The sequence below is a fragment of the Electrona antarctica genome, assembly GCF_951216825.1.
Source record: "Electrona antarctica genome assembly, chromosome: 1".
NCBI classification, from domain to species: Eukaryota; Metazoa; Chordata; class Actinopteri; order Myctophiformes; family Myctophidae; genus Electrona; species Electrona antarctica.
The window spans coordinates 53572055-53632079 of record NC_136806.1 but is presented as its reverse complement, the minus strand read 5'-3'; the positions used below and the strand labels follow the sequence as shown (position 1 = coordinate 53632079).

The window sequence follows — 60025 nt, the reverse complement described above, 5'->3', positions numbered from 1 at the left end:
CGCCCACTCTAACCCTCTGGCTGCAACCAGACAAGAAGCTCTTAATCCACATGCAGGTGTTGTGTGGAAAACCCAGTTCCCCCAGTATGTCCACCAGTCTGTGGGCTCAGTACACAGCCCTGTGGGGAGCCGGTACTGAGGCTGAGGGACGTGGATGTGTGATCGTGATCGCCCACTCTAACCCTCTGGCTGTGACCAGACAAGAAGCTCTTAATCCACATGCAGGTGTTGTGTGGAAAACCCAGTTCCCCCAGTATGTCCACCAGTCTGTGGGAGAGGATGGTGTTGAATGCAGAGCTAATATGCTTGCTATATATATATATATATATATATATATATATATATATATATATATATATATATATCAAGCAGATTACCAGCCTATATTTACACCTTGGCACACACCGTAAACTGTATAGCAAATATTATGTGTGTAGTCTTGAGTAGTGTAAAATATGGAATGTGGAAAATATGACATTGTACTATACCTGTTTGTAACAGTTTGTGGTCTTTCCTGGATATTGTGTGAATTAATTGTTAGAACTGTCGGTTTATATTTAATTAGAATATATGGAAGGTATGAGCTCCCCCTCCCCAGTATAGTAGTGGAGATATACACTTGCTGAACAGGGAAGTATAATGAATTTAATTAATTTAGTAGCCTATAGTTAAGACTGTAATGCTTTTACCACTTTACATTCAGTACAAGAGAGCAGATGTTGTAAATAATTTGGCTATAGTTAAGCACAATTAACCCTTAATTGGCATTCCTATATTGGTAAGGTTTTCAAACATTTCAAAAGATTTCATTCATGTACTTTTTTGGTTTTACTTAGCAAAAATAGCAATTAGCAAGCCATTTGTAGTATTACAGTTTAGAATGCCTGGGGCTGAAATGGAGGTTAATGGAGAACTGAACTGTCCACAAGAGGGCAGCAGCAACCATCAATGAGGGTACATATCTACATGTCGCTGAATCCAGGTAGACTACACAAACAATCCCAAAAGAGGCCCAAATGCAGAAATGGCAGGAACTAGGCATAGGGCATGCTTATCATCATAAACGACCCATTCGCAGATTAATATCAAATAGCTAAGTATATAAAAATGTATGTGCTAATTCAAGTGTAGCCTATTAAAGAATTATGTTGGCTGGCTCACTGTAACATTGACTGATTGAAGTATTTGTATTTATCAACAGTTTGCAGAATTACAGTAGGCTACATTTCAAGCACAACTCAATACAAAAACTGTTAACTGTGAGTGGACGACACCATAAAAGCATTACACTTGTTTACAATATAGGGCCCACACCGTTTTCAATTCATCAAAACATTTAGAGAAGTACAAATATACACTTCTACAGGCTAAAATGAACCGAGACATTAGCCTATATATATTCATAATTAGCCGATAGTCAATACGTCATACATACATGTAGCCTAACCTTTATGTCAATATAGTAATTTGATCATGATCTATACGCTTATTTTCTCCAAGAATAATTCAAACTCCATTCAGTGAGTGTAGCCTGCCCTAAAGTTTCCAAAACACTGGGTCGGGACCGTTTGTGGGTCACGGACACATTTTATATAGGTCCCCTTTTTCCCCTATACATTTTGTTTTTTTTTAATTATAATTTCAAAACATTTAAAAGGAAAATTGTCACATTTTGCATTATTTTTTCAAACTAATTTAATGAATAAATAGCCTACATTTAAAGTAATACATAAATAAATGTTTAAGCATGATGCATCCACCCTTGTGAGCTTGTAGATCTGCTATTTTCACTAGCTTGGGGCTTGGGTCCATGAGGAGGAGACATAACATGTCTTTGGGTCTCGAGCTAAAACGTTTGGGAACCACTGGCCTATAATATAAAGGACAAAAGGAGCCTAAAACAATGAACTGCAAGGCCGCGGCTGAAATAGCATAAAACTGCTCCATATAGCCTATAAACTAAATAATGAACGAATAGAACAGGTTTTGCTTTCAATTTCACGTTCAGACAACGTATATTCAATGACTTTGGAAAGCCGGTGTGTGACAATAATGTAGGCTAAACCTTCAAGTCATGGAAAAGGGGAAAGGGATTGATTCATTGATTGATTGACATTTTTATTTACAGTGTGTAGAATGTTCAAAAGAAAGTATAGGCAATACAAAAACTGCTATACTGCAAAGATATATCCAGGGAAAGCACATATATGACTTGTTTACAGCAGGGTCCTCCATTTTCAATTCATCAGAACATTTAAAGTCATTAAAGACGTATATATTATCGGCCGAGTATACATCTTCATCTTGAAAGAGCCAGACTTTGAGGTGGACCAGGGTGCCTTTATATAGCTATCAAGCCCCATGCACTGCGATCTTGAAGCGAGCCTTGTTCTTCAGAGCTTTCCCGAACCCATCCAGACTGACACCGCTCCTTGGAGGATGCTGCTGGGGCCGGTCTTCTTGGGTCGGTGGAGCTGCGTTCTTCTTCATGGCGGCCTTGACCGGTGCGGTGCTATTGGAGCCGGTGCGACTTCTGATAGTAGGCCTACAGGTTGCTGTTCTTTCTCTCTAGAGTACATTCTCAGAGTGATGAGAGTTTCACTGAAACAGTATAGCCTCGTCGGTACCCATGTGCAGGCATTTATTTTCGTTCGCAGATTCGGCTCAAAAATGAAACGGCAGCCAGTTTGGGGGGTGTCTGTGTGGACGTGCAAACACTACCTATGTGGAGAGATGACATGTCATTGGTGTGTGTGTGTGTGTGTGTGGGGGGGGGGGGGGGGGGGGGTGTTTGGGGTGGGGGGTGTCGCTCCACAATGAGTTTCCTTTTAACCGGAATTAGCTGTGAAGTGCGAACTTGAGGTGTGAACGTGGGTGGAAAACACGAAATGTTCGCCCTACAACTTAACAAGAAAGAAAAGTTGCCCATACTTTGCACCTCGTTTGTTAAGATGAATATCTTAACAAACAGGTTAATGCGTCAAATGTGTTGTAGGCTTATGCTGAAAGATAACAGCTTTATGGGTCAGAGAACTGTCGCGAAACGGTCGATAGGCTAATTGTTCGCAATTTAGGCCTATATACAGAACAGATGCGCACCGGGCTAGTGTGAAATTAGACAACTATAAAACGCAATATTCAACTTAGGTTTATATGATGTTTTTGCATAGTATATAGGCCCCTTTCCCCTATTGTGTGTTTGTATGTGATTCGATGAATTGTGTAGCCTATAAAGGACCATGATGGAAACAAGCCATAGGCTTTCTAGTTTAAAATCCTTCTGCAGACCTTGTATTAAACAGTAGGCCTACTTTCCTGTGCTCTTTTTTTGCAAACTGCTAATATAATATTCAATCAATCAAACAAGCATACAGTTATTATTTTTTAAATTAACTTCGTGTATACAATTAAGGGCCTATATATGTGCAGGCCATCTTTAAAGGAACAGTGGAAAATATAAAGTTTTTGGAAGTGTATTATTTTCTCCCTGCAGCATGGTTGGTTGCGGCCTGTCTGTGTATGGGATATTCAGATGAAAGGCCTAATATGTAAATTTATTCATGTAGTCAGTTATTCAGATGTTCGGGGATAGGCCCGCTGTCAGGTGATGACGCGTCGCAGGAAGGGGCAGTTAGGGCCGGCAGCATCAATGCGTTCTTCTCATTTAGATAGCGGCTCTCCAAGACTTCACGTCACTTCAGGGCAGGCATCTATAAACCTTTACCACCTTGGCAAAGGAGCCAGATCACGTGAAGCCGAACAAGGATTGGGACTATACGTCGCATAACATCATTTTAAGGGGAACGGTTTTGGACTACATCGGAAACAACACCCAAGGATTGTTTGGAGGAAACTATGGCGCCTCAATATTAGCCTATATATTAGTCGTTTTTAGCCGTTTATTTTATTTTATTTTGTACGTATTTATTTTCAAATATAATGTACGTGGGGTACCTGTTGGATAAGGAAAGCAGCATGTATCACCAAGGGCCCGTAAGACGACCGGGGATCAATCTCAATCTCCCTCCACAGAACTTTGTTTCCACGCCACAATATCCCGACTTTTCTGGATACCATCATGTGCCAAACATGGATACGCACACGCACACGCAGTCCGCGGCGAGCTGGGGCCCCGCGTACGGCGCGCCGACGCGCGAGGACTGGGGAGCATATAGTCTGGGGCCCCCTAACGTCATCCCCACACCCATGAACAACACTTCTCCCGGACAGGTTTCTTATTGCTCGTCGGCAGAATACAACCACATGCACGCTCCGGGTTCGGTGGTATTGCAGCCGCCGCCAGAGAACGTTAGCGTTGTTGCACAGCTTTCTCCCGATGACAGGGAAAGGCGCAATTCGTTCCAATGGATGAGCAAAACTGTACAATCGTCTTCCACTGGTGAGTTCAATGATGATGATCGTGCTGAAGTTATAATGCTCGTTTGATTGATGATGGTACCGTGGATTGCGTTCGTTAAATGCATGAGCTCTTGAGGTTTTATTTAGGAGAAACTTTACTTTATCCCATGCCATGTACCTTGTATTGATCCCGAGCTCAGGGAATTCAGTTGTCAGTTGTCAGCACCGCAAGGCAAGGGTGAAACAATTTCAAATATAGGCGTGCAGGTAGAGGTAAATAATGTCCTATAAAGAATTAGTAGGGTAACCCAATTAAAATAGAATCATAAAATAAATAACAAAAAATATGTAATTTGAATAGCCTTGATCAAATCGAAATTGGTGGGATATGGTTTCACTTTCACTGACATCCCACTGACCTGCATGTAATCAGCTGAGTTAAACATGAGACTGCATTCATGTACACTAGATGTAGTCTCCGACAGCATTTATGCAATATGTTATATATAGGCCTAGCCTAAATAATAAGTTATACATTTTATTTAGCCTATAACAAAAAGCGGCCCTTATTGCTTGGCCTTGTGTGTGTGTGTGTGTGTGGGGGGGGGGCTGCTATGCACTCCTGCGGAGGAAATCAAATAAAAAAGGTGCGAGAAATCGGTGCCAAGCTCGCTTGTAATGCTAATTTTGTTACTCTTGTAAACAAGACGTGGGTTCGTTCGACTTCCCTGTTGACATTGTTTCGGGGTTTTGAGGGTTATTCAGTCATATTCAGGGCTGTCTCTCCTTTCTTTCAGCACCTCTTTTGCTTTGATATGCACCAAACTCTCTTCCTCTTGGGGAGTTATATTGCCGGAAAGAGTGACGTTTTTCACAGCACGTCTCGAGCGAGGTTATGAAGGTCTACTAATATATAGGTCTTCTTCATCAATATTTACATATGTAACTATAAGCCTAATAGTATAATCGTATTTTTACAATAGGCCTATACGTTTCTTTGCTTTTTGGGGGGGAATGTGCCAATTGTAGCCAATTGTGCCACAGGCCTAACACCTGCGACCCATGTGCGTAAAATTCCATAAACATTGTGGTCTGGCAATATAGAACGATATGATGATTTCGTATAACCTTCTATATTTTAAAGTGGACACCCTATGTGACGCAACTTAAAATAATGTATCAGGCAATTAGTATGCCTATAGGCTAAAATAATGTATCAGGCCAATTTGTAGGCCAAGGTATAGGCTAAAGTCAACCATAATATGGTCTTGTTATTTCCAAATAGAACTTGTCTGCCGATGCTTATTCGAGGTATTAGGGCAAAACCCGATTTTTATCTTTTCCCCATGTTCGCTTTGTGTGTCCGATGTGTTCCTCTTAACATATCAATGGATGTTAAGGTAAATGCATTCCACTGTGCTGTTTTCTCAAAGTGACATCAAAGCCAGATCAGAGGCCTATTTTGCATATCTTAAAACAGGTCAACAGGACAATCTGGATTTATGGCAATTTGTATAAAAGATCGTCTCGACCGATAGACTGATATAGCCTGGAAATCGTTTGATATAACACGTTTATTTTAACAAACGAACCATCTGACATGTTATGAGATGAAAGACTATATATAGAATGTGTGACCATGAGTTCCCTTGGGCCATGCATATCCTAACCTACAATTTGTTGCATTCTCTAGGTAAAACGAGAACGAAGGAGAAATACAGGGTCGTGTACACGGACCACCAGAGACTGGAGCTGGAGAAGGAGTTTCACTTCAACCGATACATCACCATTAGAAGAAAATCGGAACTGGCGGTCAACCTGGGTCTCTCGGAACGACAGGTATGTTGTCTTGGCCCTTTGCTGTGCTGTGCTGCTGCTAAATAATATGAAAACACCACGATATAAAATATAGCCGTAGGCCCTATACACATAAACACGTTACATTTACATGCAACCCGTCTAAAAACAAAACTTTTCTTTTCTATTTGCAGGTAAAAATTTGGTTTCAAAATCGCAGAGCAAAGGAGAGGAAATTAATCAAGAAGAAGTTGGGCCAGTGTGACGGCAGCGGAGGGTCAGTGCACAGTGACCCGGGCTCAGTGAGTCCCCTGCCGGTGCCCGGGTCACTCAGCCCGTCGGACATTCACGGACACGGTTCTCTCGTATACCCGCCGCCGGGCATGAACTCATTGAACACCTTGCCACCTATCAGGAATATACAGCAAGTCACTGTGACTCGGTAAATTCGCCTTTTTTTTGGACGATCTATGAACATAACTGAGCACTCACTCCCCTTTCCTGAACTTGGATACACGCAGGCAAGCAACCATGAGGCCCCAGGGGACTGACTCAAGAAATACATCCTTAAGCACATGCTATTTTGATTGATTGATTGGTTGGTTGATTGATTGATTGAATGCTTTATTAGTCAGAAATGTAGACAGCACGTGGTATAGGCTACAAGTTGACATTAAGGCTAAAAGGATAACACAACAAACAACGTCCTGGAGACTTGTTTCCATTGTGGTCCTATATATGTATTCAATTCATGAACAATGGATTTGCTATGGATTTGATGTGGAGGAAAAAGATGATCTATATAGCAAGCAATACATGCTGCATGGATGATGTGTATATAGCAACGAAATGCTGGAGGCTCTTGAAATATCGTTTCGTTTTTTTAAAACATATAGAATAGTTCTAATAATTTGAATTAAAGAAGCAAGCAGAAAATCTACATGTTTGACTACAATTAACTGTGCTTTAAATGGTTTGTGTCTGAGTTTAAAAAAAATATAAATATCAATGTCGTATGTTGTGACGAATATATGTGTTTGTTAATAAAATGAGAATTTAAAAACATTTGCTTTGCATCGAGCATATTTAATCAGAACGCATGCAATACAACAGGGATAAAGGAAGCAAGTTGCGCATGGTGGCAGCATTTCAAAGTGTAAATACAAGCTAATTTGGATAGTAGGCTAGTTCTAGCAGTTTTATTTTTGGCTGTGGACTGCCTGGGCACTGCAGTGAGCAGTAAAACACGCTATATATCATGCAGCCTAATGGTCTACAAAGCCTCTGAATGGCTAGCACACTTTTATTTGAACCTTGTAAATATTATACAATGACAAAATAAAGCATTTAAGCGTTTACATAACATATTGTTTGCATAATGCTTTTTAGGGTATTTATAAATGCTCTGAATGGGATAGCAGGCATGCATGAATAGATGGCCCACCTTTACAATAATCCACGCAGGACGAAGCAACGTCTATATAGACTATTTTGGGGTCTTTGTGAAGTATAAATTCTCAAAAAAGCTAATTTACTTAGCCTAATTTTACTTTAATGCTCCATATTACACGCATGCATTTGCAGAAGCACACTGTCAGTGAGTCGCACCGTGAGTATGGCACAGGCAGGCCTATAGGTCTATACGCATGCATGTTTATGGGAAATAATAGGCTGGCTCCTTAAATCCAGACCAGTATAATATAGTCTAGTGAAGTCCAGTGTGATTCTCAACCTTTTCAGGCTGGGACCCCCCACAATAATCATATTTGAACTGGGGTCCCCCCACCCTGACAGGAGTTGTAGTTGAGGCATTTTATTTTTAATTTGACTCGGTTCCATGACATAGATGATCATATAGATATACCATCTATAAGCTCACAACGCCATGGCAAACACTGCATTGTGAGCTTGTAGATCACCTTTTTCTTATGTTATTTGACAATTTGACCAATATGTTTGACCAGTTTATAGGCCTGTTGATTAGCAGTATACAAAGCTATTTTTCTATTCCTTCCTTTTAGGTATTAAAAAAGGTATTAAAAGTCCTTAAATTGACACTTGAATTCACTCACTGTCACCTGAGGACCCCCAAAAAAAATCACATGGGGGACCCCCCACATGTTGAGAACCGGTCAGCATGGTCAAATTAATTGAATCCCATAACTATTAACTAGGCCTATATGATTGAATCACGTTATGGCAAACCTGTTCCAGCGGGTAAGCGGGTTATTATTACAACTAAAGTTGTAAGCTAAAATGTAATCCCACTCCGATTAACCCAGATAAATGCAGTTTTTTAATCTTCGCGAGGGATGAATAAACCCATGACATGTATAGGCTACTTTTTGTTGTTATACAAAAAAAAGTACTCAAATACTTTTAGGCTATACTATTTGTTACTTTGCTGGAGTATTTCTCCACTGCAGATCTCAGAGACTCAGAGTAGGCAAATATTTTACTTTTACATGCGAGTATACTTTTTGTTCAGCACGGCAAGCAAGGTCCAGTTGCTACGCGCGCGATGGATGCGCGCTCTCGCTCAGATCGTGGCTGGCTGCGTAGTGCGTGCGCAGCCTGGCTATGATGACTGTGACGTCACGATGAGCGTCTAGTTCTCTCGCTCAGCCCAACAAACATGGCGGACTTTGATACCATTTATGAGTTAGAAGACGAGGAGGAAGATGAGCATGTAGTGAGCGAGGAGCACCTGCCGAGGTACTGCCCCGAGCCCGTGGTCATGCGAGGCGCCGGACACATCACAGTGTAAGCCGAGTGAACACTTTACAGCGGTCCCCAGCGGCCATGTTTCTGTTCCTTTACTAGCCTCAAAACTGTCTAGCCTGCCTGGCTGGCTGGCTGCTAAAGCTAACCGTTAAGCACAACAACAGCGAGCTTATAACCGTTAGGTTTGGTGCTATAGGCGTCGTTGTGGTGCTGTGGTAGAGACCTGTGTGTGACATATAATATTCAGTAGGGGTGTGTGACATATAATATTCAGTAGGGGTGTGTGTGTGTGTGTGTGTGTGTGTGTGACACCGACCACCAGGGAACGACTGTAAGGTAGTTAACCGTTAACTACTAGGTAATTAACTTTAGATGACTGTCATGTGCTGCAACGTTAACTAGAAGCAGTCAGCCGCCTGTCGGTCATGCTTGATGACTTAACATCATTCATCATCATTGTCCATTCTGTTCAGCTGCAACATCATCATCATCATCATCACAATCATCATCATCATCATGATGACTGACAGGATGATGTAATATCTATTGAGCTTTAATAGACCACCCCCCCAGGCACTTGTCTGTTGCATCGTTGTGTTTACAAGCAGCTGTCAGTTATCTTAGCCCGAATAGTTTTTTTAGACTGATGTGACATTAGACTTACTACTAGTGGCTCTCTTCTCACACATCATCATGTCAAGTACCTCCAGTCCAAATGTATGCCTATGAGGTAGCCCCTTTCGGGACCCTCGGTTACCTAGGTAACCGAGGGTACCGAAAGGGGCTAGCGTATGAGGCTGCAGAGTGCGGACAGGACACCCATTCTCATTCTCTGTCTGGAGAAACCCTATGGATCCTTGAAGGGCTTCCAGGGGACCCCCAACTAAATGTATATAGTATATACACCATCAAAATCAGTTTGACCACTTTAACCCTGTAGTATTCTATTGTCAAACACAAATGTGACAAATCAAACCATGGAGGTGTATGTATCGTTCCTCATTTTCCAATCCTATTTATATAGCACATTTCACAACTCAGGGTTTACAGAGTTATGTACAGAAAGTTAAAAGCTAAATTACACTATAAAGCTAACAGTAAAAATAACGCATAACAAAGCCAAACAAAAATACAGAAAATCTCAAACAGAATTCAAAGCCAAGGTGTAAATGTGGGTCTTGAGGCAAGATTTAAAAGTCTCAATGGTGGGGGCCAGTTTGATATGGGAGGAGAGCTCATTCCACAGTTTGGGGGCTATGACAGAAAAGGCTCGGTGACCTCTGGTCTTAGTTTAGACGTTCCTTTTTTGTGACCTTGAGTTTCAACTGGCCTGCAGACCGCACATTGATAAGGGTGGACGGATATTTTGGATATCCAGCCAGCATCAGTGTGAATATAAACAGTGTTTCCTACCCTTTTAATTGTGAACAATTTTGAATATATTTGAAACATTCTAACAGCACAAATCTTGTATGGGGTTCCCCAATCTGAGAACCCATCGTCAAAAAAAAGAAAAACACCACCCTCTTTTCCTTGAATTTGACGTGAGTCAACAGTCTGTCTTGAGTGGGTTCCCTGACTCAAACTCTTTTCAAATGGGGGTCCGTAGTCAAATACATATTAATTAAATTTGGGGGTCCTTGACATGAAAAAGTTTGATAACCACATCATTTTGCACATAGTTAAAAACAGAAGAAGACAAACGGAAGACAAATTCTTAAAAATAGGATGCAATGGAAGGCCAAAAAAACCCAAATGGGCTTATCAGGTGGCTTTCATAGGAAACTTAAGTACTAAAGCATGGTGAAATAATTGTCGAATATAGGTAAGTAAGGAATATGTGTACATGTTATAAATATAATAATAATCCAAAAAAGATCTATCACAATATAGGTCGGAGAGATACAACACAACAATCTCATCCTTCTAGCTCTAGATGATGTCTTTTCAGCCCGAGCCCCGAACAAACCCTAACCCTCACTTTCAGTGTCAGTCTCAGTCTTATTGGTTACTGTATTATTAATACCAGTTAATGCTGAGAAATAATTATTTAGATACTGATGCAAATGGGCCAACATGCTTTTTTAACTCTGCATGTGAGCATGTGTTTGGGGCTACACACAAGTAGCCCCAAACTAACAGCCCGGCCTGAATCCAGTCTGTCTGTCTCCATTGTCAGTGGACGGAGTAGCTTCAGATTTAGCCTTTTCACGACAACAAACAATAGAGCCTTAGTTTGCTGGTTTATTGTTTTGGGAGAAAGTGTTCTGCATTAATTGACACTTGTTTGTTGGAACGTATTTTTGTGTACAAAATGTACTTTTAGAGTAGACCATGGCCTGTTACTTTAGGTTTGGATAAAGGTTAATTAAATCAATGTTAACGTTTGACTTATTACTTTTTACAGGTTTGGATTGAGCAACAAATTTGATGCAGAGTTTCCCTCTGTCCTCACAGGAAAGGTACTTTTATCATTCATGCACTTCCAGAAATGTCCTGTTGACTCCAAGTGGGTTGAATTAATCAATTAATGGTGAATCCATTGTCCTTCTTGACATTTTGATCAAACCTCTCGGACTGGTTTTGATCCGAGAAGATGCATTTTCAGAAACACATCACAGTGCATCCAAAGTGCCTGAATGTGTTGCAGTGGAGCTCTGTAAATGAGTAAGCCGCCTTTTGGAGTTCGGTTGGCAGGGACCCTGGTGTTTGGGAAGGTACAACTCCAGGTGATAAAATAATGAAATAAAGACTCTGCCATCCACAAGAAAGGAAAGCTTCCTGAGTCGGACACTGAAACACAAAAAGGCTGTAGGGGTAAGATCGGACAGAGGGAAGTGTGGGGCAATAAAATGTACCGTCAGTATTGTGACCAGGGGTGACATGTGATGGACGAGGTCACAATTATGATGATTGAAGGGTGCAGATCAAGCCCTGCTGAGCTTTATTCTAAGGTCTTTGGCTGTTTGCAAAGAGACCTTTGCATCCTGTCATAAAAGATTACGACCCCTGTTTTATGGCGTACAGACTCGGCGAGGAATGAGCATCCATTCATGTTGTTTGGCCCGGCACTGCCACAGGCACTGAGCTTATCTCTTTTGAGTCCCTCCTCGCCCTGAATTGTCTAGAATAGGTCTTGGTTAGCAAGTTAGAGGCATACTACTTATTACGAGATATCTCATCTCTGGACAACATCTAGCAAATATCTACCTGTTTGTTTACCAAAGGCTATCCCTTTGATCCTTTTAGGGCGGGTTTCTTTTGAGCAATTAGGAATCTCAACACCTTTGAATTATTTCACTCACTGCCTCATACCGTTTTGTGAAAAGTGCTTACCCATTCAGAACCATTAGGAAGTGGGCATTTCATGTTCTTACATCCATTCTTTCTTTTCTAGGTAGCTCCAGAGGAATTCAAAACCAGCATCAGTAGAGTGAATTCTTGTTTGAGGAAGAACTTGCCTGTCAATGTGAAGTGGCTTCTTTGCGGCTGTCTGTGTTGCTGCTGTACAGTAGGCTGCAGTCTATGGCCCGTTATCTGCCTCAACAAGAGAGTAAGTATCAGCCATCCTTGTGGCGTGTGTGCGCTTCACAGTTCAACTCTCCCTTAAATCAGCGCTAATTGCTCTGGGACTATTATAGCAATCCAGACTACTGGGCCAAGCGTATAGGCCAATAACAGCTCATAATCAATTAGTGACTGTGTAGAAATGATGCATCACACGGCACAAGCCCAGCCCCGCTCAAGAGTGATACGTCATTTAAAGGCAGTGTTACTGCCAAGTGTTCCTGACAACAAAGTGGAAATTACTGGCTGGTAAAAGGGGACTACAGTCTATAAACGCAAATACTGTGGTTATTTACTGTTATCTGTAAAAGTCAGTGCACGAGTGAGTTGTTGTTCTGTTACTCTGTGCTCATATGCATATATTTGCAATTTAGGGATTTAGTAGATGCTCCTAACCAGAGTGACTTAGAATAAGCAAGGTAAACATATAACATTATAATCTCCCCCTACAGACAAGACGATCCATTCAAAAGTTGTTAGAGTGGGAAAATAACCGATTATACCACAAGGTAAGACAGAGGACAAATTGCATATTAGCACCTGTTTGAACGTGTTTAATTGTCTGTGTTTAGTGTTGTGAGAGTACCTGATTGATGGATGATGACCGTTAACTTATTATGTAAACCTTAGCCACCAATACAAGTCATTTTTCTGCTCAAAGCTATTTCAGCCTGATCATGGTCTTCTCGGGGTCCAAGCAGACCATGAGGTCAGCAGTAAAATGCCATGTTAATTTTGCTTTGTCTCACAGCAACAAATTACCGCTAGTTGCTGTGCACAGACATAAAGGAAGCTCTTCAGGGTGTCTGGCCACAATTTGACCCCGGCAAAAGCAGACAGCCTTTTACCCAAACTCCCCCTCACACTGAGGGGGAGATTTCAGACAGATTTTCCTTTGTGATTTTCGTGTGCGTGCGCGCGCATGTGTGCGTGCGCGCGCATGTGTGCGTGCGCGCGCATGTGTGCGTGCGCGTGCATGTGTGTGTGTGTTCACAATGTGTGTGTCTTATCTCCTCTCATCAGCTGGGGCTGCACTGGAAACTTAGTAAAAGAAAATGTGAAAGCAGCAATATGATGGAATACGTAAGTAAAAGCTCAGTCGTTATTGTCATATGTTGGGATTCATTATGGCATCTATACTGAATTTATGCCTTTTTCCTTTCATAGGTAATTCTTATAGAATTCTTACCCAAATATCCTATATTCCGACCGGACTGAGGAGGCTGTTATGAGACTGGATGTGTGGCCCTTGAATCCTATCCTTAGTGCCTTGTAAATATGTTGGAATAAGGGTGTGCACTGGCGTCTTCTTGAGACAATACTGTGCGTCTCCCAGTACCTTGTACAGTAGAATTTGCAACACAGTCACTTTGCTTTAGAGCGGATTTTGCACATATCCTGAAAAACAGAAAATATTTTCTTTGTTACATATTATGACAAATATGTGAATCTCGAAACTTTGAGAAAGTGCATTTACCCCAAAGAACTATTGACCGATATCCCGGCAATCCTGTCTCTAATCCCTTGCAAATACGTGCAGCCGACCTCCATAAGCATCCTTGCCTTATATATATATATATATACACATTCATGTAACAGGAGGAGAAAGGCATTGGGCTGATCAACAAGTTCAAATGTCGGTTGTTTTCCTCTCCTTGGTCCTAGTTCTTTGCAAGTAGATGAGATGGTTGGCTTTGCCTAACGTACAGTGTACGTCATCACCATGTGTTTTTCTTTCCTTTAGTATTGACCCTGTACATGGGAACTAGCTAGAAAAAAGAAAGGCGTAAAAAAAACTTGTAAATACCATGTTAGAGTAAGCTGTACAGTGGTATACCATTGTTTACATAAAGTTACTTAGCTCTTTTAGTTTGGTCTGCCAATATATTGCTGTATACCATAGTTTTGTTTTTTATGAAAGATGTCTACAGTATGTACCTTTTTCCAGTTTATATGGACCCGTTTACCTAGTAAGCCATATAGTTACATTACAATGTATGTGATGCCAGAGGTAGGACTGATAATTGCACTTGAGCTCATCAAAATGTCAGGATTTCAGACTGTGGTATATCTGATGTCTTGACTATTCTTATGACACTAGTAGTGCATGTTGTTGTGTGATTTTCATTTCTTTTGCCAATGAAGGAGATGATGTTGAATCAAGTGTCATCCATTTTAACTGGAGATGTCTGCATCTCTTCATGACGTGGTGTTGTTGCTTGCACAATGATCTGAGCTGTGCACTTACATTCTCATCGTTTCGTTTGTCAATATTGTTTTATTACAGCTTTGTGTTTTGTTTATTTTATAGTTTTGTATTTCCCTGTGCTGTGTTCTGAAGCACATACTTCTACAATACATGGCATATTGAGCTAAAGATTCCTTTGTTACTCATTCTGCCCAGTGTTAGTATTGTTCCCGCCCCCCCAAGTCCTATGACGGAGAGTTTGCAATGCGTTGCATTGTTAGAGTGCCTCTGGAATAGTACATGAACCACGGTATGGGTCGGACTGTATTTGTACTGCAGGTAACATTTTAAAGCCTCCTCCCCAATATTGTCCCCGTTACAATTCTTGTTCATGTTCATGATGACATAAATCCCCATGGAGAGAGGAAATAAATTGTTGATTTTGAATTTTATTTGTCATTTTTTGTTTTTTTTAAACCATCCTATTTAGTAAAGGGGGGGGGGGGGGAAAGTCATGCACTTTTCCCAAAGCCTCCTGCCACATAACAGAGTCATGGCTATCTTTCATGTTTAACAAGGTGTTAAAACGTCAAGTTCACAAGATTGCCTGTAATCACTTGATGTGTAAAATTCATAAACGCCATTACCAACCGTTTCTAATATGGCCATGGTATGGTACCATGGCCAGATTTCAGAGAAATGCTTTGCTCTTACTGTATATCACAATCCATTGTATGCAGGAGTGGGCCTCATTGTAACATTTATGGGCCTCTTTGTTCTTTATTTTACATTGTCCTTTCTTTGCTGTTTGATCTGTAGAATGCAGACAGAAGTCTTCGTTTGGGCATGAGCTTTTTCGGCATGTGCTCCAATAATGGAATGGTAAATGGCTACTCAGTCATCAAATAATACTTGACTCAGCATTACCTCTCAGATGGTGTATTCATTGTTTATCATGCCAAAAATAATACTGGGTCAGACATGTATCCGGCACTCAATTCTTTCATTCTAACTTTATTCATCATTGGACTTGTGATGACTGCAACATATACATTAACATTAAGGGCGATAAACATTTTGACTGAACAGGTCAATTTGACTACCACTGTCCGTCCGTGTCCATAATGTTTACAATTTATTTGAAAATCATTTAAATGTATTAATTTATCATTCCTTATTTATTTGAAAATTGTTATTTATGCTTCAACATGACCGAAGGAACATCATTTCACACTGATTGGTCTTCAAAACACTGGCTCAGCAAGCATACAGGGGAGAATTGTTTTTGACTGAAATTACTTAATGCCACAATAACAAGAACCTGGAGCTGACAGAGTCTGTGCACTAGGGGGCAGACTGAGCCATGAACGCTCTGTACATTACAATGTACACTGGACTACTATTATTGTATGCAGCCTATATGGTAAGGCTGGTCAGCCATTGGTATCCGTTTTGTAGATTCCTTCTTGAAATCTGGCACACCTACCAGTATGCAATATTCCTGCATCATCATATAGTAAATCAGAATATCAAGTCTATTGGCCGACACAGAAATGCACTTTGCAGTGATTATATTTATTAATGTTTGAGATAAAACATGACTTATGATAGGGATTTACTTGTTTATTTTTAACAAAACACAATCTTACACCACCACAGTGATTTAAGATTCACGGTTTTTTTAGCTCGAGATCAAAAAGAGACCCAAGGACCAGGACCTAAACTAGTGACAATATAGCACTTTTTAATGTATGCATTTATTGGTTTTTTTTAATGTATGAAGTTCTTTTTGTTTGTTTTATCTTTTGAAATAATTTAACAAATGAAATCCTGACCCATGAAAATGGGTCTGAGTCTCCAAAATGGGTCCCTACACAGTTTGGAAAAGACTTAAAGCTGTTGTCCTTGAGTTGTCCATGGCATGCTCTGCAGCACAGATTTACATTCACCAGCCTCTTCTTTTTTCTTTTTTTTGCTTTTCTGCCTTTATTGAAATATTTAAGTGAAAAATGACAGGAATGAGGGAGAGAGAGAAGGGGAGAGACACAGCAAAGGTAGTCATGAACGGGACGTGGACACTCAACGCGCTGTCGAACTTTTTCATGTCAAGGACCACCAAGTAGCCTGTGGACCCCCATTTGAAAACATTGACCCCCCCATAAGAGAAGATTCTTTACGGCTCTAGCAGTGATTCTCAACCATTTTAATTTCAAGGACCCCCAGTTTGACATGCATTAGTCTACGGGCCCACATGTAATGGCATTTCTATCTCTGGGACCCCCAATTTATATAGTAAAATCAAAGTTAATTTAACTCTGAGTGTTCAAATGGACCCGTTAGTCCATTTGGTTCCAAACTATCATTTAGTTCAAGGACCCCTGGGGGTCCCCGGACCCCACTTTAGGAGCCATTGTTATATGTGGCATGCACCTGGACCACTAGGCCAGCGGGCGCCCCCCACCTCTTCTGTGGGGTCTTGCCTGTAGTGGGGACTGAGGACCCCCCCCCATGGTCCCATGATAAATCCTTTGAATTATATGATATCGGATAAGTCACCGTGCTCAGACATAATTGGCAATCTCTGGGTTTAAAGTTAATTCTTAGGCTATACTATATTATATTATTGAGAATTGGGACAAATGATGTCCTACCAATTATTACTTATTAGCACACTCATTAAAAAAAGTTGGGTAAAAATATACAATGTTTTGGTCTTGTTTCCTTTGGCTATATGGCCTATACTGTATATACACATAAACTATAGGCCTATAATGTATATTCCCCATAGGCTCCATAATATTATTGTGAGTTCTTTGAAGCAGTGTGCAGAAACAAAGCACACTACAGGAAAGTACAGTTCACATAATCACATTATATGACAGATGTTATGTTACCCATAGGGCAGTACAGGCAGGCTATACTTTGACAGATGTGATATTTGCATGGACGTCCTAGTGGTGAACGTCAGACCGTGGTGTGTCTTATCTCTCTCTGTGTGTGTGTGTGTGTGTGTTGTTCGAAACTGGGACTGTTGCCCAGCCAGCCTGCTGCCTGCCTGTCTGAGAGAGAGCCAGCCTTCGCCTGATGAACCACACCTGGGGGGGAGCAGCCAGAAATATGACCAATTCCGTCGCGCTATGGTGATCATCAAACGCGATTCTTCGCTATTATAGACACACGTCGTCCACCGTTTTTTAAAGCGTGTTTTTCCGCGATTCATCGAGACTCACCGACACCACCACGATACCTTCTTTGTTTTTTAGGCTGAGCTAGGCTAACTTACTTCCGGGGGGGAAAACATTTTACAGGTAAGACGAGTTTCGCTCTGTCTGAGTTGAGTTGACTCTCGGACAGGTTATGTAATTCAAAGCAAACAATGTGGCTTAAAATAACATGTCCAAAGGTAACGTACAGTGAAACCGTGCTAGGGTAAAAACTTGTGGAATTGTTTGATTTAACAAACTGTTAAAACGGTTAAAGGTGTTCGCAGTCGCACCCGAACAGGGTTCGGGGGCCATTTATTAGGCTACTGTATTTATAATGCCAGCCAGGTGAGCGACACGGCCGAGTAGCTAGAGTTCTCTCTTTGTTCCCCATGCACGTGTGTATTTTTTATTACCTTCTCTATCAGTTGGGTCTATTACAGGTGGACCAAACAGGCTGTCACTATAGCTGTCAGTGGAGGACAGTTAATTATTTATGGCTTCACTTCTTCAGTCTGAGATACTCCTTTATGGGCTGGCCAGACAGCCTTGCCCAGCCAGCACCTCTGTTTTCATTTTCAATAACAATAGTAATACTAACCTTGTGTTGTTGTTGTTGTTGTACATAAAGTTCTACTATATGCTAGTCAAGCATATAGCCAGTTTGTATTATATACACTTGAGACTGTGCAACACTCCAAAGTGTTGAAAAAGAATATTGTAGAGCAGCCATTTTTTCACAGCTCAGCTTCATTAACATTTGTGTACATTTACATTTTTGGTTAGAGAAGGCGAGACGAATTGTAATGTGCCCAGATACAGTGTGATTATGCCTAAACATGTTTTTTATTATTTATAGTTGGCTAATATTTGTCATGTAGGGTAGGCTATGGCATTGTTACCGTACCTGTCACCAACCTTTCTTATCTCGTGGAAAGTTTCAGGTAACTGTATTAATTAATGACTGGCTTATTTGGTAATTGAGGCACTAAATGTCCATGTTCTAGTGCAGAGGCTGTCAACCTGTGGGTCTGGACCCCCAGGGGGGGTCCTCCTCACATGTTCACTTCACTTCAAGTGAAGTGACAATTTAAAGGACTTTAAAGAAAGTTTTAATACATAGAAAAGAAAGCAAAGAAAAAAACCATTGCTGCATAAAAAGTAATCATCAAACTAACTAACTGGTAAAAATATCAAATAATATAAGAGGAAAACATTGTGAAAGTAGCTGATCTACGAGCTGACATTGTGAGCTTGTAGTAGCTAGCCTAAGGCGATTTTCACAATATTTATCCGTGGAGCTGAGTCAAAGAAAATGTTATGCCTCAACTACTACATTCCAAATGCTTATCAGGGTGGGAGGTCCCCAGTTAAATATGATTATTTTGGGGAGGTCCCCAGTGAAAATATGATTTTTCGGGGGGTCACTCGCGGCCTTAAAAGGTTGAGAACCAGTGCAGTGTAATGTTCTGCAGTCATGTATGATGAGTCATGACTAAATGTAAAACAAGAGGCCTTCGTCGCAATGTTGTTTTTGGCAGCAAATTCTATTTTAGTTTAGTCATAGTCTTTGGACTGAAACTTAGTTTTCCTCCTATTTTAGTCACCTGGAATGTTTTAGTGTTAGTCTAGTTTTAGCCGACTAAATGTCATGCGATTTCAGTCGACTAAATCTACAGTTGTTTTAGTTGACTAAAATGTATTTTGGCGCGCTTTGTTTGATGTCGTCGTAATGGCTGATTTTACACTTGCGTCGTGTCGTGAGCTTGTAGATCTGCTATTTTCATCATGCAACCAAGTGTAAAATGAGTTAAACTGGATCTCTTGTCCACTAGTCCCTTCCTAACATTTTAGTCTAGTTTTTATTTGGTGACAAAATCAACAGTATATTATTTAGTCATAGTTTTACTTTTAGTCATCATGGCTTAGTTTTCATTTCGTTTTTATGCAGTTTTGTCAGTGGAAAAAAGGTAGTCGACGAACATTTTTCGTCATAGTTTTAGTCCACGAAAACAACACTGCTTCGGTGCAATGTTTCAAGTCACAGTTTTAACTGTGAGAATTTGGAGAGAGAGAGTCTTTGTTCGTAATGAATTACTATACTTCTCACTGTCCCTGTTGAATGGAATGGAATGCAATGTTTTAGAGGAATCCTGGTCTGAAACCTTAATGCCATGGGTGCTATTTTCGACCAGTTTGGTATGCGTAGAGAATGGAGATAGACACTGGTCTGCTGTACAGTGGGAGGTGTAGAGACCCCATGTATGGGCTTTAGTTTTAGTCTAGTACAACCTGGGCTTTAGTGTCTCAACCTGCAGGATTCCCAACTGACTTTGGGGGGGGGAGGGGGGGACCATTACAACATCAAAAGTAATCAACAAACTATGCTATGCTTGTAGATCAGCTATTGATCTGCTATTTTCACAATATTTATCTGTGGAACAAGTGAAACTAAACTGAATGCCTCAATTCCTAAGTGCTTGTCAGGGGGGGGGGGGGGGGGGGGGTCCACAGTTCATGGGTGATTATTTGGGGGGGGTGTCGCGGCTTGTAAAGGTTGGGAACCGACCAATGGCAATAGGCAGTGGCATATAGGGATATCACGATCATGACATTTTTACTTTTTACTGGTTAATTGTCACACTGTGTTCCATTACAAATTCCATTTCTGTTTTTCTTTTAGGCTTTGTAAAACAAAATGCAATCAAAATACATAAAACAGGCCATATTTAAAGATGGTGTGCTGTTTTCCACCCTAAAACATGATCATCAGGTATTATTATATAAGGAGGAAGAATTTCTTCAAAAAAGGTGTACAGCATTTGTTAGAATTACGTTTTTATGTGCACATGCCCATCAGTTCATTAAGTATGCCTGGTTTGATTGATTGAATACTTTATTGGCAGAAATGTAATCAGTACAGGGTACAGTCAAACAGAAATGTAATCAGTACAGGGTACAGTCAAACAGAAATGTAATCAGTACAAATGTAATCAGTACAGGGTACAGTCAAACAGAAATGTAATCAGTACAAATGTAATCAGTACAGGGTACAGTCAAACAGAAATGTAATCAGTACAGGGTACAATCAAACACACGTCCAATGGGATCACTGAAAAAAGTCCTTGCAGTCTTGTTTCCATTCAGGTCCTGGGTATTCAATTCATAATCATGACATGAAAAATTTGCAATTTTTTTTAGGGATGGAGTCGGGGCATTCCACACTTGGGTGGCAGTGCTGTAGAAGGAGAATTTGCCCATGTTTGTTTTGAAAGTGGGTGGTGGTACCAGCTCGTTGTTCTCACTTCCTCTTGTATTGTGGCTGTGGGAGTCGCTCACGTTTTGAGGTAGTTTGTCAGGTATGCGGGTACAGAGGGCATAGAGGGCAAAGCGGCATTTACAATTTTAAATATCGGACTCTTTTATTTTTTTCTACCCAGAGCCACCCTAGACTTTCAAAATTGGTTGCAAAAAGATGGGTCATGGTGGGCCCCAGACAGAGGAGTAGTCGAATTAGTTTGTTTTGGGAGGTTTGTAGTTTGGTCTTTAGTGGTGGGTGGTGACTGGTGATCCACCTGAACTGAAGCCGCACCCACAACTGCTGTTGATAAAGGGGGAGGGGATGATATTGTGATGTCACTATATCACTGTCTTTTTTTTCATTGGCACGTTTGACTGTCCGGAAGAAACCCTAAATACAAAAGGAAGACATCCATTGCACATAACAACCACACCAAGGGGTCTAATGAATTATCGTCAAATCAGTGCAATGCAAATAGTGTTCATTGCTTTTAAAAGGGTTCGATTTGCATGTTGTGGCAATAATTAAAAATCTATGTCTTCACTCTTCAATATTCAATATTTTTAAAAAGTCAGCTACATGTTGCCAATAAATGTTGTTTCAACTTGTTTGACAACATGGTAAAGTCCAGCGCGCTCCAGCCAGTAGAAGATAGAAGGGCTCGTCGGTGCTCAACAGGGAGAAAATAATAATACCTGGGCACTTCAGGAGATACTATCCAAATAAAATATACTGGAGCACTTGACCGGTCTGCAGCCACGTGTTTAGCAGCCAAGCCACCCCTGCAAAACAATAAAACACGTGTAGACCAGTCGAGTGCTCCAGACTGTCCCAGACAGTATATTTAATTTGGGTAGTGGATGGATGGATGGATTTTATTTTGTGTACAACGAAATTAATCTGTTGGCATCAATCCAATGCAATACAAAATAGGCAATCATAGTAGTATTAGTAGTAGTCTCTCCTTAGTCTCCTGAAGTGCCCAGGTATGATGTCATGTTCATTATAATCATTCATATTCCAACTCTTCACTTGGTAATGCATTACTCCAAACTGTTTGAGAGGATACATTAGGTAGGGGCTGGCATTGTATGACCCATGCTAGCTTTGTACTGTTAATACTAGGGTCTGGCACCATGCATTTCAGATTGTGGTTAGAGACATGACATGCCTCCTGTCTGGTACAGTCTGGCAGCCAAGAAGGGAAACTTTGCATGTGTTTGTTGCCCTCACCTCAGTCACCTGTGTCACAGAAGGTGTGGCTGCACATGTGACTCACGTCTCACGTTCTCATCAACAATCTGAGCAAGTGATTCGGCTGAGCCACAGTGTTGCCATGTCCGCTTATTGTAAACGACTTTGGGCTTCCTTTTCTGTAAAGTTGCTTGTAAATATTGGTAGTTGCGGGGTTGCATTTTTTTTACGTGTTACTAAAGTTTAGTTGCTTATTAGGGCTTGCTTAAAAAAAAAAAAAAGGGAAAAAATAATAATATATATATATATATATATATATATATATATATATATATATACACATACACATGTGTGTGTGTGTGTGTGTGTGTGTGTGTGTATATATATATATATATATATATATATATATATATATATATATATATATATATATATATATATATATCTATCGTTTTAAAAATCTTCCAAATATTACACATTTATTTCGAGTTTTTTTAAAAATAGCAAATCTACAACCTCACAACGCATGGCTATTGTCAAGTAGCCGTTGTATACAGTAAAGTAAACCTATAGGTTTACTTTAAAGTGCTCATGTGGCCTATAGTAACTTAACTTATTTTGGGCTGGTTTTCCTAGACCAGACCTGGTTGCTTATTTCGCTAACAACATCTGGCAACACTGCTGAGCTATGAGGGAATGCCACCCCTGGTAATCCTCTCTTTAGAGTTTAGAGAGACTCGAGGACACTCGGGCAAAATACATTTCCCTAGAAAGCTTAGAAAGTCACATGCTTGCTGCTAGGCATTTGATTTTGAGAATGTGCTACCGCTTCAAGGTCCCTGCGGCTTGTATATTATGTTGGAGTAGATTCCCATCATGCTTTTACATCACATTCTTAATTTCTTATGCATAGCGTTCCTGTTTAAGAGAGCATCTGAATCAATATGTAGTCTACTGCAGTACACTACAGTAGTAGTAGTATCTAGTCTATTATGTTGTCTGGTTGTCCACATACAGTATTCATAGTCAGCTTGTTGCCAAACTACCTTTTTAACAGTTTGACTGCAGGGATTAAATAATCGTGAGCTCTCGTGATCTCCCTGCCTTGATTTCACGAACCTTTGAAGAACGACCGCGCTGACGCCATCGTTCCTTTTCATGAAAATCCGCTTTAAAATGGTGTAATCGCTTCTCGTAGTGGTGAAAAATAAATCAAAGTGGCGATCACAACAACAGAGCGGAGGAGGAGCACGCCTGCTGCGCTCCAGTGCCGCCATTTGAATGCATTGGTCCTCAATTTCCCAGAACCCTTTGCATGCCATATCCCACTCTGTCCGATAGAAAAGTCTTAAAGTCTTAAATCATATTAAAACGCGAATTAATGAAAACGTAACTCGTAATTTGGGAGGTAAGCTGTTCTACAGTCAATTTATTCGTATTAGGAGGGAAAGTGTTAAATACAGTTGAGTTGAGTCCATGAAACAAGATTTCACATATTTCATATGCTGTTGAATTAAATTCAGCATTCATAATGCTACTACTGCTTACATGTGCAGGAGGAAGGTGGATGGATGGATGGATGCATAGATACTTTATTGATCCCTGAGAGGAAATTCAGATGACCTTATAGTTGCTACAGGGCAGTCTCATAAGGTTAAAACGCATCACAAAAAGAGGGGGGCACAGGTCGAAATTGAGAAGATAAATTATATATATATGAAAAAATATATTTATGAATAAGCATAAGGTGGGGATAATAATCATTTGCTACTGCACATAGACTCATAAATAACAAAGCTAATTGAGCCAATAGTCCAGTTCAAGACACTTGCCTTGTGTCTGACACCTGACTTGTGTCTGAACACAGCTTTGATGGATGTGTTCACTGTTCTGCCCCCCTCCCCCCCCCCCCCCCCCCCCCATCAAACAATGTTTGGTCAAACCATCTGGGCTTCCTTTGGAAATGCATTGGAGAGGCCATTAAACACAGACGCAAGACAGGTGTCTTGAATTTGTGAATGCAGCCCAGTAAGGGCATATGTCGACCCCGCCCGCTCACCTCCGCCCCACCCCCTCCTGGTGCTGTGGCCATCTTGGAAACTAAACACTGGGGCCGAGAAAAGCCCTTATTGCTGTTGGGACAAACTGTTGTTCTTGCAAGGCAATGAACGTAACGGAACATTGCTGCGACCGCTGTTCTGGTCTTTCAGGATTTTGTGGAGAGGATGACTCGCATTGTCCATTATGACCCGCATGATCCGCATCATATTGTGTGTACTGTGCATTTCTCCACATATCAGACTCCAGTGAGTCCGGCCCAGTGGCGCTGTCGGGACGTAAAAAGGGTGGGGACATTATTTGTGCGGGGAGGGTATTGCATCCCAGGACCACCGGAGGGTGACATGATTGTGTCCTTTTTCAATGTATTGACTCTAATGCAGGCTATTTGCAAGGCAATAGGAGTCGGTGATGGTTATGCTTTAATTTGATGTGATGATGGGGGAGACGTACCATAACACTCATGAGGACGGTGGTAAGGTAGGTCTGCCAAGACCGTAGACCATAGTCCTACTGGAGCTGCTTCAAGGATAGCCTTGTTACCCAGGCTTTTATTTTCATTCGCTACGGCTCACACCATGAAAGCCAGTGGGAAGTGGGAACGTGAGACATTTCCTGGTCTAGGAGTGGGAATGAACTACAGTGCTCTCAATATAGTGACGTCAGTTTTCTACCAGGGAGGGGAGGGGCGGGGGGGGGCTCTGATCGGTGAAGCAATATTCTCCAGCGCTTGCTCCAAGCAAGCCCGCCCCTCTAGACCAGAAAGCACGCTGGCTGGGCCAGGCTACTTCAAGAACCAAAACAAGACTTACTAGTCTTGGCCTATCGCATAGGCCACGAACAAGAGCTCTCCAGGCATCCCGGTCCTGTGCCATTTTCTCCAGCTGTCCCCATGTGTGGCCAGATCTCTTCACATCTGCGTCCAGCAACACCTGTAATTTGTTATTCACGTTGAATGAATCACTCTTTCGATGCATTGTTTTTCTTATGGAAAAGGATCATGTTATAAGGACGTGATGATTCAATTGGGGAAAGCTACGTCCTGAGTCCCTGACTGATGATACAGAATCAGGAGGCTAATGTAGGTGTCTGTCTGTCTCTGCATCATTGGATTCAAAAGGTCTCCATTCCTGCCATCCACATTAAAAAGCAATGCCTGAGTTTCCAACACAAAACGGGATCAGCTGTGCTTTCAAATGTCTCCGGTTTTAGTGGGTCAAAACTGGTAGAATGGTGGGGGGGGGGGGGGGGGGGTGATCATGGCAAAAGGTATGTATTTTAAAACAACAACGTATGCAGCCTGCCTGGGTTCAATTGACACCCTGAATGTGACAGTGCAGTGACACAGGGCAAGCCAGGAGGCCATCCATCATCATCATCCCCAGGGCCACTGCTTGGCTCGCTGCTCAGATAGCCACTGCTCTAATGAAGACATGCGCTGCATCCTAAACCAAACCCCCAAGGGTGCGTTCTCTAGCTATACAATGCCTGGTGATTTTCCAAAACGTCGGGACCACATTTTGTCATTTAATTAAATGCAACTTACGGTATTTTGCAACAAGAGAGTGAATGAACGTGATTGCCCGTCTCTTGTCGCAGCACAAACCACTTGTGTGTCCTTTTCAATTAGGCAATGCATGCAGGCTATTTTTAAAATCTAGTTTATTGTTAGATTTCCGCTATCGGATCGCGTTCTTTTGGGGCTGGTTACAAGGTCATGTAAATTCCCCGCTAAATTGAGCACACCCACCCTGGTTTCTCATTTGTTTGCCTCGCTGTGTGTTACAGGATTCATGACCCATATCCATTACAAGAATAGGTATCACCTGAGCAAAGTAAAAGAAAGGCAGTGTGAAGGACAAGTCTTGCATGACCTAGTGAGACCATGTATAATATGTGCATATATATATATATATATATATATATATGTATGTGTGTGTGTGTGTGTGTGTGACTGTGTGTACATTATACTGTGTATATGGATATAGCTATACTGTGTATATAGATAACTAGTTGATCTAGCTCTCCGATGCTCTTGAGTGCTTTTGCCTGCGGTAGTGCGACATCATCAGCACATAATAAACCCTAACCATACCCCCCCCCCCCCCCCCCCTCCTATCTCTCTCTGTCAGACAGAAGCAGACTGAATGTTTCTCCTTTCCTCTGAACTCCCCTGTGCCTCTTCACACAGCTCTCCCTCCGCCGTCCTCCCAGCCAGTGCAGTGGGAGGACACACACACACACACACACACACACACACACACACACACACACGTTCACTGACTGAAGGGCTTGATATACTTCCTTTAGTTCCTCGTGTGCAGTGTCACACACCAAAAATAGCAGATCTACACGCTTTTCTGCTTATGGTATTATAGATGGGCTATTTTCAGTGTGCGACAACCAATTTTACATAACCCTTTATATTCCTTTCCTTTCACTCTCTCTGGACTGTCTTTTGCTACATCCCCCTCCCCCTTCTCTCTCTCTCTCTCTCTCTCTCTCTCTCACACACTCAAACAGACGCGCACATACACATTACTCTGAGATGTGCTGTTGAGGTAAAGGCTCTGGTTTCATTCAGGCGGTAGGCAGCCAGCATAGCTCCTAGGTTGGTTGATTGTGTGCAGACAGAGGCTGCTGGGTGCTTGACAACACAGATATCATCTCAGGTGAGTGGAGCAAAGCTAACGCGGAAGATGAAAACATGATAAAGCCTTTTTACATCCACCTGACCTCTACATGGGGGTCACACAATGACCAGTGAATACAAGGAACGAAAGCTGTTTTTTTCTGAGGCACTGTTTGTTTAGTTTTTTTTTCTTATAGGGAATTTACATTTTGACAATGGGCAACAGAAGTTGTACGTCTATAATGTGATTGTGCTCCTTGGTTGTGTAGCATCTGATTTGGACATTTTTCCATAAATGCAGATGCATGTGAAATTGAAAAAGTGTATGTTCATAAAACAAATGAGTTCATGGAGCTGACTGGTTGGAGTATGTGTTTGCTGGTGTGGATAAAGTGGCAATAGTTTCTCAGAAGAATGCATTTGTAACCAGCACTCTGTAGGAGAGCGAATTAGCGGGGATTAGGAGACTCCACAGAGGGATACAGACCTCTGTTGAGTGGGCGCATGGGGGTCATTGGTGATGGGGATTGCATTTCTTCCCAGTTAATTCTAAGTTCTTATTTCTCTGTAGCTCCATGCTTTTCGTTTCGTCCCATTCGCAGGTCTTTGACTATAGCAGCGTAGTCCTTTTGATGAAGCGCGCGGTGATATTTATCTGAAATGGGAATTCCCTTTGTCCCTCAGGAAACTTGCTGAGAGGAAACAGCTGCCGCTTGCTGCCATATTGCAGGTCCTCTGTGGATTTGTGTCATTTCCTGTAGAGCTGGCTGGTTTGGTTTGAGTACAAATAAATTCTTCAACAGACGACGACTTTTTTTCTGTTTTTCTCTCAGCAGAAAGCCAACATGAAGTCATGAAGAAGACCGGGTGAACAGTGGATTTGCGGACCTGGGTCTGATGATCTTTCCAATGGATTCAACCGGGGATGTACAAACTCACATAGAATAAGACCTTTATGAAGTGAACTTAGAGACCAATTTCTCAAGGAGAATAAAGTTAAGGAGACTCTCATCCCTTCCTGTGGAGCAGAGGAAGTTTGGGACTGGGGGGGTTCCTCTGCCAGTGGCCATGATGACGGAGCCCAAGGTTCCCAGCAGCAGCAGCAGTGCTAATAACAACAACACTGCGAGCCTGACATGGGCCCAGGTGTGTAAGGAGTGCGGGCAGCAACACGAGGGCCAGGAGAGCCACCTGTACGAGTACCAGGACGAGGTGGACGACGAGCTGGTGTGCCACATCTGTCTGCAGCCTCTGCTCCGGCCCATGGACACTCCCTGTGGCCACACCTACTGCTTCAACTGCCTGAGCAGCTTCCTGAAGGAGCAGGACTTCTGTCCCGTGGACCGCCAGCGGCTGCAGCTGCACCAGTGCCGACCCTCCAGCCTGCTGGTCAGGAACCTGCTGGACAAGATGACGGTGCTCTGCCCCTACCACGCAGAGTGCCAGCAGCGCATGCAGCGCTGCGAGCTGCAGCCTCACCTGCACAACAGGTAAGGGGCCCACCGAACGAGGGGAGAAACGAGCGGCGATAGTGATGCTGATACTAGGCTGACATTTTAGGTTCAGCCGGGGAGCCATATACTGTAGGCCCAAAAGCTCAACGGTTAAGGATTAACCTGTTATGTCATGGCATACTTTTTATTTGTGTTTTTTTTTCTATTCACTTGGTCATTTTAAGGTCCACAGAATGGGAGGTCTGCTCTGCTGGAAACATCGTGAAAAAAAAGTGATTTTTGTGTACCAACCTCATCCTCGCAACACCGATAAGCATATTTGCAACCTTACATTTTGATGCCATTGGAACTATTTGTATTAAAAACTTTTTCAATCAAAGTCACAACACATTTTCACAACATTTAGATGTATTTGACAGTGCAGAAACATAATTACCTTAATTCCTTGATGCATCAATTAACGACCATCAGCTGGTCACAGTCACAGCACTCCTAACTGAAAGTGACTGCATGGAGTCTGTTTCATTTCTATCCAAAGGCCCTTGAATGATGGAATATGTTTAAGGGTTACTGGGATTATGCTAAACTCTCATATCACACATACCATAATTCAGTGGCAAAAAAAACCCACTTTGGGAACCACTGCCATAGACAACCCATATATGGCAACATTTCATCATTCTTTAAGTAGCATGTGACATGTCAAACTAGGGAGTTTCATGATTCTGAATCCATTCCAAGCATTAAGGTGGTTGCACACTGGGCGCGTTTTTCGAAAACCGATGGAGAAATGCAGCTAAAAATCCGAAAAACGCGCTGTGTGTGCAGGGACCTTTAGTTTTGCACGAAAACTCCTTGGCCTAAATCACAAATGTGACGAGGTCAGCAAATTTGGGCAAGTGGATATGGACGTGTGTTTTTCGTGCAAAACCAATACTTGGAATGGATTCAGAAACATGAAACATGAAAACCCCCCTATTTGACATGACATGCTACTTAATGTATGATGACATTTTGCCTTATATTGGTTGTCTATGGTGGGGTATACAAAAATGGCCATAACTTTTTTTTCTCCGCGATATTTCCAGCAGAGCAGACCTCTCATTCTAGTGTGGACCTTAATGACCAAATGAATAGAAAAAATCACACCCGTGTGAACTGAGTGGTGCAAGGTCTTATATAGCCTGATCAGCTGTACTAACAAAGCCAGTTGTTGGAGTGGTTTGCACCACTCAAAAAAAGTATGTTATGACATCACAGGTCCTCTCAAATCTTGGGTGGCTGGCTCCCCAGCTAGTTGTCCCAATATTAGAGAGTGCATGGCACGTAATGCATCGTCTGCATATTTCTTCTCAGATGCCAAAATCCCATATGGAGAGGCACGTTTTCCATGCTAGAATTTTCCACAGAAGGTTGGTTTCTAATTGACATTTCAGCAGTGTATATTTCTCTAGTAGGGCTAATTTTCACTTAGCGGCCATGACACTAAACGTATGTCTTATGTGTATCTCTGAAATGCCACTGAAGTTGTCCTGAAAAGTGTGGGGTACAAATACAAAATAATTATATTGACTTCTCAAAATTGCAGTCATAGACCCTATGGGCTATGAGCAAGCATGTAAGGCCAGTGTTTGCCAATTCATGGGAATTGGAACTACATAGGCATACTGAAAAGGGGTGTAAAACTGTCAATATGGGTTAACTCGTATTATAAATGTAGTTCTATGATAATCATTGACTATTAAATTAAATTCACATCAACAGTGTTTCCCTTTGACACTTGTTGGACTCTGTGTCGGCAGGGAAAAAGTAGTCCAGGGAGAGTCCCTACCCGAAGGAGTGCTTGAGTTTAGTAGCACAGTGAGAGTGTCCCTACCTGAAGGAGTGCTTGAGTTTTAAACGGTTGTGAAGTCATGAAGAGACGGAGAGACTACTGATTGCCCTTGGGCATGTAAAACGACTAGTTTCTAAAGGTGCCTAGTTTCAAATGTCACCCCTTCTATACGGCTGCTGAAGCTATTATAATGTCTTCGTGACACACATATTGCTGGACGTTCAATGTTGCCATTTGTAACATAAAACATGCACTGTAATTTTCATTCACGGCCTCATAAGACTTAAAGGACCACTTCACCACTTTTCAACCTATCTTCATATAATAGGTCCCCACTAATAATCATGATAAAATGGCACCATTTTTTTCTACTCAGTCTGTGTCTCATAGGAGGGCGGTGGGCAGTTCAGAAACCCGTCCACCAGTGACATCATCGATGGGGAATCCAAGCTAATAGAAACTGCAGGCTTTCTAGTCCTGAAAAGTTGCAATGCGAAAATGGAAGCCATCGTTCTCACGATAATACAATCTTGTTTAAAAAGAAATCTGCCTAACGATGATGTCACTGGTGGACAGATTGCTGAACTGCCCACAGCCCTCTTATGAGACACAGACTGAGTAGAAAAAGATGTTGCTATTTTATCATGACTATTAGTGAGGACCTATTATATGAAGATAGTTTGAAAAGTGGTGAAGTGGTCCTTTAACAAGCCAGCCTTCATGTATTGTTTGTCACGTGGTCTGGTCGGTCGCTGTGATGCTTATCGTCTCTGTGGTGCCTCGGTGACGCAATCATTGTGTGGGTAAACTAAGGCCTCGATCGCTGTCATAGATATGGTCACTCACAGCCCTGCTGCAGCCTCCCAGTGTAAACAACGAGGAGGCAAAGTTCAGCCACCAGGAACAAACGGCACTGAAACTAGCACTGAATGACTTAATCAGACTGGACCTGTCCCACCTCCACAAACTGCAATGCAGTAGAATAGTGTGCTCATCTGCATAGCGCTTCTCTGAATTGTATGTGAGTCTGGTCTCTCTCGAAGACTCGCAAAGCACACTGCCCCTGCACCCCGGCCCCCGCGCCTCCCGCCTCCCAGTTCTTCTGCCCCTTTTTCCATACGGTTGTCACGTTTTCCTTTTACTTTATACCTGATGTAAAGAAGCCTTTGGTGCTTTTCTGGTTTTATCCTCGTAGCAGTTTTTGTATTGACCTATTTACAAATGTCAATCAAGCTTGTTTGTTAAATGTAGGCTATATAAGTGTACATATGCGGTAGAGTAGACTATATTAATGTCTGTAGTTATGAATGCCTGTAGTTATTTGTACATAGCCTACTTTATCCGAGGGATTCAGCGTTTTTAGCCAAAGCGATAATTTTAGCATAATAACAATATCATTTGAAAATGTATAGATGTCTCTTCAACAAATGCATGGGAGCCAGCGGCAGGGCTTTTTCCAATTGCGGTCCTTAATTCAGTGTTTTAGGCAAAGCGATCCAGGCCTAATTATTATATTATGTTCATTCCATACCAAAACTGTCGTGTGCGCACGAGTCTGTGTGTGTGTGATTCTGATCCTCCATCTCTGCGTGTGTTGACACCATACACACACACACACACACACACAGAAGAACTGGGAGGCGGAGGCGCGGGGGGCGCGCTGCCCGGGGCAGTGTGCTTTGCGAGTCTTCACCTCCCTGCTTACTCTAGTCTACCACACTGACAGAAACTCTGTACTTGACGAGTCCCTCTGTCCTTTCTCCCTTAAAGCAGGGGTTCTCAACCCGTGGGTTGCGTTTGGGGGAATCCCCAAATTATTTAAAAGAAAATGTTTTTTTTGCAACTGAATGGCTGGAAAATGGAAATTAGAGTTTAGTATGCATAAACGCATAAACTTTATTTATTTTTGCAGTCAGTTTGTATTGGGGGTGGGGAGGGGGGGGGGCGGGGGTCGTGAGACATGGCCAAAGCATTTCCGGGGGTCCCCAACCAAAAACGTTCAGAACCCCTGCCTTAAAGGACCACTTTTTCAACCTACCTCACTAATGCTCATGATAAAATACTTCAGTTCAGAACCCTGCCTACCAGTGAGGCGGCACTGGCTCAGGGGTAGAGACGAGTAGCCGGTAGAACGGCTGGATGGGAAAGCCGTGAGGTTCCCAGTTCGATTCTGGGCAACCCCCAGAGTTGGTGTCGAAGTGTCCTTGAGCAAGACGCTGAACCCCTAAATTGCTCCCGATGTGCAGGTTGGGGCCTTGCATGGTTTCCTCCGCCATCGGTGTATGAATGTGAATGGTTGAATGTAATGCATAATCTATGTAAAGCGCTTTGGATAAAAGCGCTATATTTATAAATGCACCATTTACCATTTTTTTCATCGCTAGGCAGGTGTTTTATTTTTTCCCCAGACATTTTTTTTTTTTTAATTATTATTAACGCGAGAACACTGGCTTCTCTTATAGCATCTTAACTGTCCAGGCAGGAATAGAATGTCTGTCGTTTTCTATAGCTTGGATTCCCCATCGATGATGTCACTGGTAGGCGGGATTCTGAACCGTCCACGGCCCTCCTCTGAAACACAGAGTAGACAAAATGGTACCATGTTTCATAAGTATTACTGTATGTGATGTGACCAATTATATGAAGACGGGTCGTCCTTTAATCTTTTTTGCACCCCTTAGTTGTGCTTCAGAACCGAACTTCATTGCTAATTTTATATATTGTTATCATTGATGAACGTGAATTAATGCTCTGTGTTCTGTTGGTGGGACCAATTCAGTTGAAATGTGTGATAGATTTTGCGTTTCTTTTTGACTATCGGTTGGATTATTTCCCCCTCCTCAGGTGTCCTGTTTTCAGAAAGATGAAGGAGGAGATGGAGCGAAAGAAGAAGCCGTCCTGGAACGAGTTAAAGGGGATTAAGAGTGAGGGAGAGTCGTCGGCTGATGCCAAACACGCCCCTGTACCTTCAAGATCTTCCGTCCGAAGCCAGGCCGAGCCTGGGCTAATAAATCCTGCCTACGAGGAGAGCGAAGATGGTATGGAGTCATTTCACTAACCAAATACTAAGGCCTGTTTCCCACTGGCATGCAAAGCGATGAATCCACAGACAATGTCACATATTGCCTGTTGATTGCTGTGGCTCATAAGATGAATGAATTGCATTTTTATAGTGCTTTTCCAAGTGCTCAAAGCGCTTTACAATGGTTCATTCATTCATACATTGGGAGGTGAAGCGGCGAACAGTCGACGCCAGCGTCCTCACTTCCCACATTCACACACCAATGGTGGCAAGCTTACACCGACTGACTCATTGGAGGCAATGTAGGGTTCAGTGTCTTGCCCAAGGACACTTCGACATGTGGACAGGAGGAGGAGCCGGGATTCGAACCGCCGACCCAGGGATCATTGGACGACCTGCTCTACCTCCTGAGCCACAGCCGCCCTAAATAAGGATAACGAGTGCCTCCAAACAGTCAGTTCGTGTGTATATAACCAAACAAAATCACGTAAAAAGAATAATGACGAATCAGACTGTGCTTGTGGAAATTGACGTATACGGCATACGCCTTTTTAGTATAAAATCTGTGCATGTGCACGTTTTGTGCATGAGGGCAATTCTCCTTTGCCAGCTATTTTCTAATATCCAACAATGTTATGGATTGTATGTTGGAAAAGTGCCTAAAGGACACTATAATGACTGTAAGAATATTCATCCAAATTGGCATTGAGCTGTTGATTGTTGTCCACGTGGAAGAGATGGTAAGCTTTTGTCAAAGGTGAAAATGGCATTCCGCGCCTTTTTGAAGTGCTCATGGCAGGAGTTGTCAAAACAGTGGAAACGATACACTGATATGTTTTAGGCCTCAGGGTTTTGATTTTGACGCACAGGTGAATCATCATCATTAGAACATGGAACAACTCGCATACGTTTTTAGCTGACTGGTTCAAAGACAAGTACGTGGTTTGCAGACACCTGGTAAGTCCCTAGTTCTCGGAAAAAAACGTAGATCATCATTCTCATCGTCATTGTCTGGATTTACAATTGCTCAATTATTTAATTTCTTTTAAAGATATTTTTGGGGGGCTTTTTGCCTTTATTGATGTACAGTAGGTTGACAGGAAACGGGGAAAAAATGCAGTGTTGCGAACTTGCAATGCATGAGCTACGTGACCGCGCCCTAATGTATACAGGATATCGTGTGACAAAAATAAAAGATCTACAAGCTAAGCACATTGCACCTTGAGGCATCTTGGGGCGTTGATTCACGTAGCATTGATTGCTATAGGCCTGGAAATGGGTGAATGAAATTTCATTGTTAAACATACATGGGAATAACCCTGTAACTCAACCAGCCTCTGTTAAAGAAAACCACTGCAGCTGGACTTTTTAAGAACTATAGACAGGTAAAATCATGGCCGTTTGTACGCTATGATGTAAGTCACGCAGCTGCAGCTAATAAAAGTAATAATGGGTGTGTTGGATTTAGGTGTGCCTGCTGTGCCAATATGCAAGCATTGCCAATGCTGTTGGACATTTTCATTGTGAGATATGAGGACGGAATAACTCACAACATTCTTCATGCTGCTCTGTCTAGCGAGCCATATAATAACTCATTCATTCAAACGAATAATACCTTTTTGTTTAAATCATTACATAACATTATGCATTCGTGACACTTTCTCTAATGACTTCTGCTTTTCACAAATTAAACTCCCATTGCTGGCTACATACATACAAATACATTATCAATATTGCACTCAAAGGTCATTGACAGTTTGGAGGAACCCCTGCCATCTATCCAAAAATATGTGGCCTAGGGGCCATCGCCCAATGGGAGATTTGCTTTTTCAATTTGTATTAGCTGTACCTACCTACAGTATGTTGCTTATTTTACATTGTAGTAGTACTAAGGTCAGCCTGCCATGTATTTACTCTCCTGTCGTTCTTAAAGGGGCATTCCACTCATTTTCAACATTTTACTATGTCATTAATATACCTTAGAGCTGTTGTGTGGAAATAATAAAAAAGTTCCCCCATTCTGTGTTTCCTAAAACTGGAGATCTGAAAAAAAAGCATTAACATGGTGAAACACATCTTGATGTGTTTCACCATGATTTTTTTCATACTTACAGTTCTAGGAAACACAGAATGGGGGGACCTTTTTATTATTTCCACACAACAGCTTTAATGTATATTAATGACATAGTAAAATGTTGAAAATGAGTGGAATGCCCCTTTAACCTTTACTGGAAAAAAGGTTATCCCCCCTCTTTTGTTACCATATTGTAATGAAAAAGCAGTGTAGATCTTGGGGATATGCTGTAAACACAAAAACGTGTCCCTCTCTTTGCATGCACTTTGTAACCCATGCACCCCCTGCCCTCCAGACAACACCCCCCTGCGGTCTAGTCTGGTTTCAGAGGCCAACGTGGTGGAGCTGTTCCGAGAGGAGCCAGAAGACGAGCTGGGTCTGCGCATCGTGGGTGGGAAAGACACCCCGCTGGGCAACATAGTCATCCAGGAGATTGTCCGTGACTCGCTGGCGGCTCGCGATGGCAGGCTGGCCCCAGGGGATCACATCCTAGAGGTGAGGGGAAACTCTTAACCCGTTTAGGCCTGACGTCGAAATAAAAAAAAACGTTCGCTCTGAAAGAATATATACCTATTGAAAGATTTGTGCCGCATTATTACGATTTTTCAAAAATAGCAGACCTACAAGTTCATAGCGCGCCCGAGTGGCGCGCTATGAGCTTGTAGATCTGCTATTTTTCAATAGCTAAAGTATAACGGAATGCTTGAAACACCAAAAGGGGTTCCCTTCCCGCCCAAAATGGGTTAACATGTGGTGTCACTCGTCGCCCGTATATAAACGTTATATACTTTATATTATAAAGTATATACTTTATTGTACAACAAAGTATATATTAGGCCAGTGATGATGAGGGTGTCTGGGATGAAGTAGCTCTTACTACAAAGTATTCCACATCTCCTGTGACCGAATCAAAATGGCACACCAAAAGCACTTTGCGTGCCCAATTTGACCTGGTTCAGTTGAGAAGATTTGTACACAAACACTTCTGTATCATCTCAAGGCCATACACACAATGTTGTAAACATGACATTTTGAATACAAGGTCTCGGGGACGCAGACATTCGAGATAAACAAGTTTAGCTCCATGGCGACCGGCATGGCTGTGCCCTTCAGGGCACTGGGCCTGGCTTTGTGAAACATCATTACCGCAAGCAACGTTGACTGGCTACTGTCACTGATTCACTGATCCCCCTCGTCTTTCAGAGGATCAAGGTTCACACCCAAAGCTAACTGGAACCTGATCTGGCTGTGTATAGCCCTTTTCTTTTCTTTTTTTTGTCTTATGTTTTGCTCATAGCCAAGTCGATTAACCCATTAAGACCCGAGGCCGACTCTACAAATCTAAATCCTAAAGGTTTTCTGAAAAACTATATCAGTGGTTCTCAAACCCTTTCCATGTCAAGGACCCCCAGAATTATAGCTTGAGTTGAGTTCAAAAAAGGATATATATATTCAAAGATTTGCGCAATTTTTAAAAAAAATAGCTACAAGCTCTTCTATGAGCTACTTTTGAATAGCCAAAGTATAAAATAATGGTTAAAGTGGTTAAAATCTAAAATGACACCGATGCTTTCCTGGTTTCAATGGTTAATGAACTGCTGTGAATTACGCTGGTTATAACTATGGCAAGACATCAAGGATGATCATTTATCAATTGTATTAGCATTTTTAGTATAATCCGTTTCATCCCACGTATGAAAAGCTAATTTATAATTATTGGTTTACATGTGGCAGCGTTCCGTTCATAGCAAACCATGGAATTATGAAACCAGCTGTACAAGTTGTCTTGTGGTTTGCACTAGAGCAGAATGAAGGCACAAAGAATTATTACAGAGGGGATTTTTTTTGGTAAGGTGCGGCAGTCTCTTCCATAATCTCTCTCTCTCTCCTTGGATTTCTGCCCTCGGCTGTCCTGGAATGTACAGTAGTGCCACTGTAAACGGAGCTCAGGACAGATTCACCCTGAGCTCCTTTACCCCTGCCTCCAGAATGCATCCGAAATGCAATGTTTCCTCAATGCCGACCAATCCCAGAGCTGGAAATAAAAGTCAAATTTAACCAGCTAAACCTGCCTCAGGGGGTTGTAATAGTAGACCCCCACCCCTCTCTCTCTCTCTCTCTCTCTCTCTCTCTCTCTCTCTCTCCCTCTCTCTCGCTTGCTCTTTTGGCTTTTGTGGAAGCCCAGTGCATGTAAACAGATATGTTTTAGGTGAGTGAAGATTGCATTCCTAATTTCTTGAAACTGAATCGCTCTCTTCCCGCTGAATCAATGCATTGATTTTGTGAAGGCCTTTTCTCGAATGTGATTTGTAAAAGCAGGCATTACTTTAGACAGGCAGCTATTTTTAACATGTGTACATGTGTTTGATTTGCTATATGACTCAAGGCTAAGAAAGTGGTCCACCGTCCAACACGTCAAGATTCCCAGAGGGAATTCCCAGTATCATAGAATTATCTAGAAACAGAAATTGTCTATAATCCAATTGTCCTTTCATCACAAGGGCCATCTTGGCTGCCCTTAGTTTGTGTGCAGTATGTACGTATACTAGATCTGGGTGGTTGTGACCGCAAGTCGCATTTACTATGAAATCGTCAGTCAGTCACCCCAATTTACAATTTAGGCATTTAGCAGACGCTCTTAATCCAGAGCGATTTACATTAAGCAAGAACAAAAAAGCATGGGAATACATCACATAAAAAAAGCATTTATCATGAAACATGCGTACCGTAAGCTAAGAACGTAACAGTGGAATATCTATATAATGAAACTATACATATAAACTATACACATATAATATACTATGCTATATATATGTACTATGATGTGCTATGACTACATACAATGCAATTATAGTGCTGTCTACATAACATGCTATAAGTCTATCAAATGATATCTAAGTCTACAGAAATGCTATCTAAGGGGGTAGGGTAAGTGCTATGGGCCATGATGGAGTCTGAAAAGGTGGGTTTTCAGACTACGGCGGAAGATTGGGAGTGATGGTGCAGTTCTGACTGCAACGGGAAGTGCATCCCCCCCCCCCCCCCCCCCACATCCAGATCTGATTTGTTTAAATGAGTCATGTGACATGTGAGACTCATTTTCAATGTCGATGTGGCACAGATCTGATTCAGGCTAGATTTGTCTGCCAGTGTAAATGAGGCCTTAGATCTCCATATATGGAGCTGACCTGTTCTGACATTCCATATGTTGATCCTTCCCCATCCATCCTTCCTCGTCGATGTCTCCCTTTTGACTGATACCTGTCCATTCAAACTCTAGACGGGCCCGCCCCAAAGTTATTAGTGCAGCCGCCGCCGGCAGCCGGCAAAAACTAGAGTTCTCAACAGGCTCGAAAATAAAGGCCCGGCCCTAACTGGACCTTCATCAAACCCTGTACACTCAAGACACCCTTAGATCTCCATATATGGAGCTGACCTGTTCTGACATTCCATATGTTGATCTGACCTCATCAAACCCTGTACACTCAGGACATGCTCCATATATGGCCGGTACAGAATTCATTCCATATGTTGATCTGACCCCCCCCCCCCCATGCCAAAGCGCCAGCACTCGCCCAGCAGTCTGCCGTCACCCAGGCGGATATGTTGATCTGACCCCCCATTCCAAAGCGCCAGTGCTCGCCCAGCAGTCTGCTGTCACCCAGCAGACGCTGGGGGCGAGGTCGCTTCTCGCCCTCAGGCATCTTACTGGTATTGGTAGAATCAAATATTGCTAATGCTATATTTTGACAGAATCCTTGATATTGATAATGTGACAATGTTTTGGGGATGACCATTTAGCTTTGACATTTATATTTACTCCATAGATGTTTTTTTTTAAAGAAATTACCATTAGTAAATAATGTGGATATACAGCATATGGTAATGAAACGGGTAGATGCTTTTCACTCGCTAGAATTGTCATACAATGTTATTATAGCTTTACTTTTAAAACCCCTTTTGGTGTTTTAAGCATTATGTTATACTTAAGCTATTGAAAAAGCAGATCTAGAAGCTCATAGCGCGGCACAGAGTGCCGTGCTACAAGCTTTTAGATCTGCTATTTTTGAAAAATCGTGAAACTGTGTAGCAAATTCTTTCAGAGTGAACGTTTTTAACTCGGATCTTTGCTTCTGGGTGGGTCCCTGGAACAACATATTTTCAGATGGGGGTCGGTGGCCAATTACATATAATCTTGGGGGTCCTTGACATGAAAATGTTTGAGAACGACTGACATAGAAAGTTATAGGTTTTTCTGAAAACTGTCAGGATTTAGAAGACATTTGTGTAATCGTCCTCGGGTCTAAATGGTTTACCAGGAAAAGACAAAAGACAACACAAGCTATATATTGACAACCACCAAAATCCCAACTGTGACTCATGTCACACAGTGTCGATATATTGGCCAGCTATTATACCTGCATTGCTGAGACCTGTTTAACCCATTGAAACCTGAGGCCGATTCTACAAATGTCTTCTAAATCATAACGGTTTTCTATCGGTGGTTCTGAAACATTTTAAGGACTACCAAAATAATGTATTTGGCCGGGGTCCCCGCATCTCAAAATAAATTTGTCCACGGGCGGCCCAGAAGCAAAGATTTGAGTTAAACATTTTAAAACATTTATATATTCAAAGATTTGCACAAATCTTAAAAAGAAAGTAAAAAAAAAAAAAAGGCAGATCTACAAGGTCATGCTGTGCTATATCTGCTATTTTTGAATAGCCAACCAGTGTGCTATATATTTTTAGCTATATGTAGCACAGATGCTTTTATTATTTGATTCAGTTAAAGACAACCAAAATCCCAACCGATAGTCTCATATCACAATGTCGATATTATTGCCCCAGCTATTTGTTTTTGTGTCTTGTTTTGTATATGGACCTATAGTGTCTGCAATAAAGTTTATCATCATATTATGCCTGCATTGTTGGAAGAGACCTGTTTTTCGAAGTGACAGCCTCCCGTCCGTCCCCTCTCTCTCTTCCTCTCTGGTGTCATGTTACTATAGGTGAACGATGTCAGCCTGGCCTCCGTCCCCCACGGTCGGGCCATCGCCATGTTGCAGCGGCCGTGCGCCGTGCTCCGCGTCACCGTCATGCAGGAGAAGGGCTTCAAGCCGCGGCCTGCAGATCACCACCCGACCCTCTCCAGTTCCTCCACCGCTGCCACCGCCTCCTCGCAGTCGTCATCGCACACGAGCCCCCACCACGGCGGCAACGCCAACGGCACCAGTCACAACAACCCGGGCACGGTCATCCAGGTGACGCTGGTGAAGCGAGAGCGCTCGGAGCCGCTGGGCATCAAGCTCATCCGCAAGTCGGACGACACCGGGGTGTTCATCCTGGACCTGCTGTCCGGAGGCCTGGCGGCCAAGGACGGCAAGCTGAGGAACAACGACAAGGTCTTGGCCATCAATGGACACGACCTGAGGCACGGAACCCCCGAGAGTGCTGCCCAGATCATACAGGTAACGTGGATCAACCATTTAGACCTGAGGACCTATTCTACAAATACCTTTGTTATATACCTAAATACCTACGTTTTCTGAAAAAACCCCATGTTTCTATGTCAGTGGTTCTCAAACATTTTCATGTCAAGGACCCCCAAGATTATATGTAATTGGCTGCCGACCCACAACTGGAAAATATGTTGTTCCAGGGACCCCCCCCAGAAGCCGCGCTACGAGCTTGTAGATCTGCTATTTTTCAATCGCTAAAGTATAACATAATGCTTAAAACACAAAGGGGTTCCCGCCCAAAATGGGTTAAAGTTAGCAGTCACCACGATTTATTCATTTGGATTCCATGACTTTGTTGCTGTTGGAACTTACTCAAAATAGGCTATCTACAAGCTTACAACTCATGCGGTGTAAGCTTGTAGATAGCCTATTTTTGCTTATTAGTTGTTATTTTAAGATGAAAGAGTATTTGAATCTTCCAGAAATCCCTAATGATTTCGGATAATTTCATAAAAGTAAAAATTGCCTCAATCTGCAATTACAACTGGCTGGCTGTATGGCTACCAAAATATGATCATTATTGAACATGTTTTGCTTGTTTATGAAACACAGCTCTAGTGTGTGGGGAGGGGGGGGCTCCTTTCATGCGGTTTCACAACTAGCAGTTTAGGACTTGGCATGATTTTGTTTAAAGGAGAATTCCATGCTAGAAGACTTTCTTACCTTTTATTTGTAGTTGTTACGTCCTCACCAAAGAGGTCCAGGTGTTATTTTGTGCAAAAGTGCATTATTGGCTATTTCCCCTAATATAAGCCATCAATGGGGGTTGGGTTTTTGTACTAATTCGCTTATTTCCATCGAAATAAGTAGTAAAGTGTGCCGCTTGGATATATTAAAATTCAATTCATTGAGGGCTTATGGTAGGGGAAATAGCCAATAATGTGTTTTTGCACAAAATAACACCTGGACCTCTTTGGCGGGGATGTAACAACTACAAATAAAGGTAAGAAAGCCATCTAGCATGGAATTCTCCTTTTTAATCCATGCAGGTACATGCTGCTGCCAAGATTATACTTGATCGAAATACTTACCAAATACTTGATCGAATAGCTGATGATCTGGGTAAGGATATACGAATGAATGATGTTCTCACAATGGATGTGCCTGCAGGCCAGTGAGGTGCGGGTGAACTTTGTGGTGATGAGGCACACCGAGGCCTCCCAGGAGGAAGGAGGCAGTAATGGAGAAGGACCACCGAGCAGAGCGACCAGGAGGGCTCCTGAGCCGCAGTACTTCAGACGACGCTCCACCTACATGAAGGTAATGTGGAGATTCCCCCAATAAATACATTTCAATATACCTCCTCCTGACCTTTTTTAGAGCAATGCCACTTCTGACAAGAAAGAGTTTGAAACGTCAACATCTGAGAACGTGCCCCAAGTCACAGGCTGGCGACGTGTGGAATTCTGAGTCAGAGTCTGCTATGCCTCGTTGGCGTTTTGTATTTTATGCTCTAAGCTTGCAGTACCAGATCTGACCACTAGTTTATTCATGCTTTAGTTTAACCCATTTAGACCTGAGGACGATTCTACAAATGTCTTCTAAATCCTGACAGTTTTCGGAAAAACCCATGTTTCTGTCTGTATGTATGTGGTTCTCAGTCAAGGAACCCCAAAAATATATGTAATTGGCCGCCGACCCCCATCTGAAAATAAAATATGTTGTTCCAGGGACCCTCCCAGAAGCAAATACTTGAGTTAAAAACGTTTGCTCTGAAAGAATATATATTCAAAGATTTGCACCACATTTTCAAGATTTTTCAAAAATGGCAGACCTACAAGCTCGTAGCGTGTAGATCTGCTATTTTTCAATAGCTAAAGTATAACATAATGCTTAAAACTGCGGTCCTCCTGGGGGCTTGGTTGTCAGCCACTGGGCAGGGTCTCTACTCTCTGCAGACACCACTGGGCCATAAAGTAATGTATGCTATTTCACTGCGCCCCTACTTGAATAATGAGCACACTCAAAACTGTGCAAAATTTGATTTGATCAAATAATTGGTAAGAAGAAAAACAAAACAAAGTGTTGTAACCTGCCTTTTTTTTCTTCTTCTTTCTAATTATTCGATCGGCCCAAAACATTGTGTTTTATTGTCATGATTTGTCACGAGCCGCATTGGCTTTGTCCACGGTGTAAACGTCTTTAAATACATTTTACTTTTTGAAAAGCCTATGGGGAAAATTAATGGGGAATTATTTCCTGGGCCACTCGTCCTTCTGAAAGGGGGCGGGACTGCGGCGCTCTTAAGGCCTCACTCGCACGTAAGACACACGCAACTTTTGATTTTAGTTTTAGTCGTAGTCATAGTTTAGTTACTTTGAGTCACATTTTAGTCACCTGGAATGTCTTGGTGTTAGTCTAGTTTTAGTTGACTAAATGCCATGCGGTTTTAGTAGACTAAATCTACAGTTGATTTAGTCGCCTAAATTGTATTTTGGCGGGCCTTGATGCCGTCGTAATGGCTGATTTTACACTTGCTGAAAATAGCCGATCTACAAGCTCGTAGATCAGCTATTTTCAGCATGCAACCAATTGTAAAACGACTTATACTGGATTTCTTGCCCACTAGTCCCTTCTTAACATTTTAGTTTTTATTTTTTGACAATTGTCAGTATATTTAGTTTTAGTCACCATAGCTTCGTTTTAATTTAGTTTCCATTTAGTATTCGTCAGTGGGAAAAAAGGTAGTCGACGAACATTTTTCGTCTTAGTTTTGGTCGACGAAATCAACACTGCTCTAGTAGTCACCACATATCTGTGGGTCACACTCTGCTGCAACGTATACGCACAGTAATGGGGAAGCGACTCCCCTCCCCCCGTTGGGGAGCAGCAGACACCCTGTGCCGGTGGAGGGGAGATAAAAGCCCCCCTCCCTCCCGGGGACCCTCCCTCCCTCTGTCCTGATCAAAAGACCCAGGGTGCTGCTCGCTCTGCCGCTATGGGGGCCACTGTCTTGTTTTGTTTGGTTGTTTCTTTGGGGTGACAGAGGATCAAAGCCTGGTGACAGTTAGCTTTCGCCTGCAGAGTGGAGTCTTTCTAGTCCTACTTGAAGAGGGTGGGTTCCCTGCTGGGGCAGGAAGAGCCCTCCCCCCCTGTCCCGTCCCGTCCCCATCCCATCATTGCCCCCACACTCCCTCCCCAGCCGGTGTTCTGGATGCTTTACAAACTCCAGAGAGCCCTGGAGGAAGATGCTTGCAAGTTGTCAGTTTCCACACGTCTCTCCCATTACGAGAGCCTGGTGTTGATCCTCACACATTACCTCTGCCTTTGCTTCTCGGCTGCATCTCAAATGCTTCACATTTGTCTGTACGAGTACTTTGACAATATGAATCGGCGGGAGTCTTAAGGCAGGGTTTCTCAAAGTGGGTGCTGTGTCACCCTAGGGGTGCAGCAGAATACTTTGTTAATATTTGGAATTCATCAGTAAAAGGACCTGAGTTGCACTGTTCTTTTTTTTTTTATCTACACCAAATCTCTTCGCCAAACATAGCAGATTTACAAGCTTGCGACACGACGTTGTGAGCTTGTAGTTGTCCTATTTTTGGTGAATGTTCCCCCCAGTCCTAATGTAGGAAAAAACTTTCGCACACCTAGAAGTCAGGCGTCTGCACAGGTGCGTAGGCCAGTGGACATCAATGAAAGGAGTAGAATGCACCCGCATACTGTGTATTTGCTCAGTATTTTTCTTTCCTCCGGACCGAAACGTTGCATTAAAAAGAAAAATACTCTTGTACTGAGCAAATATACAGTGTCCGGGTGCATTCCATTCCTTTCAAATCTGTCCTAATGGAAACGGATATTCTCTCATGCTTTCATCGAGTCATTCTCTATCTTAAGGGGAATGATTTACATATTTACATACTTTGGTAAGGTTAGGAGTAGGGATGCACCGAAAGGGAAATTCTTGGCTGAAACCGAATACCGAATATAGGAAACGGTTGGCAGAATATCCGTATATGATTCATATTATATATCTTAACCATTGCTGTCATGGCCGTACCTTAAAGCTACTTGATTTATGGCAAAATAAATGGTTATGGCAAAACTTATAATAATCATTATTATGGGTCCATAAAACATTTATTCAGCTCTTTTGAATGCATTAATTGCATACACTATTCGGTGATATATTTTCTGCCTATTCGGGCCGAAAATGCATTTTTAGCCATTTTCTGCCGAATATTTTCTGCGGCCGAATATTCGGTGCATCACTAGTTAGGAGTGCTTTATTGGAGGATCTCAGACTGTGTAAGGTTGTAAAGGGGTGGCGTGGATGAAAATGTGCCTTGAAACAAAACGTTTTGAGAACCACTGATCCCAGAGATGAAAACTCTGCATCATTCATGATCATGTTAGTCCGGCAGTCCAGGTGGATGGGTGCGAAATTTGGTATATAGTCTTTTTTTTATTGGACTAAAATATTGTCTATATACATGCATTCGTGAATCCCCTTGCTGACCGGCTGTCGGTATAGAGGGTATGCGCGTGACATCGTCATCAAACCAGGAAGTTATGCGGGAATGCCTACTGAGTGCCAAAAAACTACTTTCTGGCCTTGACAGCCCATACATCCAAACAGAAAAGTCCAATATGATTGCATTAAACAACGTTAAACGACACTAAACTCACTTTGCCACTCGATTTGCCATTCACTTTATGCATGCGCATACACTCTATTGTGCACATTTTTTTATAGGGGTTTCTTGTGACCCTACCATTAACCCATTCATGATTCTCAATCCATTCCAAGCATTAGTTTTGCACACAATACACTACTTGGGCTAAGTAAAAACATCACATTTGTCATGACGTCTATGGCGGTTTTTAGCCCAAGGAGTGTTTTTTGTGCAAAACTAATGCTTGGAATGGATTCAGAATCATGAAAACCCCCTAGTTTGACATGTCACTTGCTACTTAAAGCATAAGGAAAGTTTGACATTTTTGACAATTTTGCCTGCCATAGGATGCTAATGAAAAACAAAGTGGATTGATTCATGAATGTATGTATATAGACAATATTTTAGGCCAATACAAAAGACTATATACCAAATTTCCCACTTTAAACAAAAGAAGCCTGTCTGCTGCCGGACTATGTTCTCTGCACACTGGGAAGGTGTTGCATCTGATTTTCACGTCTTCACAATAGAACAAAAAAGGATTTATGTTAAATATTGAGTTCCCCTTTTTAGTATTTGAGTCAGCCAGAGAGCGGTGCACAAAGAAATGAGAATAGACCGATGTGTATCTTTTGTAATGTATCGTAAAAAAGTGTGTCATTCATTGCTGTCTCTATAGGACCCTCCAGGTGGCTTTTCCAGTCAGGAGAAGACGGTGAGCTTGAAGAAGGAGCCTCGTCTTTCTCTGGGCATCACCATCGCCGGGGGCCGGGACTGCCGCAGTCGCCTACCGGTCTACATCACCAGCGTTCAGCCCGTCGGCTGTCTGCACAGAGATGGCACCATCAAAACAGGTGCTTCCGCTTGTTTTCACACTTTCATTTCTCATTTGAATTAGTATATTTTTTTGAACGGAACGTCTTCTACAAATAATGTGATTTGGCCCCAAAAAGGGCTACCATTGTTTGGTGTGTAATACGTATATATAAATATATGTAATTGGCCTCCGACCCCTATCTGAAAATATGTTGTTCCAGGGCCCCCCCAGAAGCAAAGATTTGAGTTAAAAATGTTCACTGAAAGAATATATATTCATATATATATATTCATTTTTCAAAAATAGCTAAAGTAAAACATAATTCTTAAAGCACCCAAAATGGGTTCTTGCCCAGAATGGGTTAAATGAAAACCATAATGGAATAGTGGTCAAGGCGCAGCCTGACGGTGTGTCGCTCGTTCGAATACCGATCTCGACGACCTTTGCTGCGTGTCTCTGTCTCCACTCTTACTATCAATAAAGGCAGAAAAAGACCCAAAATATATATATAAACATAGTTAGTAGATATCGGGGTGGCGCAGGGGTGACATTCACTACTACTACTACTGTGGAGACTGTGGTTGGAATCCTCCATGGTGCATAGGCTTGACCGGGGACTCCCTACGAACGCAATTGGTCATGTTTGCAGAGAAGTCTGGTGTGAGGAGGGTGGTTTCTGTAGCTGCGTTAGCATTGCTGTATTCGGTTTGTCGGGGCACCTGTTCCTTGGGGAGCAGAACTCTGCTCACTCCACACTCCTGTCCTCCAGCTTAACCCAGAAATATTTTTGTCCCAAATGTTAATTTTCTTTTGGAACGAGCCGAGACTGGAGAGTGTGAGGGAGGGGGCTCTCCAAGCCGCTTGGAGTGTCAAACAGGGAGTGTAGGCTTCAGCCTGTTCTCGTCGTCTCATCTGTTCTGTTATTGGATGGACGGTCTCTTGGGCTATGGGAGGGAAACCCATGGCTACGCTGTCTGTCTGTCTAAAAAAAAAACAGCATTAGCGTGTCGCAGACTTCAAAGGGATGTTTTAGAGCCGACTAAACTTTGTTCTGTGTGCTTATATCTTGAAATGTAAACGTAACGTGCCTGCCTGTGTGTGTTGAACGGTTTGAGAGTGAAAAGTGTCCCATTTGATTAAACTGCAAAGATACTGAAGTGCATTTATTTATATAGCATTCTGATTAACAGTGAAAGTTCTAAGCTACTGAAGCAACAAATGAGTCCAGCCGGCCTGATTTCGCCGTACTCGCATATAATCCTCTCCTCTTTGCTCGGAGGTGGGACTAATAATGCACAAATTAAGGAATTTCAAAAAAAGTACTTTTATCAACTTGAACGGAAATTTAATTGAGCCTCAATCTTGATGTATGTGTGTCTCGTTCCACATCAGAGCCATGGTCTCTTGAATAGTTTTCATTTAGTTTTAGTCACATTTTAGTCACCCGGAATCTTTTAGACTAAATCTACAGGTGATTTAGTCGACTAAAATGTGTTTTGGCGGGCCTTGATACCATCGTAATGGCTGATTTTACACTTGCTGAAAATAGCCGATCTACATGCTCACAACGCGTCGCAGTTGTAGATCTGCCTTTTTTCAGCATGCAACCAAGTGTATAATGAATTATACTGGATCTCTTGTCCTCTAGTGCCTTCCTAACAGTCAGTTTTTATTTGTTGACGAAATCGACAGTATATTTAGTCATAGTTTTAGTCATCATGGCTTAGTTTTTATGTCGTTTTTGGCGGTGAAAAAAAGGTAGTCGACGAACATCTTTCATCACCGTATTAGTCGGCGGAAAACAACGTTTTGACGTTTCCCCACCATGTCATCTGGACGGCCCCTATCAGGTGACGTTCTGTTGAGCATCAACGGCGTAGACCTCACCCAGCTGAGCTACAGCGAGGCGGTGTCGGTGCTGAAGGCCCAGACGGCCCACAGCCAGGTGGTGCTGCGCGTCATCCAGACCATCTCGGAGGGCCCGGCGGAGGAGGACGGCGGCGAGGCGGGCAGCCAGGACGAGCTGGAGTCTGGGGAGAGCTGCTCGCGAGACGACGACCTCAACTGGACCCCACTGTGGACACGATGGCTGGGACTGCCGAGGTACATACTGTACAAACCAGTGTTTGTTTTTTTGGCAGCAAGTCATAGTCTCTTGAATAGTTTTCATTTAGTTTTAGTCACATTTTAGTCACCTGGAATGTTTTAGTGTTAGTCTAGTTTTAGTCGACTAAATATAAGATTTTAGTCGACTAAATCTACAGTTGATTTAGTCGAACAAAATGTATTTTGGCGGGCCTTGATGCCGTCGTAATGACTGCTTTTACACTTGCTGAAAATAGCCGATCTACAAACTCACAACGTTCCGAGCTGCGACGCGTTGTGAGCTTGTAGATCGGCTATTTTCAGCATGCAACTAATTGTAAAATGACTTATACTGGATCTCTTGTCCACTAGTCCCTTCCTAAGATTTTAGCCTAGTTTTTATTTGTTGACGAAATTGTCATAGTTTTAGTCATCATAGCTTAGTTTTTATTTAGTTTCTTTAGTTTTCGTCAGTGGAAAAAGGTAGTCGACGAACATTTTTCGTTTTAGTCGACGAAATCAACACTGGTACAAACGCCATCAGAACACACTTCAAAACATTTGGTTTTGAGGTATTTGGTAGCATGAAGCTTATCTATGTATAAATGTCAAATCTGTGTTTGTGTGTGTATGTACTGTATGTGTCCTGTATGCGACCAGCAACAACACAGGAAAGACGACACAAACGCACAAGCCCTTGCAGAGGCACACACACAAATTATTTTGCTCTTCATACTTCATAAACGATAGTTATCTATATATATATAGTTCAATATGAGCGGGTTAGATGAACACTGGTAACTTGGTGCTGGAGGGGTCACTGACTGTGTATATTTATCTGTTGTAGCCTGCCAGCAAACAGTTGGGTGTCCAAAGATAAAATCGAGAGTTGGATAAAGAAACTGCCAACATATTTTGGCTAAATATGCTTCAGTTGCTTACAAATGTTTTTACAGAAACCCTTCCGCTGCTTTTATTGATATTGTATAATTGAATTGCCTCGAGTTGGAATCGAACCCCGTGCACCAGCAGAGTCAGTCAGCGGAAACCTCATCTTCCCCTGCCGGGGTTTTACATGAGGTCAATAAATATTAATTCATCCGCACGCACACTTTATTGTTCGTGCAGGTTTTTTGCGCCACAGTTCTCGCCGAACCTGGCCACAGCGACAAACTTGTTTTTCTCCTGCGCGGGTAAAGCGTCCGTGCACGGCCAGTGAGAACGGCCCGCATTCCTTAACACGGATAGGAAAAAGAAAAGCGCCGTCTGTGCCAGTGGCGTTTCCAGGAATTACATTTTGGGCAGGCAAGATGTGTTAATTTATTGCCGTCGTCCCGCGCACAATAAGCAGCACTAAAGGTTTTCAAAGAGATATACCTGCCAGACAGTAGGATACAAAGGCTGAAAGGCACGCATTTGCATTCCAATGGGTGATCTATACGCGCAACGGCCAATCCGCTGTCCACTAATAGTTCTCAGGTCTTGTTTTTGTCCTCCAGTGTATGGATTTTGGCCAGGCAGAAATGGATTTGGACAGGCGGACCGCCTGTCCTCGCCTTTTATTGTAGATACGCCACTGGTCTGTGTGCTTCTTGCTTGCATCACCTGGTGGGTTTCAAGCGTATCGGATTAGCCTTCTGCCGTCTTTCCATTTGTATATTAGACAGCCAGTGGCACTGTTTTTATTTCTCTGATATTTCAGTCACATGCACTGGTGTCGGGACATTGTGCTGCTGAAGACCAACAACGAGAGCTGGGGCTTCAGCATCGTGGGGGGCTACGAGGAGAGCCACGGGCAGCAGCAGCCCTTCTTCATCAAAACCATCGTGCCTGGTACGCCCGCTCACTTCGACGGACGCCTCAAGTAAGTCGCCCCAGCCATGCTGTTATTTATTTTTAGAACTCACTGCTCTAACTTACGCAACTTACGCAACTTAACCCATTCTGGGCGGGAACCCCTTTTGGTGTTTTTAAAGCATTATGTTATACTTTAGCTATTGAAAAATAGCAGATCTACAAGCTCATAGCGCGGCACTGAGTGCCGCGCTATGAACTTGTAGGTCTGCTATTTTTGAAAAATCGTTGAAATGCGGCACAAATCTTTGAATATTATTTCAGAGCGAATGTTTTTAACTCAAATCTTTGCTTCTGAGGGGTTCCTGGAAATATTTTCAGATGGGGGTCGTGGCCGATTACATATCATTTTTGGGGGTCCTTGACATGAAATATTGAGCACCACTGATACAGAAACATAGGTATTTCAGAAAACTGTCAAGATTTAGATTTTAAATTTCGACGGCAGGCCTAATTAATGGGTTTAGTCACTGAAGCCCATATTTACCGGCCCGAGTTCTGTGGTTCTCTCCCAGGTGTGGTGACGAGATAGTGGCGGTGAACGGCGCCACCACGGTGGGCATGAACAACTCGTCTCTCATCCCCATGCTGAAGCTACAGAAGAATAAAGTCACGCTGACTGTGGTGTCCTGGCCAGGGACCCTGCTGTAGCGACGTGCACACACACACACAGACTACTTTAACCACTTAAACTATTCAAACATAGTACAAGCTCATGGGCTTGTAGATCGGCTATTTTTAAATATTTTTGAATGTATTTTTTTGTCTATAAATGAAAATGCCCCCAAATGGGGACGCCAGGGTGAGAAGTGGTTAAAACCCAACCCGACCCTAAACCCCCCTTAGAAAACAAACACCTTGCCCTGCGCAGCTGCAGACTCCACAAAGAAACTCACTGTCCCCCTTTTTTTTCCCGCGACAGATTCTCACAATCTTGTTTCGATGTGACAAGTTGTTTGATCAATGAAGTTCATTTTAGTAAAACTTTGTATTCTCTGGCATAGTTTGTGAAGACTGTAGAATAGATCAATGCACAATGCTCTGTCTAAAGTGGGACTACCTTTCACATTTTCATTTTTTTTGTAGCTGGTTGTGCTCAAAGGGCAATTGATTGTATAACTGATCAAAATGGGGTTAATCAGTGTAAGATGGATGACAATCAATTCTAAACGTATAAACGGCGAGGATAGCCTTTTTTGTATAGCTTAATTTAGTTTTTAATTTTACTGTCTTGGAAGAATTATGCAATTGTAGTTGTACTTTGCGGATCATATGTTATGATTACGTGTTAATGGTTGATTCATGAGTTTCATCCGCTGACATTGTCAAAGATGAAACATTATGTATGTATGTATGTATGTATGTAGCCTATTAATATTCTGGCAATGAAGAAATCTGAATGACTTAAGTTGGTATGGTGAGGAAATGTATCAACTGATGCGTACTGATGCCAAAGTCAGATAAATCATTCTGTCCCTTTATTGTCTTCTACTGATAACGGATATTTCACTTTCAAAACATGTTTGGGGTCATTTTAACTCTACTCAGGCTTTTGTGAACACCCCAGACAGTTTTTAAGTAGCTTGATTCAGTATTTAGATACGATGTTTTTTGGGGGGGGGGAAATTATTGTTTTCTTTTTTTTTATAATAATGAAAAAAAGTAATTGGAAGGACAATCACCAGAACTGAGGACTGGGTGTTTACAATGAATCTTAACGTGGTTAAAATGGGTTTGTATAGGGAAGGGTCTCTGTTAAGATGAATCTCTTGAATCAAGCAACTTAAAAACTTGTCTGGGGTGCCCAAGTAGATGTGAAATTAACCCCAAATATATTTGAAAGTGAAATAACCCTTTACCTTTTGTGATTGTTAGTAAAGTTATAAATAAACTGCTACAAAGTGCTTTAGAAAATAATAAAACCGTGATGGAAAAAGACATTACTATACACACCCACGGCCTACATTATATGATGAAAACATCATAAAATCTACCGACCGGTAAATGTGTAAAACGTATGACCACTTGACGCCGTTCTACTTTAATGTAGGAAGGTGTTTCTAGCAGATCTACAAGCACACGTGTCGCTGTCTGGCAAAAGCGTTGTGAGCTTGAAGATGTACTTTTGAATGAATATATGACCAAAGCAGGAATGCCAGGGGTGAAAGTGGTAGTCGATGACTGGCACCTCAGGCAGGGTACGTGTTCCACGTCTAAAGGTGGTTGCACACTGGACGCGTTTTTCGGAAAACCGATGGAGAAACGCCGCTAGAAATCCGAAAAACGCGCTCTGTGTGCAGGGACCTTTAAAGGGTCCAGATTTCAAGGTAAGGGCTCACCTTTTGGTTTGTGGCCTAGATTCTGGGATGCAGGGAGCTGGCTTAAGCTGTTGGCCCTTCTATACATGTTGGAGTTAGTAGACAGACCTAAGTCTTAAATTAATTTGACTTGGTCTAACAGTCAACTTGTGTGAAGATGGGGAAAATGAGTGAATTGGTCCTGCAAAAATCTTTTGATTACTTTTTATTTTGATTGTGACTGACTTCCATTACCGCTGTGCTGTATTTTTGCTTCAATTTCTGTTCAATGCCTCATACTGAATGTCACTGATGATAAAGTGGGTGCCTTGTACACATCGAAGAACAGATCAAAAATGAATACTTGCCTTAATTGCCACTAAACCAAAATGCTGTTAGTTTTTTTTCCCCTTTATCTCCTATCCAGCTCTTTTACTTAGAGAGAACGTTTTAACTGTCACTCGGTAGGCCTACATTGGGTTTTGTTGAAAGTTTTAATAATTATAGAAATTGTAGAAAGGAAATATTGCCATGTTGCCCTGCCCATAGCTACGGTGGTTTATGTTAATCATTCTGTAACATCAATGGCCTTTTGGGATGTGTGGAAGTATTCTAAATATTGCTTCATGAATATTTTCTTTTCCCTGAGTAAAGAGTTGCTGTGAGATATAAATGTTTATGATGTTCAATAAACTCATAATGAGACGACCTTGGTTAATTTATTTTTTGCTATATTTTGTAACGCACTGGAAGGGAAACTGTGCTTGCCCACATATTTACCTACTAGCCCTGTATGAGACGATAATTGTGCATACTTAACTTTAAAAATATATATTATTATTCAGTTGTGATCTCTGTCATGGAATTCTGGAGCAATCAGCAGTTGATGAGGCAATGGGAGGCGAGACAATATCCTAGGTGGTGATGGTTATGCTGTAATGCAGTGGTTCCCAAAGTGGGGTCCGGGGACCCCCAGGGGTCCTTGAGGGAGTTCCAGGGGGTCCCCAGGTGAACCTGTGGGTCTGTATTGTAACTCCGAGAGTGTAACGGATCCATTTGGTTCCATTTGTACACTCTGAGTTAAATTCACATAGATTTTACGATATAAATTGGGGTCCCAGAGATAGAACATGTGAAATGCCATTAAATGGGGGGTCTGTAGACTAATATGCATCATAATGCATGTCAAACTGGGGGTCCTTGAAATTAAACGGGTTGAGAATCACTGCTAGAGCCGTAAAATTATTATTTTATGGGCGTCCCTGCATGGCATATTTTTCAAATGGGGGTCCGCGGGCCTGATAAGTGTCAATTTGGGGGTCCTTGACATGAAAAGGTTTAGGAAACCACTGCTATACATGATGTCACAGGGAGAAGTAAAACAGCACTCGGGTAACGGGTTGGTGGTAAGGTAGATATTCATTCCCTGAAGAAGGCAACTTGTTGTTCCAACTAGTTCTCCCATGAGGCACACAGGCCTCAGACCATAGTTATACTGTGGTAGTTCACTAGTTCTCCCATGAGGCACACAGGGCTCAGGCCATAGTTATACTGTGGTAGTTCACTAGTTCTCCCATGAGGCACACAGGGCTCAGGCCATAGTTATACTGTGGTAGTTCACTAGTTCTCCCATGAGGCACACAGGGCTCAGGCCATAGTTCTACTGTGGTAGTTCACTAGTTCTCCCATGAGGCACACAGGGCTCAGGCCATAGTTCTACTGTGGTAGTTCACTAGTTCTCCCATGAGGCACAGCAGGGCTCAGGCCATAGTTATACTGTGGTAGTTCACTAGTTCTCCCATGAGGCACACAGGGCTCAGGCCATAGTTATACTGTGGTAGTTCACTAGTTCTCCCATGAGGCACACAGGGCTCAGGCCATAGTTATACTGTGGTAGTTCACTAGTTCTCCCATGAGGCACACAGGGCTCAGGCCATAGTTATACTGTGGTAGTTCACTATAGTTCTCCCATGAGGCACACAGGGCTCAGGCCATAGTTCTACTGTGGTAGTTCACTAGTTCTCCCATGAGGCACACAGGGCTCAGGCCATAGTTATACTGTGGTAGTTCACTATAGTTCTCCCATGAGGCACACAGGGCTCAGGCCATAGTTCTACTGTGGTAGTTCACTAGTTCTCACATGAGGCACACAGGGCTCAGGCCATAGTTCTACTGTGGTAGTTCACTATAGTTCTCCCATGAGGCACACAGGGCTCAGGCCATAGTTATACTGTGGTAGTTCACTATAGTTCTCCCATGAGGCACACAGGGCTCAGGCCATAGTTATACTGTGGTAGTTCACTATAGTTCTCCCATGAGGCACACAGGGCTCAGGCCATAGTTCTACTGTGGTAGTTCACTAGTTCTCACATGAGGCACACAGGGCTCAGGCCATAGTTATACTGTGGTAGTTCACTAGTTCTCCCATGAGGCACACAGGGCTCAGGCCATAGTTATACTGTGGTAGTTCACTAGTTCTCCCATGAGGCACACAGGGCTCAGGCCATAGTTCTACTGTGGTAGTTCACTAGTTCTCCCATGAGGCACACAGGGCTCAGGCCATAGTTATACTGTGGTAGTTCACTAGTTCTCCCATGAGGCACACAGGGCTCAGGCCATAGTTCTACTGTGGTAGTTCACTAGTTCTCCCATGAGGCACACAGGGCTCAGGCCATAGTTATACTGTGGTAGTTCACTAGTTCTCCCATGAGGCACACAGGGCTCAGAGTGACCATAATTATTACTGTAGCTTCTTCAAGGACGAGCTGAACCATAACATGATTGGCTGTAACATAAATTATAGCTATCAGGCCTAGTGGCTATCTAGGCTCTTACAAGCTATATATGTATTATGGCACAAGATAAAGGTTAGATATAAGCAACCCTAATACTAGTATAATGAATAGTTCTGCATCTCCCAAAGGCCACCTGGGCCTTGCACTCATGAAGCATGGTACACATGAAAGGATTCCTCCGATGCCACCATAGAAGCAACACAAAAAATGTCAGAGCATGTTTACTTTGAACTAGCACCATTGGTGTGACTTAAAAGGTTTGTGTTGTGCCGAGAGAGAGGTCCATGGCATTGCCTCTTCAACCTGCTGTATCATAAATGGGAAATAACTTAATTGCGACTGGATTTTCTGCTTCAATAATGGGTGGCTGTGAGAGATTCATGGTGTGCTGTACAGCTACACTTGTTGCCATTATGTTTTTATGTATGTTATGCTGTAATGTTTGATTTGTCAGTCGCAAGATTGTCAGGTGCCTGCAGCTGTGGTCCGAGAAGAAGGTGTGGGTGGCCACAGCTGGTTCCACGTTCACACATGGCAATGCTCAAATTGGTATTGTTCCTTTCCTGGGAAAAAGGCTGTAGTTGTTTTGAATGGTCCACACTGCACACCAATGCGCACCCAAAAGGAAAAAAATAAATGTCAGACTCTGTGTCCAAAGGCCTTAATGTTCTAGATCTGTTAACACTAAGCATGTGTGCTGTCTGTCAACATCAAGCACCAGTGACTAATATACTGTACTCCGCTGCATCAGATGTTTGCCTTCTGCAGGCAAAGCGTCCACTGCAGAATCGGTGCCTAGATGCATTAAAACACATTGTGTTTGTCGCTTACTTTTTAGGCGTTATTAAATAATTTGAATTATTTTCAAGTAAAGTAGAACTATGCATGAAAAAACAACTGGTTCTTTTTTTTCTCCCCTCTTTTTAAAATAAATAAAGGAACGTTGTAGTTATTTTATCAAGGCCATGAATCTGAATTCCCCCCCCCCCCCCGTACCCAGGCTGGGAGCAGCTAGTGCACTTTAACAAGCCATGTCATTCTCCAGAGGCTTGATGACGGCACCAATCCATCACGTTCACGGTTCACATGCTCAGAGGTGTTTTTCCAAGAGCTTTTCAATCTTTTCCCCCTGGACATTGGCAGTCTTTTAAGAACAAAAAGGGAATAAACACTACTTCAGCCAACACTGAACACATCGGTGCACTGTGGTCAAGTCTAGATGTAGGATACTAAGTCAAGTTCAAGTCGATTTTGCAGAGTCTCTTGTCTAAAAACCATTTAAGTCAGGAAAAATAAGTTACCTCCAGACAGTGATAATTTAATATCTTGATTTCGCTACACGATGACTGGTATATCCTGCACAACACTGCAATGAATTCTCCAGCGCTGTCTCTCGAATGCAGAGCCTCGAAACAGACTGACTATAGCCTACTGTAACTGTAAGCCCCGCCACACCTACAATAAGGCAGCACAAGAGAGGCTCCGTGTCTTGCTCGTACCCGCAAGGCCACTGAGCTATAGTGCGGGATCTAGTCTGTACAAGTGGCTATTTCTTTGAATTTGTATACCTATACCATTAACGTCTTGAAATTCGTCTGCGGTATTTTGGTCTTGACTTAATTTGTTTTGTGAAATGTGTTTTCTGATCTGGTCCTTTTCTGGCAAATGTCTTTTGGCCTACGGTCACATTCTCATACAGACTTTCTATCTAATAGAAGCTGTAGGCCTAGAGTTATGTTATCCTCTCAATGAGTTGCATACTTGTCCTTTGACTGCACTCTTTAGTACCATTACTGCATCAAAATTAATCAAATTATACTACAAAAACTGGTTAAAGATGGAGTGCCATATAGTTTTGTATTTTTTTCTCTTTTGTATGTGTCTATGGAGTTGACATTACTCAATAATAGACCCCCGGGTGTGGTTATAATATTCAAATATGTCTTCCCTGTGTATTTTTGGTTTCTTCCTGAAAGCTGAAAGCCTTTGAGTCAAAATGCCCAATCGAAATTCACCACTTTTGTGACACACTAAAATCCCCTCCCCTAACCCCTCCCCCATTATCATACAACAACAGCTGTGGGCATGGCATCAGTTCAGGTGGGTGGTGCTAACTCAGTTCAAATATGATTATTTTGGGGGGTTCGTTCGTGGCCTGAAAAGGTTGAGAATCACTGCTGTAGGCATCAGTGATGGGAAATCACTTTCGACACAAAAGTAACACAGTTTGAAAGTAAAGTGCCACATACCCCCTGTGATGGAAGGGAAGTCTGCCATAAAACCTCTGTGTGTCTGTGTTTATCTGTTTTACCCATGATTTATAGTTCAGGAAGGAAACCTAACGTGCTGGCTCGTCCTCACAGAATGACACTACTTTGTCACATTATGTACTATTGTAGATTGATTGATTTATTATTATTTAGTTTTCTGTACTGTCAATGGGCTGTAGGATACTGGTTGTGTGTGTGTGTGTGTGTGTGTGTGTGTGTGTGTGTGTGTGTGTGTGTGTGTGTGTGTGTGTGTGTGTGTGTGTGTGTGTGTGTGTGTGTGTGTGTGTGTGTGTGTGTGTGTGTGTGTGTGTGTGTGTGTGTGTGTGTGTGTGTGTGTGTGTGTGTGTGTGTGTGTGTGTGTGTGCACGCGCACACGCAAAGTTGTATTTGATGCATGTCTAGGCTGTAATATATACATAAATCATTGTACAGTATGCTGTAATGTTCTGACTGGAGTCTTGGACAGTCTTTGACACACACACACACATATATATTATTATATATTATTTTTTTGTCTAAATTATAAGAATATGACTTTCAGCAACAAAATAATCCCCATATACAGTACGTCGACGTGCAACCAATCATGTGAGACTTCCATCAATCAATCACATAATGAATCATTCTTATTTCGGCGTATGGGTTATTATGCTTTCTTAAAAGTATTTGCGCTTTACTCTTTTTGGCAAACTATTTGACAAGTAACAATTAAGGTGGATACACTGAATCAAAGCCGTTTATCCTCCACTACATTCCTGACACATACATTATCATCAAAATATGAAGAGCACACAGTAAAGATCACTACACTGAGGATTCTACTGTGCAGCGTCTGTATCACTATATGCCACACCAGCACTTCCACTCATTAATTACCCACCATCAGGGACATGCAGAGGGTGTTAGAGGGGCAGGGGTGCGTTTGAGAGCTTGTAGATCAGCTATTTTCAGTGTGCAACCCAGCACAGTAGCACTCTTTAGCTAGTGGAGATGTGTATGGATGTATGGAGACTTAAAAAGCAATTCTCTTGAATGCTGGCATGGAAAGGAGTGGCATTTGCATTTCTTTCACCATAGCAAATGCTGCATTCTTGGTCTGGAGAGGGCAGTTGTTTTACAGACGGGTAAAAGGGCAGGGGCTGAAGCCCCCTTTGATGTCTATGTGTGCACGTTCCTGCCCATCATGTTAAAAAAACAAAATTGAACAACATTATGTGATTCATCATCAGAGATAAATAATGGTAGACCTTAGTGAGCAGTTAGAGACCCTCCTCAGTGAGGCTGATTAGTAGTAGTGGGTATTTGTGATAAAGAGTGACACCATGTGGTTAACTGAAGTAACTACTGTGTGTGTGTGTGTGTGTGTGTGTGTGTGTGTGTGTGTGTGTGTGTGTGTGTGTGTGTGTGTGTGTGTGTGTGTGTGTGTGTGTGTGTGTGTGTGTGTGTGTGTGTGTGTGTGTGTGTGTGTGTGTGTGTGTGTGTGTGTGTGTGTGTGTGTGTGTGTGTGTGTGTGTGTGAGAAATGTGTGTGTGTGTGTGTGAGAAATAGAGGACAAAATGTTTTGGTCCTCAGAAGATGTTTTGTGTGTTTGTGTTCTAAAGTTAGTTAAGCTTACAATTAGGAAAAGATTCAAATTGGGGTTAGTATTAAGATTAAGCATTTACAGGTTTCCTGATTTATACTTCACAACATGCCATGGCAACACGGGTACAGTACTTAGTTTAGACAGTTTTTGATTTAGACTAGTCATTGGTTAGACCAGTCATTAGTCCTACAACTACAACCTATCTCAAACCCTCACCCTAAACCTAACCTCCCACGGGGCAGCACACCTAAACCTAACCTTAACCCATGTCTAACCAATCACTAGTCTAAACTAAGTATGCACCCCTGGCAACACAGAATAATACGGAGCCCCTTAGGGGACATGGAATAACACTCAAATAATAAATCTAATTCAGGCTGCGTGTGTGCGTGTGCGTGCGCGCGATCACTGAACTCTCTGGAACGTTCGGTCTGTTTATTTTTCATTATGATCATAAAAGCAAGTTGAATTTCACAACATTGAATTTGGGTTGTTTTCTGGCGGGAACTGCATGGTGGAAGTGAGTTGAAAGGAAAGACGAGGCAAACACAGAACTAACAATGAAATACATCCTCAGTCCTAGCTCTCTTTCGTTCGCTCTCATGTGCACACAGAAAGAACACCCCACATGGCCCCCTCTTTGAGCAAGGGGAACCTACAAACAAGAATGAAAGAGGGGCTGTTTGTCTTTCCTGGGATCGGTAAACATCCTAAACACAAACAAGGTCCTCTGGAGGGAGAGAGGAGAAAGTCACACCATGGGGGCAGCTGTACTCA

The 60025-nt window shown here is 42.4% G+C and overlaps 3 protein-coding genes across 4 annotated transcripts; all 3 read left to right on the top strand.

The window, feature by feature from the left end:
* Positions 1–3939: 3939 nt before the first annotated feature.
* Positions 3940–6602, top strand: cdx4 (caudal type homeobox 4; the record flags this gene model as incomplete). Its single annotated transcript, XM_079497400.1, has 3 exons — positions 3940–4399; positions 6053–6198; positions 6351–6602. 3 exons carry the CDS (start codon positions 3940–3942, stop codon positions 6600–6602), a joined length of 858 nt encoding a protein of 285 aa, XP_079353526.1.
* A 2188-nt stretch (positions 6603–8790) lies between these two features.
* chic1 (cysteine-rich hydrophobic domain 1) lies at positions 8791–14824 on the top strand. Its single transcript, XM_079510903.1, has 6 exons — positions 8791–8919; positions 11288–11342; positions 12278–12433; positions 12900–12956; positions 13471–13530; positions 13615–14824. The coding sequence occupies exons 1-6, from the start codon at positions 8792–8794 to the stop codon at positions 13663–13665; spliced, it is 507 nt and encodes a 168-aa protein (XP_079367029.1). The 5' UTR covers position 8791; the 3' UTR covers positions 13666–14824.
* A 2763-nt stretch (positions 14825–17587) lies between these two features.
* lnx2b (ligand of numb-protein X 2b) lies at positions 17588–53303 on the top strand. Of its 2 annotated transcripts, none has more exons than XM_079509844.1 (10): positions 17588–17943; positions 27860–28513; positions 33156–33349; positions 35703–35902; positions 40420–40878; positions 42040–42189; positions 46225–46399; positions 48213–48465; positions 50150–50311; positions 50817–53303. In XM_079509844.1, the coding sequence occupies exons 2-10, from the start codon at positions 28092–28094 to the stop codon at positions 50950–50952; spliced, it is 2151 nt and encodes a 716-aa protein (XP_079365970.1). In that variant the 5' UTR covers positions 17588–17943; positions 27860–28091; the 3' UTR covers positions 50953–53303. The 2 variants fall into 2 exon arrangements, with proteins under 2 accessions (XP_079365970.1, XP_079365969.1); XM_079509843.1 differs by having other exon boundaries at positions 27857–28513.
* Positions 53304–60025: the final 6722 nt, after the last annotated feature.

What these genes read in the sequence shown, in the direction of transcription:
- lnx2b (XM_079509844.1), top strand. Translation starts at nt 28,092, where the DNA reads ATGATGACGGAGCCCAAGGTTCCCAGCAGCAGCAGCAGTGCTAATAAC. An exon ending in CTACGAGGAGAGCGAAGATG is followed by an intron (nt 33,350 to 35,702) that starts GTATGGAGTCAT and finishes CCTGCCCTCCAG; the next exon opens with ACAACACCCCCCTGCGGTCT. An exon ending in CGATGGCTGGGACTGCCGAG is followed by an intron (nt 48,466 to 50,149) that starts GTACATACTGTA and finishes CTGATATTTCAG; the next exon opens with TCACATGCACTGGTGTCGGG.
- chic1 (XM_079510903.1), top strand. Translation starts at nt 8,792, where the DNA reads ATGGCGGACTTTGATACCATTTATGAGTTAGAAGACGAGGAGGAAGAT. An exon ending in GGCGCCGGACACATCACAGT is followed by an intron (nt 8,920 to 11,287) that starts GTAAGCCGAGTG and finishes TACTTTTTACAG; the next exon opens with GTTTGGATTGAGCAACAAAT. An exon ending in TTATCTGCCTCAACAAGAGA is followed by an intron (nt 12,434 to 12,899) that starts GTAAGTATCAGC and finishes CTCCCCCTACAG; the next exon opens with ACAAGACGATCCATTCAAAA.